At 37.1% G+C, this 72,089-nt stretch overlaps 1 protein-coding gene across 1 annotated transcript; it reads left to right on the top strand.

The window, feature by feature from the left end:
- Positions 1–19,729: 19,729 nt before the first annotated feature.
- Positions 19,730–54,108, top strand: LOC149828607 (polyadenylate-binding protein 2-like). The gene is made up of 7 exons (XM_090016904.1): positions 19,730–19,991; positions 37,071–37,849; positions 37,959–38,036; positions 38,196–38,285; positions 52,098–52,400; positions 52,589–52,813; positions 53,313–54,108. Exons 1-7 carry the CDS (start codon positions 19,742–19,744, stop codon positions 53,541–53,543), a joined length of 1,956 nt encoding a protein of 651 aa, XP_089873030.1. The 5' UTR covers positions 19,730–19,741; the 3' UTR covers positions 53,544–54,108.
- The last annotated feature ends 17,981 nt before the right edge of the window (positions 54,109–72,089 follow it).

Below are 72,089 nucleotides of genomic sequence, written 5' to 3' on the forward strand. Positions count from 1 at the left end.
GGGGTTGCAACCTTGCCGTCGTGAGACTCCAAAGAGGTAAGGAGCATTGCTATTTATATGTAAGTGCTTGATGCCTTGTTGCACATCTATGTTGCAATAACATGGAGTTTACGTGACAAGCACCACCTATATGTAGGTATGTTTAGGGCCTTGAGACCCAGGTGGCATGAGTTGAAACACCTACTCGCCAATAGGTCAATATGTAGTGGTTCAGCCAATGGTTCTCACCCTTGGCCAACGTTGGGGCACTGTGGTGTTCTTTGTAAGGGCATTTTGTTCTTATGTGTGTGCCTAGTAATAGGTAGTACTCATATCAAAACCTACAGTTCGAATATATGTAGGAAGATGCATATATTTTTGGTGTGGGTGTTAGCCATGACGGATTCAAGATCGAAACAAAAAAATAAAGTAGGCAAATGGCGTGGAACCTTACGTATCTTGGATTATTATTCATGAAATTATTGTTTGGTTGTATTTTCTTGTTCAATACACCTTTCCTACTTTGTAGATTGAATGGTTTTAATCAAGTCTGAAGTTATGTATACGTGATTGTTATTTCACATCATGGTAAAATAAAGATATATCATTCCTATTGGGTAATTCGATTGGATTCGATGTTTTTGAGTGTGGAATGCACTCATATTTATAGTTGAAAGATTCCATACATTGAGGATGAAAGGGGTGGCAAAACAGTCCATTTAGAATGATCAAAATGTTTGAAAAATAAAAAGATACGCCCTTTTAAAAAGTTACAGAAAAACGACAAAATTATTCGACTAAGACAATAGTTAGTCGACTGATAATATGTTCAGTCGACTGATAAAAACCTTCAGTCGACTGCTGCAAAAATTTACAGAAAACAGACATTCTGTTCAGTCGACTGATAAAACCTTCAGTCGACTGATGCTAAATTTTTTCCAGAAAATAGACATTCTGATCAGTCGACTGATAAAACCTTCAGTCGACTGATGCTAAATTTTTTCCAGAAAACAGGCATTCTGATCAGTCGACTGATAAAACCTTCAGTCGACTGATGCTAAATTTTTTCCAGAAAATAGACATTCTGATCAGTCGACTGATAAAACCTTCAGTCGACTGATGCAAATTTTTTTACAGAAAACAGATATTCTGATCAGTCGACTGATAAAACCTTCAGTCGACTAATGCTAAAATTTTCAGAAAATTGATATTTTGTTCAGTCGACTGTTGCTAAATTTTTCCAGAAAACGGCCATTCTGTCCGGTCGACTGATAAAACTTTCGGTCGACTAATTTTATGATCAGTCGACTGATAAACCCTTCAGTCGACTGCTGCTAAACTTTTCCAGAAAACAGACATTCTGTCCGGTCGACTGATAAATTCTTCGGTCGACTAATTTTACAAAAAAATAACATTTTTCTTAGAAGATTTGAAGCCAAAAAGGTTGGTCGACCGATGAGCCTATTGGTCGACTAATAAACATGAAAAATTGAGTAAAGAGTTTTTCTAAAATGATTTTCATGAAGGGTTCTTTTAGAAAAGTTTTCTAAAGACTTTTTAGGTGAAATGCAACTGAAATATCTATGAAAAAAATAGTTTCGATGGTAAACTAAATTTGTGATTCACATATGGACTTTAAAATTATGTCCAATACATAGAACACACATGATAAAGTTGGATAATGCCATGTTGCGGCATATCCAATGGGGGTACGGAACGTACACTCGAGCTCATAAACAAAACTGAAAATGCCGAATGTTTAAGTACTCGACACAAAGTTGAACCAGAATTATGAGAAATTGTGGTTGGTGCATTTGAGGCATTCGATGGGTAATGTGCATATACTAAGACCAACCTGAGTATGAATTGGGGTTTTGAAAGTCCCCTGTGGTGCAAATACTTGCATATAAGAATAAATACACATTAAATATGGGATTCTGGGTATACCTGAAAGATGGTATATGTTACTGGTTTTCCCAAGGTTCTGGGTACATCTGAAAGATGATGTATGTTACTAGATCTAAACAAAACAAGAATGAAAATTATGCACATATATAATAATTATGGGATTCTGAGTATACCTGAAAGACGGTATATGTTACTGGTTTCCCGGGATACTGGGTATACCTAAAAACGATATATGTTACTGGTTTCCCAGGGTTCTGGGTACACTTAAAAGAAGGTGTATGTTACCGGACCCCTTGTAGTGCGATAGCTCGCACTTGGTTATAAAGAAAATGTAAAATGAAATATAAAACCTTCGAGACTCTGGGTATACCTGAAAGACGGTATATGTTACTGGATTCTTCGGGCTCTGGGTACACTTGAAAGATGGTGTATGTTACTGGACCCATGGTTTTCCTTGGAGAGGGTAGGTGGTACGAACTTCGTGGACGTTCGTGTTTTCGTGAGAGCTAGGCGTCTCACCGTATGGTCTTGGTCCGCTACGAGGTCTATGCCTGTGCGTACCCACAGGGTAAGAGTAAGATAAGCATTAAATAATTTAAGTTGACTGAAAACTTATCTCTGAAGAATTATATACTATTGATTTGACTTTAGTAAAACTTGTGGAATCTATAGCTTGTACTAATGTAGATAAATATACCTTTAGTTCAGTCATCTTTTGCACTGTATCATGAATTAGAAATCATAATTATCTTCTTAGAATGATATAAACTTCCATGCTAGTTATATCTGCAGTTGTTGCACATATTTGTACATAGGACACTGAGCACCACATATAAATACATTGCTTCTTACGCAGACAGGGGAGTCTGACCCTTCTGCTTTAAATGTTTTTTAGGCAACGCATAAATGGAGCATCGTGGCGTCGCATTTGGAAGTAGTCAAGAGATCTCAGATTTTCAGTGTTTTCTTTTTGAACTCTGATTAGTAGATTTACATTTTTGTAATGGGATGTAATTAATAACATTAATGTTTCAATTAATGAATGGTATGTTTAGTACTTCTCTGTTTTACCCTGTAATGCGCCCGACTTGTGTTTTTCGCACTTCCGCTATTTTAAAAAAAAAAAATTTACTCCAAAATTTTCACTATAAAAAGTTGGGGCGTTACAAGAGGTCTCTTCCTTGCGCTTCTGTTGGGTGGAATTCCTTCGGCCGATCAAAATAGTGAGAACCAGAGGGAAGAGGAGAGAAAGGGGAAGAAGAAAAGGAAGAGGAAAGGGAATGTGTGATTGAGAATGGGTGGAGAGGTTGAAGACGAATTGAATTCATCGACTTCTGATGGTCATTTTTATAAGAGAAATCCATTAAAGGCTTTTCAGAATTGGTCCCTCTTTTTTTGGAATTTTTCAAGAAGGTGGTTCTTTTCACAAGGTTTTCAGAAAAAGGGGGCTTAGTTATGAAGATTTTTCAAAACCCTAGGGATTGCTTTTTCCAAGATTTCTGAAAAACCTAAAACATAAGGAAAACACGAGGGTTTTTAAAAGATGGGATCCAGATGAACAAGATTTTATAAAGATGTCCGATTTTAAATTTGAGGATTTTTGCAAAGAAGGGTTTTTGAAATAAAATTTAATTTTTAAAAAATGAGTTTAAAAAATGGATCTGGATCCGGGGTTTTTAGGAAATATCAAGTTTGGATCTCGAATTGAGGAAAAGAGAATAGTGGATCCAAATGGATATTGGATCTGGATGAAATGTCTGAGCTATTAAAAAAATCAATTTTGTATTTTTAGATTTCGAAAACAGGAGGATCTAGCTCAGAATTGGATTTTGGATATCAAATCTGGGTCCGAGATTGTGTCAGATATGGAAATTGAATTTGGATTTCGGATCTTCAACCAATGAATCCAAGAATTGAATGGACATTGACACAATTGCCCTTTTGAATATCTCAGAAGGTGAATGCTAGGGGCAAAAAGGAGATTTTTGAATTTTTTGAAAAAATTGGGGTGTTCATAGATGCCCCTCTTTGCTGGTAAGCCAGTTGAAAGTCGAGCTTAGTAGCAAAGAAAACACACCAAATTTTTAAAAATGCCCCAGTCATAAAATATGAACTGGGTGTAGAAGGATTGCTTTGTGAAAAAAATGATTCTCATGTTTTAGCACCTTATCTTGAACGACTTTGAGAAAGACAAAATCCTCAAAAATGAAATAATTGGACAAAAAGGAAATAAGGAAATCGTGATGGGACTTTGGGATGAAGATCCAGAGAAAAATGGAGATTTTAAAAAAGTCTCATGGCTGAGACAAAATAAGCTTTTTGAAAAGATTCAGGTTTAGCCCTTGACCTGGATGGGACAAAAATATCAAATTGAATTTTCAGTTTTAACCCTTACCTTAATGGAGAATGAAATACATGAATTCCTTGTCAGAATGAGGAAAACATGATGGGACATTTTTGAAAAATAACTCATGAGACGAGGCTCAGGTACAATCCTTACCTGAATGGATATGGAAAATATGGATTCCTTGCTAGGATGGGAAAACCATGATGGGACTGTGTGAACACCCCAATTTTTTTAAAAAAATACTAAAAATTCCCCTTTTGCGCTTGGCCCCCATTTTCTGAATAATTGAGTCATTTCAATCTAAATTCTAGTTATTTCTCAGATTTTACTGGAATCAATCCCATTTTCTATATCTAACTCAATTTCAGATCCAGATCCAGTATTAGAATTGACATCTGAGCCTTGTTATCCAATTTTTAAATCGAATTTATAAAAATCCAAAAATATTTTCTAAATGGCTCAGACAGTTCATCTGGTATCCATTTGGATCCATTGTTTTGTATTTCTCGATTCGAGGTTCAAAACTCGAATATTTCTCCAAAACCTCGGATCCAAACCCGTTTTCTGAAGAAATTTTCAAAGAATAACCCCGAATTCTCAGAAAACCCTTCTTTTGTAAATATTTTAAAATTTTGCAAAAATGGTTTAAAATCCTTTATTTTCCCATAATTTTTGAGTTTTTATTTCAAAAACAAAAAAAAATATAGAAAATATAAAGAAAAGAACAAAAAAAAAGAAAAATACAAAAGAAAAATATAAAAAAATTTGTTTAGAAGCCCTTTTTATGAAAATTATTTTTAGTAAAACTCTTTTTGAGAAAGCTTTTTGAAGGAGCCACCTTTTCAAAAAGTTTTGAAACATGGTGGACTCAAATCATAAAATTTATAATGGTTTTCCGTTATAAAAAGAGAGTCGCAGGGTTCCCGATTGGCCCATCCGTGATTCACCTCAGCATTCCCATTCTTCTTCTCCATAATCCGATCCCCACTGATCTCTTCCCGGAGCTACTGAAGAAAGCTCTCCTCCCTTCTTTATAAAGAGATTTAAAATCTTTTGCAAAAAGTTTTGAGATAAAATCTTTAAAATCAATATCCAAATATCCAGATTGTTTTTCTTGAGAAAAATTTTTGTAATTCAATATCTTGGGGGTAAAATGGGAAAAATTGGTAATTTTGAATACCCAGGGTTTTAAAAGAAAATCAATTTGAAAAAGTTTAAAGATCAAATCTGGATTGACAATTTTGAAAATCAGGAGTTCTGGATCTCAAAATGACATGCTGTGTAATGAAATGATGCAATGCTATGCAAAGACATGTTCTATGAAATGTCATTCTGAGCTCGAACTTGGAAATTTTAGCTTTTTGTCCAGAAAAAAGGATTTTGAAATTTTGCAATTTGAAGGTGTCTCTAAACCTAAATATAGAAATTTTGAGGCTCAAGAATGAAATTTTGGACTTTCTGCAAGGTTCAATCTTGGAAAATGACCATTTTGCCCTTCATTGCTTCCAGAGAACTGAAATGTACCGATTGAGGGCGATGTCAAGAAGGTGAGTGAAAATTTGGGGTGTTTACAGTCGACCCTCTGCGTTTCCGACAACAGGGGGTCGACCCCCTGCATTTCCGGCAGAGGGTCGACCCTCTGCGTTTCCGACAGCAGGGGGTCGACCCCCCTACGTTTCTGGCAGGGAGTTGACCCCCTGCGTTTCCGACAGCAGGGCGCAGGGGGTCGCCCCCCTGCGTTTCCGGAAGGCATGCGGTCGACCCCCTGCGTTTCCGGCAGGGGGTCGACCCCCTGCGTTTTTGGCAGCAAGGGGTCATTCCCCTGCGTTTCCAGCAGCAGGGCGCAAGGGGTCGCCCCTCTGCGTGTCCGGCAGGTAGGGGGTCGACCCCCCTGCGTTTTCGGCAGGCAGGAAGCCCCCCCTCTGCGTTTCTGGCAGAGGGTCGCCCCCTGCGTTTTGTGAAACTGGATCGTTCTGTGAAACTGTGAACGACTCATTAAATCAATTATAGTTTGTTTGATGGTTCCTGCTACTCAGATAACTCCAGTAAAGCTAGAGCTAATACGTGCACCAAAGCCTGGCTTCTAGAAGGGCCACATTTTTTAGATAAAAGGCCTATGCAAGATTTTTTCATTTGCCTCATTTTTTTTCGGCAGGTGGTGACTTCATTTTAACACAGTGTTTTTTGCAGATTTCTCAAAGAAACTCGCTTGTGTCCCGCCACCTGTGGTAAGTAAGTGACAAAAATAATGCAAATCGAGTAAATACCCGTGGTGAGTAAGTGATGCAAGTGCATCACATGTTATTTAATTTATTGAATGTAACACTTTATTGTTCACACACTCACTTAGTTGTTGATATCTAGAACTGCTTTGTTGGAGTTCAAAGATCATGTTGAGCATGATTTTAATGTATGAGAATAGAAGTGTTCTTATTTTTGGAGTACGGATTTCATGCTAGGCATGGTAGTAGTTAGCGAGATATTGAAGTGTGTTTGTTGCAGGTACATGTTTGACATTTGTTTGATATGAATGATTTTGATGTATTGTAATGTTTGATGTGATTGTATCCATGCTTGCATGTAGTTACTTTCAATTTGATTATGGCTTCCATGTGAAATTGTATAATGAAAGCATGCTTCAAATGAATGTATCATTTCATGAATAGTTTGCACATGAAAATATTAAGTTATCAATGCATGCATCATAATTCTTGTGATTGTATGACATCATATATTGCATGATAAATTTGATATTTTCTTCATCATAGTATTCTGATGGTTCTCTTTTAACTGGTTAGGATACTATTCCTAACATCATACGACAAAATGATTGCAAACCATGAATGAATGTACCGTAGGATAGTGGACAACGAGTTATCGCATAAATATATGGATGGTGTTGAAAGTTTTATTGAATTTGCAATGACAAGTGTCAGTATAGTGGATCCCACAGGTCGGATTAGGTGTCCCTGCAAGATTTGTAAGAATAATCGATTTGTAGAACCTCATGGCGTTAGACATCACCTATACAGGAAGGGTTTTGTGAGTGATTATCAGAATTGAATGTTTCATGGAGAAGAATTTAGAAACAATTTTGATGCACGGGTGAATGTGGTGCACGATAATTCATATATGAATTTGATATTTGATGTCGCAGGAACAGAACTGGGTTCTGCTATGAGTCCTAGTGATGTAAGAACTGTAGTAGATGAAGAATCACCAAACGATGCAGCTAGTAGATTTTACGATTTACTTAGAGATGCTGATGAGCCACTTTGGAACGGTTGCGAGAGTCACACTATCTTGTCTGCAGTTCTTCAACTAATGAATTTGAACTCCGAGTATAATTTGAGTCAATCATGTTTTGACCGTTTGTGCATGATTGTGAAGAGTATGTTGCCCAAAGATGAGAAATTGCGACAAAATTTCTATCGTGTGAAAGTTATGGTCAATGCTCTAGGTATGGGGTATAAAAAGATTGATGCTTGTCCAAATCACTGCATGTTGTATTTCAAGGATCAGGAAAACAACAAATCATGCTTGTCATGTGGGCATCCTCGGTTCAAGCCAAAGACAAGAGGCAATGGTAGCACAAAATCAAAGAAAGTTTCATACAAGTCGCTTTGCTATTTTCCTATCACTCGTAGATTGCAACGATTGTATATGTCTTCAAGGACAGCTAAACACATGAGATGACATGCAAATAAAGTTTGACACGATGAAGACAAGATCATGCATCATGTTGATGCTGAAGCTTGGAAGCACTTTGATCGTACTCATCAGAACTTCGCAATGAAAGTGAGAAATGTTAGACTCGTTCTATGTACAAATGGATTTAATCCATTTGGGGGTACATCAACTCCATACTCATGTTGGCCAGTATTTGTAACTCCATACAACCTTTCACCAAGCTTGTGTATGAAGCGTTCAAATCTTTTCTTGTCTCTGTTGATCCCTGGTCTCACCTCACCTGGCCAAAATCTTGATGTATATTTAAGGTCATTGATTGATAAACTAAAAGTATTGTGGGATGACGATGTTACCACGTATGATGCCCACAAAAGACAAAATTTCAATATGAAGATTGTTGTTCTATGAACAATCAGTGACTTCCCTGCATATGATATGTTATCTGGTTGGAGCACACATGGGAGGTTGGCATGTCCATACTGCATTGAGGATATCAAAGCTTTTAGATTGACGCATGGAAGGAAGTCTTGCTGGTTTGAGTGCCATCGTCGATTTCTACCCAGCGACCATCCGTTCCGGCGACAAAGGAATGCGTTTAGAGCAGACATAACTGAAATGAAGGTTCATCCACAAGATTATCTGGCATAGAGATTCTAAGAACATTGCGATACTTTTCAGATGTATTAACAGATGCCCGCAGTCCTACACCCTTTCGTGAATTTGGGAAGGATCACAATTGGACAAAGAAATCTATTTTTGGGGAACTACCATATTGGCCGACCCTATTGATACAACATAATTTGGATGTGATGCATGTGGAGAATAATGTGTTGAATACAGTAATGAATGTTAAAGGAAAAACGAAGGATAATCCGAAGGCCCGTATGGATTTAAAAGTAATATGTAAAAGACCAGAATTGGAACTCAAAGAGTATAATGGCAAAGTACTGAAACCAAAGGCAAAGTACGTGGTTAGATCTTATCAAATAAAGTATGTATGTCAATGGTTGAGACAATTGAGATTTCCAGATGGATATGTCTCTAACATTGCTCGGGCTGTGAAGATTGACGATGAACAATTATATGGGTTGAAGAGACATGATTGTCATGTCTTTATGCAACGATTGATACCCTTAGCATTCCATGATATGTTAGACAAACCTATATGAAGGGTATGGTCTGAGTTAAGAGAATTTTTTAGAACATTGTATGCATTGAAAGTCGTAGTATCTGATATAAAGAATCTCGAGGACTTTGTCATCACCATTGTTTGTCTGCTAGAAATGATTTTTATGCCAGCATTTTTCAATGTTATGGAACATTTGATGATACATTTGCCATATGAACTAAAGGTTGGTGGCCCTGTGCAATATCGATGGATGTACCCATTTGAAAGGTATGTGTTTTCTTATATTTGTTTTTTCAATGACAGATATTTCAAATCTGAAATGTATATTTTTGACAGATGCATGTTTGACAAAAAAAAAAGGTTCGTAATAAAGCAAGAGTAGAAGGCTCTATTTGTGAGGTGTACACTTTAGAAGCGATTTCAAATTTCTCATCTATGTAATTTGAACCTCAAATTCCAACACGTTACACATGCCCGCCTCGTAACAATGATGGAGAACAAGTAACTATAGCTGACAAGCTGTCGATATTTCAACCACTTGGGCATGCATTTGGTAGTTGTCGATCAAGGCTCTGGACAGATCGAGAGTAAGACGTAACACACATCTATATTCTTTTTAATTGCTCAGCGATCGACCTATACATTGAGTAAGTATATGTAGACGCAACACAATTATAAATCCTTTTATGTTCTATACATGCATATATGGTTCGGTAATATAAGTATTTGTGGTTTACAGACGATTTGATATGGAGTTACGAAGAGAAGTTTCACATCTCACTGATGCAGAAGTACAAAAAGAACGTGAAACTAAGTTTGTGGAGTGGTTGAAACAGTTGGTAAGGACGCTAACATAATTGTGTACTTGTAAACAACACTAAGTTACTTAATTGGTCATGATCACAATCATTGTTTATGTTTGTGCATAGGTCCGCCATGGTGATGTTAAAGATCAAAGAATATGTGATTTAGAAAATGGTCCGACCAAAGTTTTGCAATGTTGCAACGGGTACATCGTAAATGGTTATCAATTCCATACAAAATATTATGGTATAAACAAATCAACGATGAATAGTGGTGTGTGTGTCAAGGGTAGCAGCTACGGTGAAAATGAACATTATTACTACGGTGTTATAGAAGAAATAATGGAGTTGACTTACTTATGCATAAATAATATGGTAACTTTATTCAAGTGTCATTGTTTGATCCAACTGCAACAAGACTCGATAAATCCTCAGGCATTGTGGAGGTGAATCATAAATCAAGATTTGCAGCATATGAACCATTCATATTAGCCTCACAAGCTCAACAAGTTTATTATACTTTATATCTGAGCACAAAGAAGTCAGATAGAAATGAATGGTGGGCAGTTTGCAAGGTGAAGTCCAAACTATACCCTAGTATGATCAGTTACAGAAAGATAAGTTAGCTAAAAACAGTGATTACTATCAATCAGATGATATCTATGACTTCTCTTATGGTCACGATGTTGCGCATGATATGCATGTCATATCTCCATTGGTCGATGAAACATTCATAGAAGAATGTGATCCAAATGATATACCAAGTGGATGGGCAAACAATGAAAAAGATGAAGAAGAAGAAGAAAAAGAAAAAAAAGAAGAAGAAAAAGAATATGAAAGTCAAACAAGTGATGAGGAAGAATTCTCAAGCTAGTGAGCAAAATCTTGTAATACAAACCTCTAGTTGAATGTATTGCAATACTTGTTGTGAATGATTTGAATTATTTGAATGTATGGTAATACTTGATGCGAATCATTTGAATGTATTACAATACTTGATGCGAATGATTTGAATGTATTGTAATACTTGATGCGAATTATTTGAATATATTGCAATACTTGATATGAATGATTTGAATTATTTGAATGTATTGTAATACTTTATGTGAATAATTTGAATGTATTACAATACTTGATGCGAATGATTTGAATGTATTATAATACTTGATGCGAATCATTTGAGTGTATTGCAATACTTGATGCGAATGATTTGAATATATTGTTATACTTGATGCGAAGGATTTGAATGTATTATAATACTTGATGTGAATGATTTGAATTATTTGAATATATTGTAATACTTGATGCGAATTATTTAAATGTATTGTATGCCATTTTTTATTTGTTAGAATATGGTTCGTGGAGCTTACAGTGGTCGTTCATCCAGTATTAGCCAGGCCCAACCTTCATCTTCACGGGCTCCTATGATAGGTATATCATTTAACTAATTGGATGCTTGATTAGTTGAAATGCGCATTCTGAGAATTTCTAATGTATTTTTTTACAGATGATGTTTCGCCTGTACATGACCCATCTACACCAGTTGATCATAACACAAAATACAGAGTCTTCTCAGTCTGGCACAAGAAGACTCATTCAAATAGTGTATATCGATAATCGACCATAAGTATTTCGTTTTCACTTATTGCATATCTGATAAATATTTTATATTGATATTTACTGTATACCAATTCATGTGTTGTACGAGGTTTGAGCTACAAGAAGTAGTACGCGAGATTAAGAATTCATTTCTTCAACATCTACCAAGATTGGTCGCTCAATGGAAAGAGTATCCAAAAGAGGTGATAGACAGATTGTGGTCCTCTTTCACAGTATACAGTTGTTTGTTATAGTTAATGTATTTCATATTTAATTTTTTTTATAGTCATGCCTACTAACTTTTTAAAAATATATATAGGCTTCGAATTGCTTCGTGACTATGGTGGAGGAACATGATACAAGGAAGGTGTGGCAGAAGGTGGCTGTCAATCGATTTGCAGACATGTTGCACAATATGAAAACTGCAACAAAAAAGATGATCCACTACAGTGGAAGGGCCATGACCCTATTACTATTAGGAGAGATTATTAGGAGGGAATGTGCAACAAGTGGGCGGGGGATGCATTTCGAAATCGCTCTGCGAAGGCTGCACAAAATCGAGTGAAAATGCCCAAAGCTCATCTACACACAAGTGGATCTAAGACTTTTGGGAGCCACCTGAAGAAAATGGTAACTCATCAATATATAATATCAATTTTATAAGTATTGTTGCAAACCTGTTAACTAAATCTTTTATCATTTAACTTCGCAGGAAGCAAAAAAAGGAGGCAACGTACCATATAAGGATGTGTTTGTTGAAACACATAAACGGAAGACCATGGGAGACTTCGTATCAAAGAAGGCAAGAACGACAATGGTATGTATTTATTCTATTAATAATCATTGCAATATACAAGTTACCATTTTCTTTGTAATTCTTAATTATTAATGCATACTGTAAACATTATTTTGTAAGAGGCATATGAGCAACAGATGGTAGAGCGATATGGCGATGACTCTACTCAGCATCCATCATTTGATCCTGCAGCATGGGTGACTGCAGCAGGTGAACCCAAAAAGGGTCGTGTGTTTGGGAGTAATATGAACACCTCACCTGTTATTGCTTCCTCCAGTCACAGCTCACAGACTTCTTCCGTCGACATAAGCTCCAAGCAGCATCCTATTTTTTTCGGTGATGATGTATACCAAATCATTAAGGACACAATGCGTGACTACTTTCATGAAACCATCGCCGATGTTCTCCGATCTGAGTTCAATAATTTTTTGCTGAACAGGGAAACTTCGATTGCAGGTGCCTCTCAGCAACCTTCATTAGAGAATCACCACTCTAATGGCATCGTTAGGGAATCACCACCCTAGCGGCATCGTTAGAGAATCACCACTCTAACGGCATTGCTGGAGAATCACTACTCCAACAACCTTCATTAGAGAATCACCACTCTAATGGCATCATTAGGGAATCATCAGCCTAACGGCATCGTTAGAGAATCACCACTCTAACGGCATTGCTGGAGAATCACCACTCCAACAACCCTCATTAGAGAATCACCACTCTAATGACATTATTATAGCATCACCACCCTAATGACAACGTTGGCATTACCAGGAATCACCACCTGAGCCAACTCAACTCACCACAACCCCTTTCAATTGTGGTTGGGAAACACGAATTCCCACAACGCTCTTTCAAAAAACATAACACCCAAAAGTCTGGTGTTATGTAGTCCCCAACTATGACCCTCTTAGGAGTCGATTGCCATCATCGGCAACCCAGAAGCCATTTGCTAAGCATATAACATCATTTACGTTCTCATCACCAAGAACAACTGGGGATCCACAACATCCTCCAATGAGGAACTCAAAGGTTCAACGGGCACAGACAAGGCTTTCGCCTTCTGTCCGAAAGATTATTCGGGAAGGTACCCTTCATCAATGATAGGGTCACTAACATCTCCAACGAAGTTGGAAAAGGAAAAACATTAACTTAGAGCCTCACCCGATGACTCTTATCAAAACAATCATCGTTTCCAATACGATTGGGATAATTTTGAGACTCGTTACGATTCACCACTCATTTTTGAGAAGGTAAAATACACAAGCAGTCTTTGAGTTTCGGTCCATAACTTCAACTCTCGCAGGAGTTGACACGAAACTAGCTTGGGAAGCTACGCCATCAAGCGCATCCATATTTCCCATCAAAAAAAAAAATCTATACCGTACTTTAAGTGGCACTCATCTTGTATGTATCCTCTAATGGGTCACAAGATGTAAATTGTCACCCATCAGCTGCATTGCAGCAGCCTGCTGGCCTACCACTTCGGCCAAGTTATGTAGCATCTTCATAAAATCATTGCAACGGTTTACCCAAGTCATTTGTTTGGGCAATAAAAAGGCCGTTACAACCTTAGTTATAAATTCATGAAAATATAATATGCAATTATATGTTTTTATCTCTACATTAAGAAAACAACATTTCTACATACTTACAAAGCCATCGCGGTCGCTGAAAGAGCCAAGATCTCAGATTTTTCAGTCCTGCTCTGATAGCAAAGCTGTAACACCCCAACTTTTTATAGTAAAAATCTTGGAGTAAATTTTTTTTTTTTGAAATAGCGGAAGTGCGAAAAACACAAGTCGGGTGCATTACAGGGTAAAACAGAGAAGTACCAAAAAAAACATACCATTCATTAATTAAAGCATTAATGTCATTAATTACATCTCTTAACAGAAATGTAAATCTACTAATCAGAGTTCAAATAGGAAACACTGAAAAACTGAGATCTCTTGACTACTTCCAAATACGACTCCACGATGCTCCAATTATGCGTTACCTGAAAAATTTTAATGCAGAAGGGTCAGACTCCCCTGTCTGCGTAAGAAGCATTATATCTATATGTGGTGCTCAGTGTCCTGTGTACAAATATGTGCGACAACTGTAGATATAACTAGCATGAAAATTTATATCATTCTAAGAAAATGATTATGCTTTCAATAAATGATACAGTGCAAAAGAGGATTGAACTAAAGATACATTTATCCACATTAGCACAAGCTGTAGATTCTACAAGTTTTACGAAAGTCATATCAACAGTACATAATTCTTCAGGAATAAGTTTTCAGTCAACTTAAATTATTTAATGTTTATCTTACTCTCACCCTGTGGGTAAGCACAGGCATAGACATTGTAGTGAACTAAGACCATACGGTGAGATACCTAACTCTCACGAAAACACGAACGTCCATGAAGCTCATACCACCTACCCTCTCCAAGGTAGATCATGGGTCCGGTAACATACACCATCTTTCAGGTGTACCCAGAGCTTGGAGAATCCGGTAACATATACCGTCTTTCAGGTATACCCAGAGTCTCAAAGGTTTTATATTTCATTTTACATTTTCTTTATAACCAAGTGCGAGCTATCGCACTACGAGGGGTCTGGTAACATATACCTTCTTTCAGGAATACCCAGAGCCTCAGAAATCTCATATTTGATTTCTCAATTATTTTCCTGTGCGAGTCATCGCACCAAAGATGATTCTCAAAATCCCGAACCTGCCTTGGGGTTCACACACATTGTATGGACTTAATTTTTTTTTTGTCAGGGTGCCATGAGCACCATCAAGATAGCATTTCTCGGAACATGGCTCGACTCGGAGCTCACAGTCATCATTTTTTTTTTGAAGTTATGAGCTAGGGTGTAGGCATTTGTACTCCATGAACTAAGCCAACTTTGTGGCATAATTTATTTGTTTTATATATTCTTTTCTAGAGTATTCTCTGGTTATGGTCATCGCAACTCATCGCGTCATGGCGACTACTCGAATCCTTGGTACCATAGCCTCCTGTTACTTTTATTGAAACAAGCCGTTATAGTAGTGCTCGTCTTGTCACAAATTGTCTGACAAGAAACGGGACCCATTGGTCCCGTCTGTCACACCTACGTATGTAGGATCCAGCTAGCACCCGAGTCAATGGTGCTTTGTCACCAGCGAGTCCCGTAGTTATGGCAGACCCCGAAAAGTCACCCCAATAATGCTCAAAGGCTTGCACCGTTGCGGTCACCAAGGAGAGGTAACCTACGGTTTTGCTCCAACCGAGTGTCACTCCTAGGTAGTACGCAATGCCAGCTCCTCCAGTCCGCAACTGAAGATGGTAACGTCACAAGACCCCTGACCCAACCCGGTTAGACAGGAGTGGCCTAGCCACATGTTGGGACCAAATCAGGTCCCCAACCGAGCCTCTCCCACAACCAACAGAAACCAACCAAATGTTGGGTGCCAACAAAAATTATTATTATTATTGTTTTTTTTTTATAAGAAGCATAATATGTTATAATAACATGTGTGTGTTGCTGTTCAGCCCCTTTCAACCGGTTGTGTGTCACCTTGTTATTCATATGTGTGCTACTACTATTTAATTACAGTGTTGGCAATATGCTGTAGAACACTCATGGCTAACTAACCATCCAATATTAATTTTCCAGAATAAGAAATAAGAAGTAACTTTATATGTTGTTAACCTTAAGTCATGGTTGCATATTTACTTTATTTTAAACCAACAGACGCATTAAGGTATACAGACGTTGAACTATATATTTTATCCATAGCAATGAACCCATCCATTTCTTTTTGCATCCTACAAAGTGTTTTTGTTTAAGCAAAACAAGAACTAGTTCAGTCTTTTGAATTATGTTCAACATCAAATGGATGTGTCCCTTTTTTTTTTCAGACGCGGGAATCATGGTACCAAACATGAGAACACCATCCAATATCATGCAATTCACTGGATTAATATATTTCAGCTTGAATTGACCTATATTCACATGAAGCTACATGCGTGAAAGAGCAGGCCTATGTTATAACATGAGTTAACAACAGGTATCATGCCAACTAGCACACACATTAGCTTTAAATATGAAAATAAATAAATAAATCAATATTGAATCCAAGAAGCAACCGAACCCACCAGATCGGATTAAGATCCGTTGGCAATAATGTCCGCATAGACCTTGCAAACAGGTACTCAGCGATGGGTCGGCTCAGCAGAGCCTCATCATTCTTTTTCTATTAAATGACCGTACAGGTCGTTATGAGTTTCCCTTTTCAAATGCTACTGCTTGTTAATCAAGGTGTGCAACACCACAGTTGACATACACCTAAGTATGCTTTATTTGAGTTCTTCACGTCTGATATAAAATCTAAAGTAAGCAATGATACTGTGTTAAGCATTTGTAACACCTTATAAGCAAATTAGGCATACAATACACGGTTTCCAGTTTTTCTCAGTTTTCGTTTCCCCATTTCAGAATCCACCATGAAATCACAAGTAGCAAATAAATCTCTAGTTACTACATATTTCCTATCTTAGTTCTGGCCATGGCACGGTAGGATAGATTTAGTAGCAACATCTTGACAAGGTCATCAAAGCAAAAACCTCTACTTAAAATCCAACGATCTCATTTTTTTTTTATGAAGTGGAACACACCTCATACTGCCACCATGTACATTGTAGGGGGTGTTCACAGTCCAGCACTGGGCGATGTGTATGCTGGAAGAAACATCATGGTGGCCTTGAGTCCACCATGACGTAGCCAATGGCTGAACGTTTGGTAACACCATAAAAAAAAAATGAAAGGTGGAATCCATACATGAATGGACCCCGAAACCCCAACGCCCGCACATGTAGATGGTGCTATTTACTTGATTTCAATGGTGCTGCAACAGGACCCCGAACCCTACATACAAAGATAACGCTCCTTACCTCTTTGGAGTTTCGCCACGGCAACCACCACACTTCCTTGTCTTCGTTGAAGCCATGCACCCCGTCGCTAATGGAGGTCCACTTGCACATCAATAGAAGTTTTACACGTCCAGCAAGGGAGGTCCAAACTCACGAAAATGGAGAGAGAGAGAGAGAGAGAGAGAGAGAGAGAGAGAGAGAGAGAGAGAGAGAGAGAGAGAGAGAGAGAGAGAGATCTGAAACTCTTTCTCTTCCTCCACCTTTAATTCTTTCTCTCCCCACGTAGGGGAGTTTTGCTTTTCAAAAACAACTTCCAGCCCACCTTTTTAGTGGGTGCTTGGAAGTCCCAACTTTGCCCCTCCCTCACATTAGCAAATGTATCTTCAACTTCCCATCTTTTTTTTCTTTAGTGGTACCCTTCCTCCTCTTATGGTGGGGAGTTTTCCTAAAAATGTGGAAAAACATTGGGAAGAGCATCTTTACCTCCCAATACGTTACCTCTTGCTCTTTGGGTTGGAAAAATGTAGGAGCCTTTAGCCCCACGTTTTTCCCTTTTATTTTTTTTTTCAACATCCTCTTTTTGTGCCAAAAAGGAAAAATCCATGCACAAGAGGTTTTGAACTTGGGTTTTCAACCTAAGGGGTAACAAGCCCCACCATTTGTGCTACATTGCTTTTCCTTGCAAAGTGTGTGGATTAAATTGTATTTAATCCCTTTTAGTTTCATTTCGGATTTCATAAAAAAATAATGTTTTTCACTTCTACGTGGGTGCTTTATGAGTTTTGAACTTGGGTTATGGCTTCACACAACCATGTGTCCTACCACTACACCACAACACCACTTGGTGTTTACTTTTGCAAGAAAATTCTTTTTATCTCATATTTGGACGTTTTTCCTTGTTGATGGATTTCTTTCATTTTCAAGTGAACTTTTCACCCGTTGGTTTTAAACTTGCACTCGCTTACTTTAAATGTGTTTCGGATCTCACGCTATCATTCCGAAACCATCGGGTTTTTCATTGGGCCCCGTGAACCGGGTCAGATTATCGGATCTTGACAAGATCCGGATCCAAATACCCTTTCTAGTATTCGTTACCGGGTTCGCTCCACTGGCCCGCAAGCCTCAAAATCGCATTGAATATTTCATAAACCATATTATTTCACATAAACACACATTTTTATTTCACTGAAAATTCTTTAAAATTCATGGGTTTTATAGATGGTGGCAACGGTGCTCCGACGGCAGTAGACGACAAAAAGGGGTGCTCCAACGACAGCAGACGACGACAAAGGGGTGCTCCGACGACAGCAGATGATGGCAAAGAGTGCTCCCGCGGTAGCAGACGATGTCAAAGGCTGCATCGTCAAAGAGAGCTCCTGTTATAGCAGATGGTGTATTGTCAAAGGGTGATCCAGAACATTTAGGGTGACATATTGCGAGGAGCTCCTATTAAAGCAGAGGAGTTTACTCCTTATAGCGAAAACGATGATGATTTAAACCCTTTCTGGAGGGAGGACATTTTTGTCTTTTACTCGAAATGTTATTTTATGGCGTTAATGGCGGGAAATGGTACTTAATTAGGTCTTTGCAAACACACCAGACTCCGATGCTAAGTGATGCCGATACACACAGGGAAACGAGCCCCATGTGCTTACATATGCGATGCTCATTCAGACCCGAGAACACGCACCTGTGTGTTTCGGGGGGGAACATATAACCCGCTTCGCACAAATAGGGGTGGGCATTGGGCCAGACCGTCCACGACTTATTGGATAACCAGCCAGACTCAGGTCGGGCTTCAACCCCAACTTGCAGCCCAGGCCCGAATAAGTCAGGCTGAGCCCAACTCAATTAGATAATTTAGGCATAATCGAGCTGGGCCCATGTGCAAAATGCATAATCGGGCTGGACCCGTTAACTAGTCGGGCAATATAAACGTCCCAAATAGGGATGGCAATGGACCAGGGGACAACGAGGCTCCACCCCGCCTCGCCCCGTTTAGACCGGGGACGAAGGGCATGAAACGGGGATGGAGGCGGGGATGAAGGTTAAAATCTATCCCCATGCAGGGATGGAGGCGGGGATGGACTTACGCTTTTCCCCGCCCCGTCCCCATCCCAATCCCTGCCCCATCCCCAATCCTTAAAGGGATGACTATAGACTAAGGGGAAACGGCCCCCCGCCCCGCCTTGCCCCCGTTTGGACCGGGGATGGAAGATATGAAACGGGGATGGAGGCGGGGGAGGAGGTTAAAATCCATTCCGGTAAGGGGATGGAGGTTCGGATTTTGAAACAGGGCGATCGGATCTCTGCGGTCTCGAGGCGCCCTACTCCTACCGGCTACGGCAGACTCTCCTCCGGTAAAACGGATAAAAGAGAGGAACCGTTTCCCAGTGCTTTTCTTTATTTCACTTTCCTCCCCTTCGCAGCCTAATTGTTTAACAAAAACCACCTCTCTCTCCTTCCCTCTTTCTCTGCTATATTCCTTCCTCTAAATTTAGCGGCTACCCACCCTCTCTCGCCTTCCCTAATTTCGGAAGTTGCATCACTAGAAGGTTGAGAGAGTGAGACGAGAAGGGAAAGGAATGACTGCCCCAGCGATGCCGGCGTCTCCGCAACCGCCCGCTACTTTGTCACCGCCGGCGATCGGAGCGGCGCAGGGCTTCGGGAACTCGTCGCTCTACGTCGGCGACCTCGACGGCTCCGTCTCCGAGGCGCAGCTCTTCGAGCTCTTCAGCCAGATCGCACCCGTCGTCTCAGTCAGGGTCTGCAGGGACCAGATCAGGAGGGTCTCCCTAGGCTACGGCTACGTCAACTTCAACAACCCCCAGGACGGTGAGTGCCTCCACTCTCCCTCTGATCGCATTCGCCTGATCACGGATTCGCGATTCCAATTTCCGCGCAATCTCTAGGTTTTTTCCTTCGTTTTCTTTTCTCCTGCTTGGTTTTTATATTGACTATTGAGTTCCTTCTCGCGTGAATCCGCAAAATTGAGTTTTTTTGTTTCTATTCTTATTCTCATGATAATCTGATGCATGACACGCTGAAGCTCGCTCTCCTTTTTGTTTGTTGCTGTATTTTTCTGTTCTTTTTTGAATTTCGTTTTACTTGATGAGTTTTGCTTATTTTTAGTGTTGAGATTTCCTTCATTCATTTTATTTTTTTCTTCCTTTGATTATCTATTATTAGTTTGTAACGTCATCTATCGTCGTCGTCATCATCATCATCATCATCATTAACTGTCGTTGTCATCATTATCATCATGACCGTCGTATTCATTAATCGTGTTAGCTTATTATTCATAGGTATCGAATAGATTGGAATTTTATGCCATATTACAGTGCTCGGAAAACGAGAAAGAGTGTGTAAGTTCTAATTCCTGTTTCTAGGCATTTAAATGTGTGTTTTTTGTCATTTTGCGATCCAGGATTCTGTATTGGAAAACGATTGTTTTGATTTTAGATGCTGAGTTGGAAAGACTCACGTCAACATTGGTATGTTTCTTGTGGTGTTGGATCGTTTAGGGCTTGTGACTTGGCTTCTTGGTGATGCATATTGATTCTGTCATTTGAAGAGATGATTTGTGGATGTATATTGCCTTTATTGGGAAGGCTGCTTATAGTCTCATAACAGACAAGCAACCGATGGGTTTTTTCAGGAGACTTTGGAAGTTGTACTACCCATTTGTGCAGTGAAGTAAGAAGGCAATATACCTACCTAGCGCAACTTCTAGTGTATATCAAGGGCTTGAGAAATAGGAGAATTGTGACAGGAAATTAGGTATGAAAACATGACAAATACAGGCCAGATCATTGTATATATGAATCCAAATGTGAATATTGTGCAGAATCCAGTAAATGCAAATTGGAAACTGGTTCTGAACTAGAGCTTATGTAATAGAGTTGATTTGGGATCTGAAATTTAAGTGAGAATACTGGATACGATAAAAAAGGTTAAAAATGAGGGTTTGTAACTGTAAATGTGCAAGCAGATAAGATTTGATTCAAATGAAGTTTACCTGATAAAAACAACCAATCAGATTTCGGATTCAAATTCGAAAAAGTCTGTAATTATGTAAGTGCTAAGCCTATCTAAATATACATTTGGATTGTATTCTAAAATCCATAACCTAGAATGATGTGTTGGAACCAGGATCCATGGTCTGACCGAATCCAACCCATTTGGACCCCTACAAGAAATATAGTAGCAAGGTGAAGCCGGTGATATAATCATCTGAGGTGCAAGTGGCCGTTATGACTTAAACTTATCAGTTGATTTTGTGTGGCTGCTATTTTACAGGTCTTTAATATATTCATAGACTTATACATGTGAAGTTAGGTTATAGCACTTTTCTGTTCTGTTTCTTAAATGTAGCATGAACCAAGATTATGCTTGACTTTCATGTTGATTCTGGTTCATCATTCTGTTCCACAAGAAAATGATTCTTGGAGGTAGAGGGATCTGCAATCCTTAAAATGAAGGCCAACCTTTGCAGTCACAATTTGTTTTAATATTGTTGTAGAATGTGCCTGACTATTTCCCAAAGTGGATTGTTTTGCTCTTGCTTACTTAATATACTATTTTTTTTTACTTGAAAACAAAAAGATGCTGCCTTCAACCTTTGAGTATGCGAAGGCCATGCATCCACTCTTGCAAAATTCTATGCAACTCTTATTTCAATATTTTTAACATTAAACAAAGAGTAATTGCTCTGGTGATCCTCATATCTTGGAGAGGATCTTGCATTTTTCAATATCAGCTTGAGGGAACCGCAGCAGCTAGTTGCTGCCCAGAATATATGTTGATTTCCTATGCATTATTTATGTTTGTAACTGCTTAAAAGTTGCCTTTCTTGAGGAAGGAATTTGCTACAGCTAGATGGTTTGCCAACTAGCTTTTTCAAATTCTTCTATGATATGTGTAAGTTTGTCCGTATTATGTTCCACAAGTTTCATTTGAATAGGGTCTCCATATGAAGTGTAACAATGATTCTTGAATTTGTTCCCAAAGAAGCACTGTAAAGTGGATCAGAGCATGTCTCCATATGAAGTGTAACAATGATTCTTGAATTTGTTCCCAAAGAAGCACTGTAAAGTGGATCAGAGCATCAATCATATTCAGCATCTACAATGAGGCATTGATACCTATTCTCATTGATTAAGAACTCAGTCAGTCAACCCAATGACTTGCCTGAGTTGACTTGGATCAGCCTAGACTGGTTTGACCTAGTAGCTTAACAAGGTGTTTGCCAGTGTTTGTCTAAGACGTGTTTGTATTTTCTGGGTCACTGGGTTTACCTTGCGAACACTCAACCTGCTTGACTCATAAATTGATCTGGCTAATCCCTGGTTCGACCCACTTATGTATGCACATATGTACCTAAAGAGGGCAACAATACATACACATGCATAATGTATCTATATTTCTTTTCTTACATAAAACATATATACATATGATTATTTTCTTTTATTCTTTCAAGAATACATGTTTATACATGTTTTGTGCAAAATAATTCTGTCTCTCTTTCTCTCTCTCTACATATGTATGTGTCTATGTCACAGGGACTCTTCAACTAGGTGCTGCATCCGCGTCGCACCCGCACCCGCACCCGCACCCGATGCGGTCAACCTGAGGGTCATTTATGTTCAAATTTTGGACTTTATATATATATATATATATATATATATATATATATATACATACATACATACATACATCCGCACCCGCACCCGCACCCGCACCCATGTGACATAGGTATGCATGTATGGAGTAGTGAGTAGGTGCTTGATGAACATGCTTGATGTGTTTTTTTGGCTTCTCCGGTGCTTTTTACGCGGTTCCGGCCCTATAAATGTGTTGGGCATGGTCGATTTACTAAGAATCCACACCTGGATCATGTGTTTTCGATGAAAAAAATGATGTTTGGAGCCTCAAAAATTTATAAAGATTTTGGACCATTGATTTTTTGAACCTTATAAAAATCCACCCATGTGTCGGAATCAAACACTTCAAGAGCTGATCCCTATAAAATCAAGTACGTAGATCACATATGTACGGCCAGAATTTAAAAATAAAATGAAAAAAGCCTGGAAAACCCATCAAGCACTTCATCAAGCACCTAACGTTCAAGCACCTACTCACTACTCTGTATGTATGTATATGTTAGTCTTTCTTACGGACAAGTTAACACAATCCAATAAAGTCGTTGAGCTGACCCCAGTCAAGTCATGAGTCAAGCAGAATAGAGTTGTGAATAACTTAGTTTTCAAGCCTTTCCTAAGCTTATTTTCCATAATCCTGTGATCTCACTCTGGGTAAAACATGAGGCAATTCACTTGATAATGTGAATGAAACCAGAACAGCATAGCTACTGGATTCGTGTGACAAGCAAATAAGGGATTCCCCTTATTCATTTTATGGGAAGAAATATATGTGTATCCTCAAGAATTTGAATGAATTGCAACTTAAGGTTTTTGTTCAGCGGACGAGCTTAGTCCAGGGAATCCTGACAATGGATATATTTTATCTAAGGGAAGATATTTCTGCCATACTCTTTAATCGGACTGTTTTAATTGGTTGTTCTGGATGTGATGGAGCTACTGGAGATATGTCTTTACTCTTCCCCTTTGTTTGAATATCGACTTTGATCTGATTGCTTTATGATAATTATGGTGCTTGCGACTCAGTCTTCAGACCTTATGGGATAATTCCTAGTTGATATACTACTTGAAATGGTCACTTTTTTAGAGGAGTTGGGTTTGCCTGCTCTCTATGTCACATAAGGTAGGCGCTCAATTATGTTCTCATCAGTGTTGTCTGTATCGTATCGATGCGAGGGCACAATACGATACGGCCCGTATCGTACAATACAGTACCGACGGATTTTAAAAAGGGCAAAACCAGGGTTTTAAGTTTTTGGGTTTTAAAAGGCTTTGAGGGCTAAAACCTTCATTCGTATAGAACATACTAGAGAGCTTCCCATGCACCCTAGGAGCTGTGAGACCATTTTGGGGGCTGATCTTTGCGTCGTGGAGAGGACTTTCATGATTTTGTCAAGTAAGAGTGCATGTTATCTTTTTAGGCAAATGAAAAAGCTGTCATCAAGGAGGCACAAAGAAGAGCTTGATCCCATCAATTTAGAGAACTTCGATGTATTTGATGAATGGGTTAAAAAAGAAGCAGACCTCTTGAATGAAGAGGACATTCAATGGATAAACGTGGAGGGAGCTCACGACGTAGATGACGAAGACCCCACATATATTGGAGATGATTTGAATGTCGAAGAAGGAGGAGAAGGAGGAGAAGGAGGAGAAGAAGATGAACTAGAAAATAATGATGATGATGGTTAATGGTATACTTCTTAAAAATTTGGTTATGTATTGTAATTTGTAACTGTTAAGTATTCATAAAATTGTTTTTTTTGCTTTTTTATGAATCTTGTGGCATGTTCTTAATTGAAGATTGGTGTAAGTTTTATAAAATCGATTTTAAAGATGTATTTTTGCGAAAATGGTTTGTAAAAGCCGAACACCAAATAATAAAAACCGGCTCACACAAGGGTGAGATTCGGGTCGAACTCAGGGAACGGTTTTGAGAAACTTTGTATTCCACACAATAGAACTTTATTGCCTTAAAAGAAAATTAAACGTAACTAAAAAAATGTAAAAAAGGAAATGCTGAAAGACTTATTACAACCCAAGTGCTGAAAAGAAATTAATTACAAACTTTGAATGTGGCTTTGAGGCCCTACTTAACTAGAAATTAAAAAAAAAGAAAAAGAAAATAGAAAATGGGGCTTTCGCGTTTGTTCCTTCACGGGATATCCAAATCCACTTTAACACACTGCACCCCGTATATGCAATTACCTGCAAAAAGCGAACACACAAACACAAAATGCAAAATACTACGCTAAAAGGGGTTAGCAAACTAAACTACAAATCTGTCCGGTGCAATTTCAGAAAACCTGTCAGAACCAATTTCGGGAAAATCGCAGAACAGTATAGCAAATGAATTCAGTTCCTGCTGAAAATTTGCACGAAGAATCCTAACACGTGTAGGAACTGTATCCAATTTACGAAATTGAAAAATTCCGTGCGAAACTCTCGGAACAATTAAATGAATAGGAAATTACAAAAACAGGAAATTGCTCATAAATTTTTTGACAACTTCTCGTATCTGACTGTGTCAGTATATCAAACTGAATCGGAACTGAATGAAAATTTTTAGATTGAAACTAGATTTATCTAGGAATCCAATCCACTTTACGAATTCGAATTCAGAATCTGAAAGCTTTAGATATCCTAAAAACAAAATGCAACAAAAATAAAAAAAGAAACATAACAAAATTACTAGAGTTTTCTGGATAAGTCGCCGAAAAATTCCGTGACAGTCCGTGAAACATAATCAAATCTTGATGAATTTCTCCAGAATGAAAATAGATTCATTCAAGAATTTGATCCAATTTACGAATTTCAATTTGGAATCTGAAAACTCAACTTATACTAAAAATAAAATAAGACAAAAAATTAAAATGAAACAGAAATTTAGAATTATCGATTTTCACATTTTGATTCAATTAATCGAATCAAAGAATGAATAAATCGAAATTCCAGCAAGTGAAACTAATTTCTAATTTAACTAATTACAAAATACAATCAAAGAAACAAGAAATGAAATGCAGAAATTAAATCTATGCTTGTGGAATATAACGATCAACGACTATAATTGGATTTGCGCCAATTGAGCATGGATCATCATTCTCTTTTTATGATTTTGCTAAAACTGAAATGAAAAAATCAGATCAAACACGAATCAATTGATTTGATTTGATCTAATCTGATTTAATAAAGAAAAGAACAAAAGAATGCTGAAATTGTAGAAATTAACTAGATCTAAGTGATAAGATCGATCAGTGGCTTGGAGTTGGACTTGCACCAATTTCAAAAACGCCAATCGATTCTTCTTCTTTTTGGATTTTTCAAATTGGAAATAAAATGCAAGAACTACAAAGTATGAATTGAAAATTACATAATTAAACACAGCAAAGTAAAGAAAAGAAAATCAAAAATCAAAAGAAGAACACGCAATTGCGTGATTTGGGGATGAAGAAGAGAGCAAACTCACCGGATTTGCCATCCGACAACTCCATTGGCCTTGGTTGAGAGAAAGAGCGGTCTACACTTCTTGGAATATACAGCACAACCTCCATAATCGATCTCCACACAGATCCTTGGTGAAAGAAAGAGAATAGAAGAAGAAGAAGAAAAGATTTTAGAGGGTGGTGTGGGATAGAGAGGAGAGGGTATTAGAGAGAGAGGGTTGTGCGTGAAATGGGGGTTGAAGACCCCTTTCACGCCATCCTAGATGGGGTATTTATAACTATTTAATAAAATTTACAAATTAACTTCAAGAATTTTTAAAAATTCAAAATACTACCTAATTGAAATAAAAATTGGAAAAACAAGGTGGCGCCAATTCCAAAAGGGGTTTCTTGAAATTTTTTGAATTGGATTTGGGTTTTGAGTTTGCTGATCACATTTCAATTAGATCCATGATCAAATTAACGTGATTTGGACTGGATTGAGATCCGATTCGCCTTGAAATTCATTCAAACACCGTAAAACAATGATAATTTTCTTGTTTTAACTCCAAATTTCACGAGATTTGAATCGTAGCTCCTTGATTCCTGAAACGTCATAAACATAAGATGTAAAATAATAAAAGACTCATAAATGCATGATTTTTGTATTAATCATGAATGCATTATCATGCATTATCAAATTCCCTCATGCTTACTGTTTGCTAGTCTTCAAGTAAACGCGACTCCAAGACTAAAAATAAAACTATATTCTAAATAATGCAGAATTAATGTAAAATGCCTAACTCACTTTCGTAAGAATCACGGTTGCATTTAGCATATGCAACAAGCCCTTTAAACCTCTGGGTTACCCCAGTAGACGAGTAAGGTCTCGTGAGGGTTTCTAGTAATGATACCCACAAACATCTTCGTCATGCATAATTTTACAATTTTCAAAAAAACATTAGGCAATTAAAAACTATTTTGAACAAATATATTTCAGGTACTCACATTCTTTTTCATTTATTAAATCATCCATGCCTCCACAGTAGAAAAAATTTCTTTCTATCTCTTTAGACATCCCAGATTATCTATGTTTCATTTTTAGAAAAACTTGTTTACTCATGTCATTATCTACTTATCATTATATAAATGCTGTTGCACTGTTTTGTAAAACTTTTTCAAGTAATGTTTTTCTTTTCTTTAAGCTTTTTTATTTTTCTTTTTCATTGAGCACTATGTAAATTTTCAGATTTCATGACCCATGTAACGAGTATTGGGCCAGTGACTCCCAAACCAGACTACCTTAGGGCACTAGACACAGAGTGTCCCTCAGACTTAATCACTCGGGTCACTACATGTTGAATTTTCATAGTTACATGTAGTTTTTCTCTTTGCTCTTAGCAATACTGACCGTACTTTTTAATGGATCCTTGTAGCGAGCTTTGAGCCGGTGGCTCCCAAACCAGATGGTTTTAGGGCATCAGGTGTAGAATACCCTTGGGCCTTAATTACTCGAATCCAAAAGGCCTCATGTGATAAGTGCATAGAGAGTTTTGATATTCCTGTCTGCTCTATTCGCTTGAGTACAAACACTTCAACTCATATCTGGACTCAACGATTAAGAATTCAATCACATAAGTGCAAGCACTTCAACTTGTGCCTGAACCTTGCTTTTAAATGTGCTACAGGTAGAAGTGTCAAAATACTATTTGTATGCTCTTAGTTTTCTTTCTTTGCTAATGTTGCTCATTTTCGAAAAATTCAATGCATTTGTATTCATGTAAATCATAATAGACTTTAACAGTTATAATAAATATTTTTTTCAAATGCCACATAAGTAACCTTTTCATACAAATCGATTTTGAAAAAAAATTCTATATCGGGCTTAAAATTCATCTAAAAAATGTCAAAGATATGAAAAAATCATCATATATTGTTAACTTTTTGCTTTAAAAATGCCCAATTTTTACGAGTTTTTCAAATTTTTTATACATGGACAGAAATTTTTAGGTATATCATACCTTCCCCCATGCTTGAATGTCAATGTCCCCAGTGGCACTCCCTCATGTTTAAATAAAACTACATGAATGCATACAAAGAACAATGCAAAAGAGGAGAAAAAGGAGAGATATGATCTGATTATGTATACTTGGGCTCGCTTGATAAGATGCCTTGTTAAGAAGCTCCAAACTGTCCTATCACCTGTAACTCATAAGCTCTACCAACGATGTATACATGATTTGTCATCTATGCTCGCAGAATGAAAAGAAAGAAAGAAAAACTACTAAAATTACAACACTAGTCTGGGTTGCTTTCCAAAAAGCGCTAAGTTTTACGTCTTCAGCCAGACGGATCTCTGGTTACTCTTCATCATCCATGAGATCAATGGACTCAAGGCCACGCTCAATCGGGAGGTCTGAGATATATCGTTTTATCCTCTGCCCTGTCCACTACATTTCCTCCAACTCTACCCCTTTAGACCCTGCAACGACTCTTTTTCCTGCTAGGAACGAGCTTAGTCTCCATGTTTGATTGAAAATCGTGGTGAATCTCGTTGGGATGATTCTCATATGATGGTGAGCCATAAACCGAATATCTATCCATGCAAGTATCAATCATTCGATTAGATTGCTTCCATTTAACGTCCTTCGCATGGAATCATTCGTCATTTCCTGTCGCTCTTATGACAATATCAAATATGTTTATCCGCAATCGCTTATTGCAAAAAAAAAACATCCATCTCCCCGATACGGCAGTTAATACAAGCATTGGCAATGACCAAGAATGGTCTGCCGAGAATGATGGGGGTCCGGTGAGCGACATCAGTGCCTTGCATATCCATAACGAGAAAATCATTAGGGAAATAAAAGTCCTCGATCTTGACTAACACATCTTTCAAGATTCCCGGGAGAAGCTTGGTAGACCTGTCTGCCAACTGCAAGATGGTCGTGGTGGGTTTTAAATCCCCAATCCCAAAAATGTCATAAAGAGAACTCAGCAATATGTTCATACTGGCCCCAAGGTTGAGCAGTGCACGATCAATAGTCATGTTCTCGATGACACAAGAGATGATGGTGCCCCCTGATTCTTAAGTTTAGGTGGAGCTTGGTACCGAAACACGGAGCTCACTTGCTCAGTCAGGAAGATCTTCTTGGGCAGAGATCTTGATTTTCTCTTCTGTGTGCAAAGTTCTTTAAGACACTTTGCATAAATGGGCACTTGTTGGATGACATCGAGCAGAGGGAGGTTTATGTGAACATGCTTGAATATCTCAAGCATTTCTTGCCCCCTGTTTGCCAAAATCATTCGGTTTTTTCAAGGCATGAGGAAATGAGGCTCTAAGAATATATGAAGGAGAAGGCGCAGGCCGCGGGCTCTGGCCACTTTCCTTAGGCCTGGTAAGATAAGTCGACTGGTCTTTAGGCTTTTCTTTGAGTTCTTCAGTCTTCTCTTGCACGGAATGGAATTCCTTCCCACTCCGAAGGGTCATAACAACGTTGGCCTGCTCTTGATGAGACTCTGTTATGTGCAGACCACGATGCATGGGTTCCTTACCCCTTGGGTTGAGAATAGGCTGACTAGGCAAGCTTTCCATGTTGCGTCTGCTCAATGCTTCAACCAACTGTCCCATCTGAGTCTCTAGCTTCGCTGGGTATGGGAGTTGAGGTTGGCCTTTATATCAGAGAATGCTTTAAGGAGCTTCTCTTGACCTGTGGCTAGGAAAGCATGTGGGGTGGGTCTTGTGGATTTCTCCACGCAAAGTTGGGGTGGTTTCACCAGCCCAGATTATAGGGTGCATATGGATCATGCACTGGTTTGACAAAACTTTGGGCATCATTCACCTGCACCTAAACAAACGCAGGATAGAGCGATGCTGTCAGATAGTCAAAAATATAGTGCGCAGGGCTAGCGCATAGCTCGCACACTTTACTCGATTTATTGAAGTTGGGTTGGCTAGCAGTTGATCCACTTTCTAGCCAACTGGTCTACTTTGATTTATAGTTCTTGATTGAACCTAACTTCAAAAATCCCTCCATTTTTAGGACCACTAGGAGCAGAGGTGGTCCTATCAATTTTCGAAGACACAACATGGTGTATAGAGTTTTCACTCAATGTTTCGAATATGACCCATGCCTCGTCCTCGCTTTTGAGCATGAACGTGCCCCCATATGAAGAATCAACCATCTAACTATCTTTCTTAGTCAGGCCATCGTAAAAGTACTGCACCAACCACCATTTAGGCACTTGGTGGTGGGGACACTTTTTGAGTAGGTCTTTTAACCTATCCTAGGTCTCGTGAAGTTGTTCTCCCTCTATTTGAAGAAAACTGGTTATGGCCTTTCGATATTAATTCATTTTGCCAATGCAAAAATATTTTTTAAGAAATTCCTTTTGCATTTGCTTCCAGTTAGCAATACGAACTCTATCTAAGGATTTAAGCTAGTGTTTCGCTTTATCCTTTAGGGAGAAAGAAAATAGAGTTCACCTCAAAGCGTCATCTTTAAAGTTATGAATCCGCACAATGGAGCAGATCTCAAGGAATTCGTCGAGGTGACGATATGGGTCCTCGTTACTAAGACCATAAAAAGATGTTTGCATCTGTATGACACTGACTTTAATCTCAAATTGATTTGCTCTCATATTAGGTCTCGTGATGCAGGAAGAAGGGGTGTAAACATTTGGAATGAAGTATTCTCTTAGGGGACGGGTAAGTTGCTGATCTTCGGCCATGTGGCCTGATCTGTGGGCTTCCCGAATTAGGGACTCAGGGTCTTCTATAGGTAAAACAAGTTCGGGATCTTGCGAACGTCGCCCTTGCATACACCTTGGTAGAGATCCAACCGTCCTAAAGTGGACTTCTACTTAATTCTAGTGTGCAAGCGTGATCAAAACAACAAAACCATGAAGCAGTCAATTACGGAAAAACAAAAAGCAGTAAACACTCAACCACACGCTTTCACCCAAGCAGTTAATTTGCAGAAATAAATCTACATGAACGGTTACCTATGAAATGGGTAACCTACTAGGTAGGCCAGGCAAGAAAAGTAAACTGGCTCTATGGATAGCAAGCAACATGGTCCTAAGAATCCTAAGTAATTAACAAAAACAAACTAATAATCCTAATAATAGTGCAAGAAAAGTAAACTAGCAATCCTAATTAAATTGTAAAAAGGAAAACTAACAATCCTAGATAATACGTAAACAAACAAGAGGCAATAAAGTGAATACTCATTTTTCAAGCGTCGTTCTCCAACAATGATGCAAAAAATTTGGTGTAAGTTTTATGAAATCAATTTTAAAGATATATTTTTTGCGAAAATGGTTTGTGAAAGCCGAACACCAAATAATAAAAACCGTCTCACACTAAGGTGAGATTCGGGTCGAACTCAGGGAAGGGTTTTGCGAAACTTTGTATTCCACACAATAGAATTTTATTGTCTTAAAAGAAAATTAAACGTAACTTAAAAAATGTAAAAAGGAAATGCTCAAAGACTTATTACAACCCAAGTGCTGAAAGAAAATTAATTACAAACTTTGAATGTGGCTATGAGGCCCTACTTAACTAGAAATTTAAAAAAAATAAGAAAATATAAAATATAAAATATAAAATAGAAAATAGAAAATAGAAAATAGAAAATAGAAAATAGAAAATAGAAAATAGAAAATAGAAAATAGGGCTTTCGCTTTTGCTTATTCACGGGAGATCTAAATCCACTTCAACACACTGCACCCCGTATGTGGCAACTACCTGCAAAAAGTGAGCACACAAGCACGAAATGCAAAATACTATGATAAAAGGGGTTAACAAACTAAAGTTATGAACTACAAATCTGTCCTGTGCAATTTCAGAAAACCTGTCAGAACAGTTTTGGGAAAATCGCAGAACAATATAGCAAATGAATTCGGTTCCTGTTGAAAATTTGCAGGAAGAATCCTAACATGCGTAGGAATCGTATCCAATTTACGGAATTGAAAAATTCTGTGCGAAAATGGTTTGTGAAAGCCGAACACCAAATAATAAAAACCGTCTCACACTAAGGTGAGATTCGGGTCGAACTCAGGGAAGGGTTTTGCGAAACTTTGTATTCCACACAATAGAATTTTATTGTCTTAAAAGAAAATTAAACGTAACTTAAAAAATGTAAAAAGGAAATGCTCAAAGACTTATTACAACCCAAGTGCTGAAAGAAAATTAATTACAAACTTTGAATGTGGCTATGAGGCCCTACTTAACTAGAAATTTAAAAAAAATAAGAAAATATAAAATATAAAATATAAAATAGAAAATAGAAAATAGAAAATAGAAAATAGAAAATAGGGCTTTCGCTTTTGCTCATTCACGGGAGATCTAAATCCACTTCAACACACTGCACCCCGTATGTGGCAACTACCTGCAAAAAGTGAGCACACAAGCACGAAATGCAAAATACTATGATAAAAGGGGTTAACAAACTAAAGTTATGAACTACAAATCTGTCCTGTGCAATTTCAGAAAACCTGTCAGAACAGTTTTGGGAAAATCGCAGAACAATATAGCAAATGAATTCGGTTCCTGTTGAAAATTTGCAGGAAGAATCCTAACATGCGTAGGAATCGTATCCAATTTACGGAATTGAAAAATTCTGTGCGAAACTCCCGGAACAGTTAAATGAACAGGAAATTACAGAAACAGGAAATTGCTACTGTGGCAGTATATCAAACTGAATCGGAATTGAACGAAATTTTTCAGATTGAAACTAGATTGATTCAGGAATCCAATCCACTTTACGGATTCGAATTCGGAATCCGGAAGCTTCGGATATCCTAAAAACAAAATGCAACAAAAATACAGAAAGAAACATAACAAAATTACTAGAGTTTTCTAGATAAGTCACCAAAAAATTTCGTGATAGTCCGTGAAACAAAATCCGATTTTGATGAATTTCTCTAGAATGAATATAGATTCATTCAAGAATCTGATCCAATTTATGGATTTCAATTTGGAATCCGAAAACTCAACTTATACTAAAAATAAAATCAGATAGAAAATTGAAATGAAGCAGAAATTTAGAATTATCGATTTTCACACTTTGATATCAAATCAAAGAATGAATGAATTGAAATTCCAGCAAGTGAAACCAATTTCTAATCTAACTAATTACAGAATACAATCAAAGAAACAATATCTACGCTTGTGAAATGAAACGATCAACGACTACAATGGAATTTGCGCCAATTGAGCATGGATCATCATTCTCTTTTTATGATTTTGCTAAAACTGAAATGAAAAAATCAGATCAAACACAGATCAATTGATTGGATTCGACCTAATCTGATCTAATGAAGAAAAAAACAAAAGAATGCTGGAATTGCAGAAATTAACTAGATGTAAGTGAGAAGATCGATCGGTGGCTTGGAGTTGGACTTGCACCAATTCCAAAAACGCCAATCGATTCTTCTTCTTTTTGGATTTTTCAAATTGGAAATAAAATGCAAGAAGAATAACTACAAAGTATGAACTGAAAATTACAGAATTAAATGCAACAAAGTAAAGAAAAGAAAATCAAAAATCAAAAGAACACGCAATTGCGTGATTTGGAAATGAAGAAGAGAGCGAACTCACCAGATTTGCGATCCGGCAACTCCATTGGCCTTGGTTGAGAGAAAGAGCAGTCTGCACCTCTTGAAATACGCAGCACAAGCTCCGGAATGGATCTCCACGCAGATCTTTGGTGAAATAAAGAGAATAGAAGAAGAAGAAGAAGAAGAAGAAGAAGAAGAAGAAGGAGAAGAAGGAGAAGAAGAAAAAATTTTAGAGGGTGGCATGGGATAGAGAGGAGAGGGGATTAGAGGGAGAGGGTTGTGCTTGAAATGGGGTTGAAGATCCCTTTTACACCACGCTAGATGGGGTATTTATAACCATTTAATGAAATTTACAAATTAACTTCAAGAATTCTTTAGAATTTCAAAATACTACCTAATTGAAATAAAAATTGGAAAAACAAGGTAGCGCCAATTCCAAAAGGGGTTTCTTGAAAAATTTTGAATTGGATTTGGGTTTTGAGTTTGCTGATCACATTTGAATTGGATCCATGATCCAATTAACGTGATTTGGACTTGATTAAGATCCAATTCGCCTTGAAATTCGTTCCAACCATGGTTTTAAAACTCGCCGAGTCAACTCGGTGACTCGGCTCGGCTCTCCAGCGAGTCAACCCAGCAGGGTAAACTCGGCTTGCCTTGACTCGGCCTGACTCGGTGTGACTCGGTCTGACTCAGCCGAGTTCTGGGATATTTGAAATTAGATTTTTTGGGTATTTCAAAATAACAGTTTAATAATAAATAATAAATTACAAGACAAACCAGTTCAAAGATACAATAATCTATCAATCTTAATGTGTTGATTAAACATATTGGCAAAAAAATGATTCAAAGATCTAACAAAAAAGTGAAGCATACACGTATCGGTGCTTGTACTTCATGTTCTGGTGTTGGGTGCCTTTGAGTGTTGTTTTATGAACACATATCATATCCTTCATTGTATATAAAAATACATTTTTGTACGAAGTCTGTATCACACTTGTGCATAACAATCTGTACCCTGTCATCCTTATTTTTTGACAGAAACACCCATATCATGCCAGATGTGCTGATCTTGTACAGTATGCTTGTACATGTATCCATGTGACAACATTTCCCTTGGTCATAATTGGAATTTCTTCTGATGATTCATTCTCTTATTGTTGTTTTACCTTGTTGCAACTAATTCAATCTGGATTTTTATGCAAGATGATGTGTTGCTGTTCTCAATGAGGTGAGATCACTAGAAAGGAAAGCTAACAAAAGCTAGGGTTTCTTCTGGAGAAGTTTAGCTTAAATTCCTAAACCATTCTATTTAGAAACTTGAGTTTAAGTATGTTTCTAGACTCAGTTACATGGGGCCTTCATTGAATACCAAAGACATGCTTGTTATGAAGAAGTTTCTTCATGTAACTTGACCTTTCCATGTGACCTTGTTATGAAGAAGTTTGTACTTTTTCTACTCTGAACTTGCAATTTTTTATTGTCAACTCTTTAGACTATATGTTTACTGAAAAACATGGTTTGAGACAAATTATATATTGTTTTTCTTTTAAAATCAAAAGTTAACAAAACCCGGTCCGAGTCACCGAGTTGACCCGCCGAGTCACGAGTTAATAAAGAACGAGTCGAGTTCCGAGTCACGGGCTTTAAAACCTTGGTTCCAACACCGTAAAACGACGATAATTTCCTCGTTTTAACTCCAAATTTCACAAGATTTGAATTGTAGCTCCTTGATTTCTGAAACATTATAAACATGGGATGTAAAACAATAAAAGACACATAAATGCATGATTTTTGTATTAATCATGAATGCATTATCAAAAATATTACTATTTTGCATTGTTCTTGTGGGATTTGATGATTGATGATGTGTTATGTAGCTCATAAAGATATAAATGCTTCACATGCGATTTTATCGTTGCATTTTGTGCATTTCATCATTGTTTTGTGTGATGATTTATTAGAAATTTTTCTATTTTTTTTTATTTTTACGATTTATTTTAGAATTTTTAATGTTTTTTTTTCAAAATTTACAATACGTATCTTATTTTGGGACTGACTGATACGGGTTACAATACGATATATACAATCTTGGTTCTCATACTATATACCTTTACCCGGTACACATTGTTGATATCTATGTCACATAGGCGCAGGTGCGGGTCCGACGATGCGGCACTTTGAAAAAACTTGGGTGCAAGAGGGTGTATATATATATATATGTATATAATTTTTAACAGTTAACAGTAACACTAATGAAATAAAATGCCGACCCTGGGTGCGGCACTTTTGTATTTTTTTTATTTTCGGTCCAAAATGGACAATTATGACCCTAGGTGCGGCACTTTCGTATTTTTTTTATTTTGGGTCCAAAATGGACAGTTATTACCCTTGGTGCATTGACCGCACCCAGGGACGGCTTGACCGCACCCGCACCCGCACCCGAGTCGAGTCACGTTGATGCGGGTATGACACCCTGTTGGCCGAATCCCTGTGACATAGGTTGATATGGAGCAGTTAATGATATTGGCTATATCACCATCCCTATAGAAGTTTCTGTGAGCGAAATCACTTATTGAGGATTTTGGTTTTCTATAAAGTTTTCCTTTCAGGATCTGTAGTTTGCTTCTGTTCATCTTCTTGTTTAAAAGCTAATAGCACCTTTGTGCAACCACACAACTACTTGGTGGCAGACGTCAGTCATTTCCTGCTGTTGAGATGGATGCATATTATTTATTTGTTTTTTTATACTTTCTCTGGTGAGCTTAATAGTGACACAAGTATTTCCATATGGATGCAAAGGAATTTGTTTGTGGTGGGAATTGTTTGAGAGGTGTTGCATTTTGTATGCATGGACTTGACTGAACCAAATATTTGGATACTTATGTGCTTGGAATGTGTATGTTTTATTTACAGTTTATACATGATTTTATTGAGTTTTATGCTACTGGCTTGTAGACTCTTTAACATCCTTGTTAATTCTAATTATGAGCTGTTTCATGTGTATATATGTTGGTGCAATCATATAACGATTGGCATTAATTTACTCCCATACACTTTTTATATAGATAAGTAAAACTTTCTTTTTGGCGCTTGTATTATGGGGCATATCATATGATTATATCCTAATGTGTTAACCTGATATTCTGTCTACCTAGGTTTTCTACTGTTGGAGGCAATGATTTCTTCTTATCGTTTATTTATTTAATGTGCATTTGATTTTTAATTGCCCCCTTTAGATTCACATGAATGCCTTTATTTCACAATTGCAGCAAGCCGTGCACTGGATATGTTTAATTTCACTCCAATCAATGGGAAGCCGATCAGGATTATGTTTTCACATAGGGATCCTAGTATGCGGAAAAGTGGATATGCAAATGTATTCATAAAAAATCTTGACACGTCAATTGATAACAAGGCATTGTATGATACTTTTGCATCTTTTGGTGCCATCCTATCTTGCAAGGTAGCTACAGATGCGAATGGTCAGTCAAAAGGCTATGGATTTGTCCAGTTTGAACATGAAGAAGCTGCACAGAATGCCATATCAAGACTCAATGGGATGTTAATAAATGACAGGCAAGTTTATGTTGGCCTCTTTGTTCGTCGACAGGAAAGGGATCGTATGAATGGGTCACCAAAATTTACTAATGTATATGTAAAAAATTTGTCTGAAATGATTACAGATGAGGACCTTAAAGGTATTTTTGGAAATTATGGTCCAATCACCAGCGCTGTTATTATGCGGGACATAAATGGAAATTCTAGAGGGTTTGGGTTTGTTAATTTTCAGAATCCATATGATGCTGCCACTGCAGTCGAAAAACTGAATGGTTACACATTAAATGATGATAAGGTCTGGTATGTTGGGAGGGCTCAGCGGAAATCTGAAAGAGAGGCTGAGCTGAAGGCCAAGTTTGAGCAGGAAAGGAATGGACGTCTGGAGAAACTACAGGGAACAAATTTATATTTGAAAAACTTAGATGATTCAGTTGATGATGAAAAACTTATGGAGCTGTTCTCAGAATTTGGATCAACCACCTCTTGCAAAGTATGTGTGCAGCTTTATTTGTTCAACATCTTTTGAAATTGTTCCATGGAAAAGAAGAAAAGCTGAATTAAATATTGTGGTTCATTATCTCATTTTTTTTCTTTTTTAGGTTATGCGTGATTTACAAGGGCAGAGTAAAGGCTCTGGTTTTGTTGCATTTACTACACCGGAAGAAGCTTCACGTGCAGTAAGTATTTATGTAATGTGATCTGTGATCTTTTGGCATTTCACAGGAATACACACACATGCACACTCAACATCGGCACATCAGTATGCATTTATGGCTTCTAACTGATTATTTCAAACATTTTTGGCTTACATGCTTTCCCTATCTATGGTTGTTTAGATTGCTGAGATGAATGGGAAAATGATTGGCAACAAGCCTTTATATGTTGCACTTGCACAACGCAAGGAAGAAAGAAGGGCGAGATTGCAGGTTAGCAGTTTAAGTGTCATATTTTTTCTGATTTTCCTTTTTTAAATTTGAATGTTATTTATCTGTTGGTGCACTGTTTAACTTCCGGTCCAATTATTGCTTTCATAAGCATTATCTGTTTCCCTATGTCACACGGGCACTTCGCTTAGCATGTGTATCCTATGTCAACGCAGCACAACACTCACACTGTAAAGAAGCACTCAAATATTGGTGACAATCTACCAAGGACTTGATAAGAATAATCACTCACAAAGTGCACTAAGGCACACATAAAAAATATCAGCTTTTTATTAAGAAGAATCCTCACAAAAAACATGAAATACAATGGGGCAGTACCCCAACATTTATGCACAAGAACAAGAGGAGGCTGGTTAGCTGTTGGGCCAGCCTCCCAACGGTTCTACTCTATTTAGAGCCGTTGGGAGCTGCCCAATGGCTAGTCAACAGGTCAAAAAGAAAAAAATTAAAATGAAAAGAAAGAAGGAAAACTAAAAAATAAAAATTACAATAAAGAAACCATCTATATACAAAATATACTTGAATATATATATACAGTCAAGCATATACGTTTATACAAGACATGAATTTCTAATACTCCCCCTCAAACTTATGGTGCAATCACCGAAAGTTTGTCAAGAAGAAAGTTGAACCTTGGCGAACACAGAGTCTTGGTGAAGAAATCAACAAGTTGATATTCTGATGTCACATAGGGAAGATCAATAATCTTCTTTAAGTACTCTTCACGAACAAAGTGACAGTTTATTTCTATATGCTTAGTCCATTCATGAAACGTTCGATTCCGAGCTATGTATATGGAACTCTTGTTATCACAACATAAGATGAATTCCCATATCTGAAATCAGTTGTTTGAGCCACACGATCTCCATGGTAGTGGTGGCCATTGCTCTATACTCAACTTCTGTGGATGACATCGACACTTTTTGTTGCTTTTTGCACTTCCACAAAATCAAGGATTCCCTTAGAAATACACAAAAACTAGTTGTTGAACGCCTGTTGTTCAGATTCCCTCCCCAATCAGCATCTGAATAAATAATGAGATCTAACGTGGAAGAAGATGATAGAAAAGCTTCCTTATTGATGGTGCATTTAATGTATTTAATAATTCTCATGACTACACTCATATGGGCTGATGTGGGAGCATCTTGAAACTGACTGGCCACGTGGACGGCATGAGCTATATCAGGTATTATAATACTTAGATACATAAGAGATCCAACCAGTTGTTTGAATGGAGTTGGATTGTCCAAAGGAACCCCATCGCCAGCTCGCATCTGCGTTCTAACAATCTTTGAAGTATCAACAACTTTGTCATCTGACAATCCTGACCTGTCAATGATATCTAAAGCAAACTTTGTTTGTGACAATATATATTCTCTGGTAGAATATGACACTTCTATTTCAAGAAAGTATGTTAGAAAACTAAGATCAATCATTTTAAAAGTGTTTTTCAAAAACTATTTTACTTTTTTAATTCCTTCTTTATCACTTTCTGTAATTAGCATATCATCAACATATAGAAGAAGAATTACAATCCTGCAGAAGAATTCTTGACAAACAAAACTGTATCAGTATAACATGGTTTGAAACCATATTTAGTAATAACATTGTTAAATGTGTCAAACCAGGCTTTGGGTGCTTGTTTGAACCCATACAAGGCTTTTCTTAATCTAAGCACCATGCCTTTAGAAACCATCAACCTGGATGAAACATCCATATATACTTCCTCATTAAGGTTGCCATTTGAAAAAGCATTCTTAATATCCATTTGAAATATATTCTAATTTTTAATAGCTGAAATAACAATAAGGATTCTAACCGTTGTCATCCTAGCAATAGGAACAAAGGTCTCTTCATAATCTACTCTATACTCTTGAGAATATCCTTTGGCAACTAACCTGGTTTTATGTCTTTTCAAGGACTCATCACTTTTTGTCTTGACTTTGAAGATCCATCTACAACCTTTGGTTTTCTTCCCAGGCGGTAAGTTTAAGATTTCCCAAGTGTTGGCACCTTCAAGTGCATCTAGTTCCATACACAAGGATTTTTCCCATTCAAGAAGATTTTTTGCTTTATTGTTACATGAGGGTTTAAAGTATGAATAAATGGCTAAAAGACAGGCTCTATGTTTAGGAGAGGAGTCATAAGAAACAAATCTATTGGAAATGGTGTTCGCTCAGATCTACGAATGATAATTTGTTTAGAGGGAGCTTCCAATGATTCGTGACCATCTTGATTTAGATTTTCAGTGGATATGTTCCTATTTCTTCTAGTGTATACTGTTGGTTCAACTGTTGTTCTACCCTCAATAGAAGATTCCATAGGAGTTTCTTGATTATCATTATGATCATCAGACCCATAATTAGAAAGTAATTTAAATAAGGAGTAATCAACATTTACATCTTGTGACATGCATCCTTCAAATCTACTTTCATTTTCTACAAAGTTAACATTTCTTGAGACAAGGAGTTTATCATTTTTGACATCATAACATTTAAACCCTTTTTGTGATTCTGTATAACCAATGAAAGCACAAGGAATAGCCTTGGAAGATAGTTTGTCTCTTTTATCATTCGAAATATTACACTTACAACAAAAATTTTTAAGTCTTTAATAATCAAGTTGATATTTAAACATTTTTTCAAAGGGAATTTCATTTGATAGAGATTTTGAAGGCATCCTATTTATAAGATATACTGAGGTTAGGGTAGTTTCAGCCCAAAAGTTTTGGGAACATTCCTAGAAATAAGTAGTGTCCTTGTAGTCTCTATAATATATCTATGTTTCCTTTCTTAAATTCCGTTTTGTTGTGGTGTTCTTGGACATGATCTTTGGTGCAAAATCCCTTCATTTTCTAAGAATTGTTTGAAATCATTTAATAAATACTCTTTCCAGAGTCCATTCTTAGGATTTTAATCTTGCTTTCAAATTGAGTTTTGATCATGTTATGATAGTTTTTGAAGGATTAAATTTAAGAAAATAAATCCAACAATATCTAGTATAATCATCAATGAACACAAAATAGTAGGTGAATCCTCCTTTGGAAAGTATAGGATTTGGACCCCACACATCTGAATGGATCAACTCAAAAGGCATAAAGGAGTAAAAAGTCTTTTGTCCAAAAGGCAAAGATATCATTTTTTCAAGTATGCATTCCTTGCATTCAAAATTGTCTTTGCAAAGGTCCCTAGTAATAGACACAATTTAATTTCCTTACATTTGGATGACCAAGTCTATGATGCCAAACTTTGATATCTTTTGTTTGAGCAATATTACAAAAAGATTCTTTTGAAATACAAAGAGAGTTCATGTACTAAAGATCTCCTTGCCTAGAACCTTTCCCAATCAATTTCTCGGACTGACGATCCTGCACCCAACATTTGTTTGATGAGAATACGATATCACATTCGTGATCCGAGATTTGATAGACGAAAAGTAAGTTAAGATGTAATTTTGGTATAAATCTAACTTTTGGAACGTAAAACTTGTTGTATTTTGTCAAATCGTTTTTAAAATTTTCAACACCCTTTATTTCCATAGAAGTTCCATCGGCGGTACAAACAAAAGACGCATTTGATTTAGGTTAACATTCGGATAAAATAGACTTATGTGGGGTCATATGAAATGAAGCTCCAGAATCAAGAAGCCAAGAGCATGTACCAGGAGTTGAAGACGATGCAATGGCCACCCTGAATGTAGATCCTTTAAGCAATGGTTGTAATACCCCGTCAATTGAGACAATGATTTGGAGAGATCTTTGAGGCTTATGATGTCTTTTTCTTTATTTGACGGAGTCGCAGCAACCTGTTTCTCATGAGGCCTATAGTCCTTTTTAAATCTAGTACATTGAGGTTTAATGCGACCGGGCTCATGACAATTGTGACAAATTACTTTGTATTCTCCTCTATTTTGATTTTTATTAAAGTGAGGAGGCCTATAAGGCTTGATATAATTTTCCGATTTGGAAGCGACAAGAGCATAATCATCTTTTTTATTGTTACTAGCTATGTCACATGGGTGCGGGTGCGACACGGGTGCGGAGCAATTTCAAATTTTTTGGACACGAGGACTCGGCTATATCTCTCTCTCTCTCTCTATATATATATATATATATATATATATATAACAATAATTCAAGTCTGCAGTAAATTAAGTAGCCAAAACTATGACCTTAATTTTTTCGAAAGTTTCAATTTGGCACTCCCATTTCTTTATGGTAGTTCTTAAGCTAGCTTTTCTAATACTTGTGAAACTAGTATTTTTTTAATCTGGAAAAACATTTATTTAGCTACCTCAAATGGTTGGGTTACCTTTTATCGTGTTTTATACATATTTTTACATAAGTTGTGAAACAGTCACACAGACTGTGCACACAGTCTGTGATTGTGCAGTGCACAGTCACACAGACTGTGCACAGTCACACAGACTGTGCACAGTCACAGACTGTGTGCAATGACTGTACAGTTACAATTGCACAGTCTATGACTGTGCAATTGCATTGCACAGTCTGGTTATATATTAAAAAACAACAACAACAACGACAACTACGCCTTCATCCCAAAACAATTGGGGTCAGCGATATGAACCAAAAAAGAAATTCATTTTGGGTCTTCCACATGAATCCTTTTCCTCCAATCATTTCTATCCAATGCCATGTCCTCGGTGAGGTTCAAAGCATTCATATCCTTTCCTATCATCTCCATCCAAGTCTTCCTAGGCCTACCCCGACCTCGTTTAACTAATATATTTTCCCATTTCTCCAACCTTCTAACGGGAGCATCATTAGGCCTTCGCCGAATATGTCCAAACCACCGTAAACGATTCTCTCGCATCTTATTTTCAATGGGTGCAACACCTACCTTCTTACGTATGTCCTCGTTCCGAATCTTATCTTTTATTGTATTTTCACACATCCATCTAAGCATCCGCATCTCAGCTACACTCATTTTTTGAATATGATGTCTCTTGGCAGCCCAACATTCCGTACCATATAGTAAAGCGGGTCTAATAGTCGTCCTATAGAACTTTCCCTTCAACCGCAATGGCATTCTACGATCGCACAGCACTCCAGTTGCACTTTTCCATTTCATCCACCCAACCTTTATCCTATGATTTACATCTCCATCAATTTCTCCATACTTTTGAATGATGGATCCCAAATATTTGAAATAATCATTCACCGGTATTTCTTGCTCACCAAGCTTCACTACACTCCCATCACTACTTCGTTGCTTACTAAACCGACATTCCATATATTCAGTCTTACTCTTACTCAACTTAAAACCTCTTGCTTCCAATGTCTGTCTCCATAATTCTAACTTAGCATTAACCCCAGCTCTAGACTCATCAATCAAAACAATATCATCAGCAAACAACATACACCACGGTACATTTTCTTGAATTGATCTCGTAAGCTCATCCATCACTATCGCAAATAGGAAAGGGCTTAAAGCAGATCCTTGATGTAACCCAACCGTTATCGGAAAATTGGTTGTCACCCCTCCACAAGTGCGGACATTGGTTACTACTCCTTCATACATATCTTTAATTATACTAATGTACTTGAGAGAAACACCTTTCTTCATCATTGTCCACCAGAGAATGTCCCTAGGTACTCTATCGTATGCCTTCTCTAAATCAATAAAAACCATATGCAAATCTTTGTTCCTCTCTCTATATCTTTCAATAAGTTGTCTAAGAAGATGTATAGCTTCCATAGTTGATCTTCCAGGTATAAAACCAAATTGATTCTCCGATATCATGACAACCTTCCTCAACTTAGACTCAATCACCCTCTCCCAAAGTTTCATAGTATGACTCATGAGTTTTATACCACGATAGTTTGTGCAATCTTGTATATCACCCTTATTCTTATATAGAGGCACCAAAGTACTCTTCCTCCACTCATTAGGCATCTTATTTGTTCGCCAAATCTTGTTAAAAAGATTTGTCAACCATTCTAAACCTTTCTCTCCCAAGCATTTCCAAGCCTCAATAGGTATACCATCTGGGCCAACTGCCCTTCTTGATTTCATTTTCTTCAAAGCCTCTGCAATTTCTTTCTTTTGAATCTTGCGCATGAAGTCACGATTTATCTCATTAAAAGAAATGGAGAAGTCTCAAAGATCTTGAGCATGACTATCATTAAATAGCTTATCAAAATAATCTTTCCATCTCTCCTTGATCTCCTCATCTTTGACTAAAACCCTTTGCGTTTCATCTTTGATACATCTAACCATACCCAAATCCCTCGATTTCCTATCTCTCATCTTTGCAAGTCTATAAATATCCTTCTCGCCTTCTTAGGTTTCCAACTTGTCATAAACCTCCTTATATGTCTTAGCCCTCGCGTTTCGAACTATTTTTTTAGCTTCCTTCTTTGCTATCATATACTTCTCCAAATTCGCATTATCACGACTCTTACTTAGATTTCTATAACACTCTCTTTTAACCTTAATAGCTAATTTGACATCCTCGTTCCACCATGATGTATCCTTACCTAGTGGTGCACCGCCTTTAGACTCACCCAATACCTCCTTAGCCACTTTTCTCATGCCACCCGCTATCTTATTCCACATTGATTCTGAATCCTCCTCGAGACACCAATCAGCTTCCTTAACTACCTGCTCTACAAACATTCCTTGTTTAGCTCCTTTCAGTGCCCACCACTTAATTCTAGGATCTATCCTATGTCTATCCCTTTTGCGGCATTGTCTAATTCTAAGATCTAAAATTAAGACTCTATGTTGTGTAGCTACACTTTCTCCCGGTATAACCTTATAATCGATGCAACAACCCTTATCTCTCTTTCTAAGTAGGAAAAAAATCTATCTGACTCGTATTAACCCCACTTTTAAATGTTACTAGGTGAGACTCCCTCTTCCTAAACCAAGTGTTTGCTAAGATCATATCATAGGACAAACAAAAATCTAAAATCCTTTCTCCACTTTCATTTCTTTCTCCTATACCATAGCCTCCATGGATACCCTCAAATCCATCCCTACTAATGCCTACATGTCCATTAAGGTCACCGCCGATGAAAAGCTTTTCTCCATACGATATCCCTTGTACTACTCCATCTAAATCTTCCCAAAATTGATGCTTAATGGACTCATCTAAACCTACTTGAGGTGCATAAACACTAACAATATTAATAATATCCGTACCTAATACTAATTTAATAAGTAAAATTCTATCACCTTTCCTACGGACCTCAACTACATTATCTATAAACTGACGACTCATAACAATCCCTACTCCATTCCTATTCCTATTTATTCCTGTATACCAAATCTTATATCCCAAAGGTTCTATCACTTTTGCTTTCTCACCTACCCATTTGGTCTCTTGAAGACATAAAATATCAATCTTTCTCCTACACATAACATCTACTAACTCTACCAACTTACCAGTTAAAGACCCTTATATATTAAAAAAAAAGATATATAAAAAATGTTTTTTTTGTTTTTTGTCTTAAAAATGAACATTTTTAGACTCGGTCAAAGTTGACCGAATCCAAAATGTGGACGGACTCGGCCTTGACTCGTTGACCGATTCCGACTCGGCGTTGACCGACCCCGGGCCGAGTCCGAAGCCGCACCCATGTCCGCACCCGTGTCGGGGCGTGTCGACTCGGGTGCGGCACCTCCCTAGCCGAGTCCGTGTGACATAGGTTACTAGGTGTAGCAAGAACACTTACTTTTGCTCATATTCAATTTAGTTTCTTCTCCACTAAGCTTAGTGAGAATTTCATGAATAGGAGGAGGTGATGAGGAAGATAGCAAAGAGGCCCTAGTTTGTTCAAATTCGGGTATCAAACCATAAAGAAAGACAAAAAAATCTTTCTTCAACTTGAGCCCTCATCATCTCAATAAACTTTCCTTCCCATTTTGGTTCAAATTGATTGAGTTGAGTCCAAACGGAAGACAATTTCATAAAGTAGTCTCTAACATTCTTATATCCTTGTTTGATGTTTCTAGCCTTTTCTTGAAGGTAATACTTATGAGCCATATCTTTGTCGGTCATATCTTTAAGATATTCCCATGCCTCATTTGCCTTTTTGTAGCATAAAAGATTTGAGGGAATCTTGGTTCCAACCCCACTTATCCAAGATATGATTTTAGCATTTTTCATATCCCATTCATTTAACTTTTTATAATACTCCTCCATTGCTTTTTCTCTTTCTTTTCCTTTGAGATTTGTCTCGACACCATTTTTGCATATAGTAATTTTAGGAGTAGGTTCGAAGATAGTACCTCTAACGTACCCCAATAATCCTTGACCTTTTATTAAATGTCTTCAAGTGTCCCGCCCAAATGATGTAGTTGCTACCGTTAAGCTTAAATGGTGGAACAAAGTTGAAGTTGCTTGAGTTGTGTGACAAGAATTCAGCCATGTTGAAGAAGAAGAAACCACGAGCCAAAAAAAAAAAGATCACCAATGCGCTTTACAAGGCAGCCTCCACGAGTGAATATAAGCAAAACAGCCCACTTGCTTTGATACCATGTAACAATCAAGTCTACTAAGGACTTGATAAGAATAATCACTCAGAAAGTGCACTAAGGCACACAAATATCACAAAATGCACTAAGGCACACATAAAAAATATCAGCTTTTTATTAAGAGGAATCCTCACAAAAAACATGAAATACAATGGAGAATTACCCCAACATTTATACACAGAGAAGGCTGGTTAGCCACCAGGTCAAAAAGAAAAAAATAAAGATGAAAAGAAAGAAAGAAAACTAAAAAATAAAAATTACAATAAAGAAACCATCTATATACAAAATATACTTGAATATATATATATATATATATATACAGTCAAGCATATACTTATGGACAAGACATGAATTTCTAACAGACACTACATGGCACTTCATAGAGAGTTAGTTTTAAACACAGTCAACATTGTGCACTAACTTTATCTGTTTCCTTTTATTATCATATTTACTTATTTTGTATTCACCTGAGTTCTTTTTCTTTTAAGATTTGTCAACCATTACATCACATTTCAGTTTCAACCTAGTTTTATTGTTTGACGTTCCTGACTATAGTGATTTAAGATTGTATTTTTATACACATTCATACATCTATGTGTGTGTGTACGGCCATGTCCCATGTCCTAATTTTTGAAAATCGCTGTATCATACCAAGCGTATCCGCATTGTATCCCGTTCCAGCATCTGTATCCATATAACATAGCTGTTTCCTGTTCCAGCATCTGTATCCATGTGACAGCTGTTTCCTGAAGAAATCCACATTGTGGTATCTGGGAATCTCAGAGCTTTAGATGCTTTACTTTCTGCCTATTTCTTACACTTTTGAAGTAAACTAGCCACAGCCTCTGTGATGCATTAGTAGTATTGCAGCAGGTAGTGCAAAGTCTTCAAAAACCTTGATCGTTTTCTAAACTGAACTGATTATTTGGCTCCTTGTGGTCATTTAATCCTTTATATCAAATTAATGTAAGTCCAACCTTAAGTTTAGAGCTTGAGCCTTTGTAAGCATGCACAAGATTAGGCTAAACATATTGCCTAAAGCCTATGCTTAAGGCCAAAAAGCAAAAAGAGTAAGACTCTATGGTCATGATACCTGTGTCAGTCCTACTGAAAAAATTAAGTTGAACTTCAACTAATTGAATGAGTTACTCATCACACCCAAATTTGTGTGAGCCATGAGTTAATCAACAGAAAGAAATATTAAACAAATAAACAAAAAAATATGATGTAATCTATGTCACACGGACTCGGCTAGGGAGGCGCCGCACCCGAGTCGACACGCCCCGACACGGGTGCGGCCTCGGACACGGCCCGGACTCGGTCAACGTCGAGTTGGACTCGGTCAATGAGTCGAGACCGAGTTCGTCCTTGTTTTGGACTCGGTCAACGTTGACTGAGTCCAAAAATGTCTGTTTTTATGGCAAAAACAAAAAAAATGATCTTTTTATATATATTTTTAAAAAATATATATATATATATATATATATATATATATATATAGCATGAGTCTCCAACATAAGCCCCAGAAAAAAAAATTTATTCTTAAATATTATCATTTAATTCTCTCTCTCAATCTTAAAAGCTAATAAATTCTTATCCACGAGTACCAACACTTTTCATCCACCCAGTTCTCTCTCTTATAAAAGCTAATAAATTCTCATCCACGAGTAGCAACACTTTCTCATCCACCGAGATCTCTCTCTCTCTTTTTCAAATCTAGCTTTGAAAAATTAAAAGCTTTTAATGCTTTTAGTTAATGTTATGAATTTTAGCAAAACTGCGAAAGATGTTTAATGCATTTACCAGAACATGCTTTTAGTTAATGCTTTTAATTAATACCTTGATGATGTTTTATTCCCATGGTAGCTAAGACTCAGCCGAGTTTGGTTCTAACCCAGTTATACTACTATTTTAACTCGGTTAGTTCAGGATCTGAGACAACTCGGAAGAGTCACGAGCCGAGTCCTCGTGTCCAAAATTTATATAGATATATGCACACACTGGATATATATATATATATATATATATATATATATATATATATATATATATATATATATATATATATATATATACATATATATATCTAAAATTGCGCCGCACCCGCACCCGCACCCATGTGACATAGGATGTAATCTAAAAGCATGAAATTAAGTTGATCATTAAGTAATATAATTTTGGTTCATGCATGAACTTCTTGGGAACTTAATGCAAATCAACATACTTAGTTACACAAATTCTAGTAGCTAGAAACTGTTGCAAGGCATATAAAATTTTCAATTTTCATTGTTGACACAAATCTGAGGTACCGCATGCTGAGAGGGTCTTGTCAATCAGTGCCTCAGAAGTAGATAGTCTGTGGGACTGATACCAAAAAATAGTAAAATCCTGCAAGAAAGTGGGACAATTAGTAAAAGGCACCTATGGAAATAATAGAATACACTTGAGCTTGTCAGATTGTTAAAGCCCCTTAACTTTATCCCATTAACCTTTATACTCTCTTTGCACCTTCCCATGGACACAAGAAAAATGCCTTGTTTGGTAAACATAAATGAAAAAGAGAGGGAGAGGCTACTGATAAAAAGGTAGATGAGAATATATATATATATATATATATATATATATATATATATATATATATATATATATATATATATATATATATATATATATATATATATATATATATATATATATGCAAACATGCTAAATGGGGTTTTCAGTTTTTCTGGTGTCCTTTCCAAGATTCCGACCTTGTAGATGTGTTCGGCATGGTTGGTTTACTAGGAACCATCACTTGGATCATGTGTTTTAGATGAAAAAGCATGATATTTGGATCCTTGAAAATTTACAGCGGTTTTGGCCCATTGATCTTTCGAACATTATAGAAAAACCACCCATGTGTCGGAATGGAACTCTCCAAGAGCTGATCCCTATAAAATGAAGTATGTAGATCACATTTGTACAGTCAGAATTTAAAAATAAAATGAAAAATCCCGAAAATCCCATTTAGCATGTTTGCATCTCTCTCCTCTCTCTCTCTCTCTCTATATATATATTAGGTGGTATCTGCTTATCACTTTTCTGGCCTACTGCCAGCCTACCGGGATTTTGAAGGAGTTTTCCATGTTTTTCTTAAATCTGATCATATTATTCTACATTTTTTATTTTATAGGAATAAACTCCTTGGCTCCTCTCATTCCACCAAGCAGGTAGGTTTTTATAAGGTTTAAAAACTGATGATCTAAAATTTTCAGAAGTATTCAAGGCTTAAAAATCATGTTTTTATCGAAGGAACAGATCCGAGTGTCATTCCTAGCAAATTGACCATGCCAATCTAATTTGCAAGGTCAGATTTGTGAAAATCAATATGAAAACACCCGTTGACTCGCGGTGGGCTGGCATAGGTCAGAAAAGTGGTAGGCAGCTACCACTTTTCCTATATATATATATATATATATATATAAAGGTTTTTATTTGCTATTAATGACGGTACATAACTATTGAACTAAAAATCATATTTTCAAACTGTATCAACTCAATCTAACCACATAGATGTATTCATCATAGTTTGTTTGCTAAGGATCAAACTTTGGATCCTGTTATTTTGATCTAAAAACATGGTTTTTTGAGTCATGAAATTTTAGTGCATTGTGGGCCATTCATTTTTGAAGCCCTTAAGAAACATGCTCACATGTCACAATCACATAATTCAAAACTCATTTTCTGCTAAGACACTGTAGATCACATCCATAAGGACTGATCTACAAAATAAATCTAAAAATTATGAAAATAAGGTTATTGATACTGAATAGTTCTGTGCCTTCAATAGCACCAAATATTTAACACACACACACACACACACACACACATATATATATATATATATATATAGGTCTCTGTCATTTGGAGAGCATTTCACATGTCTATGAAATGTTAAAATATGAGAGAGAGAGAGAGAGAGAGAGAGAGAGAGAGAGAGAGAGAGAGAGAGAGAGAGAGAGAGAGAGAGAGAGAGAGAGTCATCAATCTCTGTATTGGCAAAATTTTCTGGGATAATTTAGACTATTTCTTTTTCCTTGGAAAATCTTGGAGGGATCTGAGCAATTTCCGAAAGAGAATTTTAAGGATAAAAATAGCGTATGAAATGCTGTAAAATAGAAATTGTGAAAAATGAATGGATTTTAAGAAAAGTAATTTTGCTGAGCTTTGAAATATTTAAATATATATTTTCTTGATGATCTTGTAATATGTTAAAGATACTGCTTCTTCTAGAAAATATTGTTATTACCTAAATTTCAGTGAAATTTGTGCATTTTACAAAGGAATCTGTATATATATATATATATATATATATATATATATATATATCATAGTCACAAGTATAGGCGATATTTTGGAAATATAGTGATAATATAACTGTAAATTTGTAAAATGATATTAAAGGCAAAATATCACGATATTTTGAAAATCTCAGAAATTTATATATATTGCAATAATAATACGATATTATCATGATATTATGAGTTACTTTTTATTTCTTTCTTTCATATTTTTACTTAAAATTTTTATTGTATGTGCATTTTATTATCTAAACATGTTATATTCTTATTTCTACTATTTTTATATTTTTAGAATTTTTTTAAGCACTGAGGCTTTCTCGAGATTTATCAACCAAACCTATATTATCACATGAAATTACCTTACCGAGATATAGCCGAGACCAATATTTGTCACTCTGATATATATATATATATATATATATATATATATATATATATATATATATATATAGAGAGAGAGAGAGAGAGAGAGAGAGAGAGAGAGAGAGAGAGAGAGAGAGAGAGAGAGAGAGAGAGAGCTGCTCACACATTAGGTGCGAAATGATAAGTGTTAAATGGGTTTTTCTGCCCTTCCGGTGTTTTTTTCGCAGTTCCGACCCCATAAATCTGCCGGGCATGGTCGATTTATGAGGAATCCACATCTGGATCATGTGTTTTCGATGAAAAAGTTGATATTTGGAGCCTCAAAAATTTACAAAGATTTTGGAGTGTTGATTTTTTGAACCTTATAAAAACCCACCCATGTGTCGGAATTGAATGCTTCAAGAGCTGATCCCTATAAAATCAAGTACATAGATCACATCTGTACGATCATAATTTAAAAATAAAATAAAAAAGGCTGAAAAACCCATTTAACATGTTCATTTTGCACCTAACGTGTGAGCAGCTACCAATTACTATATATATATATATATTTAAGAGAGAGAGTGACAGGTGGTTTGCTTATCCAGGCACAGTTTGCACAATTGCGAGCTTCTGCTGGAGTAGCACCTGCAATGCCATCTGGTTTACCCACATTCCATCCTGGTACACCTAGGATTGCCCCTCCGCAGTTGTTCTATGGCCAGGGAACTCATGGTCTGCTTCTTCCCCAACCAGCAGGATACGGTTTCCAACAGCAACTGCTGCCAGGTATTCGTCCTGGTGTTGGACAAATGGCCAACTTCATAATGCCCTACCATCTTCAGCGCCAGGGACAGCCTGGACAACGTGTGGGTGCTAGACGAGGTGGAACACAACAGTTGCAACAACAAGTATGCTCCCTCTTCTGTTTTTCTTCTCCTTCAGAACGTTTGCCAAAAAGTTACGATTAGAAATTCAAAATTAGATATGTCAACTTTGAGACAGGCAGGGGTCAATATTTCAGACATTCTTTGGGCGTCTTTTTTTCATATATGTAACTATGTATTGTCTTCTTCCTAATTTGTGCTGCAAAATTTAGTTGATTCAGCGCAACTCAAATCAAGGCTTTAGATACATGCAAAATACACACAATGGTGTTGAGCCACAGATGGTGCCGCAGGGACTGATGGGTCCCATGATACCAATGCCACTTGATGTTTCGGGGATGACGGTGCCTTTAATGGATGCCCCAAGGCTGCAGCCTATCCCGATCACGGCACTTGCCTCTGCTTTGGCTTCTGCAAGCCCTGAACAACAAAGAATGGTATGTTAGTATGTTTTATTTTGTATATACTCATCTTGGGTGTGGTGTTTGCGAGTTTTTTTGTGGGAAGATCCTTTATATGCTTCCTGCTTATGATGCCACCCAACTGTTGCCCCCCCCCCCTCTCTCTCTCCTGTTTCTGCAAAAAGCATTTTGCTATTTTTACTGATATCCTGGGAGAATATTGGTTGACTATTTGGAAATTATGGTACCCTTTGTACAGATCAAAAGTGTTTATGGGGCTATGCACCATTTTTGTAATTTCATAAGATGATTGTAGGAATCCACATGTTTATATTTGGAACAACTTGAAAAAGCATTAGCTTTAGATGGTAGATGAAACTGAAGTTCAACTCTGTTCCAATACTTTGATAGAGTGCATCTGGTTGTTATGCTGCAGACATTTGGGGATGTGCTCTTTTGGTAATTTACTGCTATTTTTTTATGATCCCGACTTCTTCTTCTGTCTAAAATTGTATTCATTGCTGGGTGGACTCAGATGTTGGGTGAGCAACTATTTCCGCTAGTGGAACACATTGAGCATGATCATGCCGGGAAAGTGACTGGCATGTTGTTAGAAATGGATCAGACAGAAGTTCTTCACCTTGTTGAATCACCGGAAGCTTTGAAGAAGAAGGTTGCGGAAGCAATGGAAGTTCTTCGAATGGCACAAGCTGCTACGGTCTCAGACTCATCAGATCAGCTTGGCTCATTGTCCCTCAATGATTGATCTAGAGCTAGCCAGTGGTAAATTTTGCTTTTTGCAGCCATAGATGCCCAAATTTTTGTCATGGGCTTGAGTTACGTCATTCTCCAGGTTTCATTTTTAATAGCTCTTATGTTTGGGGTTCACGTTTCTGGCTTAGGAGTTCCCGGTCTTTTTGGTTTTTTGATGGTTGTGTGCACATCTGCACGTGGTGCCTGCAATCTGGAGTTTGGACGTTTAGAAATTAGGTTTGTTCAGATTTGATTGATTTGTTAATTTTGGGCACTGTTTGGTTTTCTGGTTAAATACATGGGTTGGGATTGCAAATATGATTCATTTGTTACTTTGTTAGATTTGAAGCTTGGTTCATCTGAAATTTGAAGAGTCTAATAGACTGAAGTGTGTCAATCGATTAGATTCATTTGGTTTTTACTCCTGTGTTGTGTTCACTATGACAGACTTTGGATCTTGAATTCATATGAGATGAGCCTTTTAGGGTCCAGCAAAATTCTTGAATGGTGTCTTGAGGATATATGAATCTTTCCACTAGCTGCGGGTGAGTTGTTTTTGGAAGCATCTCTTCTGTCATGATGGATCCAGGTTATGGTGCACCCCGGGATAACTTTTGGAAGAGTCCTTGCTGGTTTGGTGGCAGAAAACTGGTTTCTGCATTGGCTGTGACTCGTTCTCGGGGAATTTGAGTCTCCTCTAGCTCAAGCTTCTGGGGGGCATTCCTAGTGTCGTATGGCTGGTATGGCAGGGTTTCCAGCAAACACTGATCATATCCTTAATAGCCGACATCCCTATGGTTGCTGGCTGTGTCTCATGCTCTCTGCTATCCCTCTTTCCTTCTCTTGTTTGATAGGGTTTGGCACGAGAGAGAGCATTTATTTTTCAGTTCAATTTAGATGTGAACCTGTGACCCTTGATTAAGATAGTGTCTCTAAACAGCAGCTATTTTATTCAGTGTGTTCTTGATCGGATTCGGATTCACTTCTAAGATCAAAATTTATATATTGAATTAAAAACTGACGACTATTATTATTTTGAAACAGTAAACCGCTGTTACTAGTACCTTTTATATATTTCTTAATCGACTCGATCCTAACACAATGAACTTTGGCCTTTCTAGTCTATGGCTTGTATAAGGGTCTAATATGGGATCTTAAATTACTCTTGGAAGACATAGGTACTGGACACGGCATTTCCTGTGTCACAAGGCTTGTCTTTATATTAAATCCTCTTTGAGAGAACTTACGAAAGAATTTGCATCTGTAACCTGACTTGATCGGTTCAGGTACAAGTAGGGTGTCAATGGGTCGGGTTTGACCCGGACCTGACCCGTAACATACCAATGAAACATGTAAATCCATTGTCAAAAAAATGTGCATGTCCGATAAATGGTTGTAGGGTCGGGGTTTGGTTATAAACAAGAAGGTCTGATTATAATCTGGATCAGACCTGAAGGGTCCAATTAATATATGGATCTGGGTTCATACCAGGGCATCTGCAATTTTTCAATGTAAATAAGATTAAAAAAGTTATTATTTTACCGGGTATGCTCTGGGTCTGGTTCATTAAATCCGTATAGGATTCGGGTATGGTTTCTCTTATGGTGAGTTCGATTAGACCTGCAGCCGGACCTGATTCCATCATCTCAAATCAGGTCTGAGTTTGGTTTCACTTGGGACCGAACCAAACCTGACCCATTGACACTTACAGGTACAAGCTAACTAGGTGGGTCCAGACCAGTGCCTGACTTCAAGGGACTTGCCACACCCAGACATAGGTCCTATTGGGTGCTTTCATGCAGACCCAGCTCCAAGCCTGGTTCTGGCAGCATATAAATGAAACTCTAGTTCATTAAAATCTTCATGTTCTAGAGTTTGGGAAATGGCTGAAACAATTTTGTCCATTTCTTTTCCTTTTTCAATGCAAAAAGTTCCTAGGGGTCATATTTGATACAAATCCAAAAGAAATTGTGATCTAGATTCAGAATGTGAACAGGTTATTTGATTGGAAAATGATCGTACTATATGGAAAAAATGAGGTGTTTTCCTAAAAACCATACAATTTGTCAAAATTTGCCTGATGACCAAAAACGTAAATAGCCAGAGCTAGCAGGTCTGATCTGGACAGACTCCCGCTTAGCCCTTGGGATGTTCTCCCATTTGTCGTGCTTTTTGGCCTTGCTAGCGAGCCTCATGGCTGGAGCTTTTGTGGCTGCGTGTAGGCATAGATTTCGGTTCCAATTGATCGATAAATCCTTAGTTTTGACTCGTCATGTCATGGATGAAGAGTGTGCGATTTTCCAAAGCAAATAATTATATATATGTTTTTGTACGCATAAAGAACAGTAAACCCATAGATGTGCGTAGTGTGGTTTCATGCATTTGTACATATGTTCGCCCTTGCAAATAGAGTGCAAAGTGCTCGCGAATGGTACTGTATCAAATGCACAATAATGTCTGCCACATTACCTTTTTGCAAATGATTCTCCTTGACGCCACTATGGTAGCAAAAATATAGTTATATATATATATATTTCCATATGTATGATGGCATTTTCAATTATGTCACTTATGTGCATAATAGTTAACCCTATACGCAAATGTGTGGTTTTGTGAAATATGCGAGGCAAATTACTATCATATGCAATGTTATGATTTAGTGAAAAACAAGGAAACCACGTGCTTAATTGCTCTTGCACCTTATCGGAATTATGTTGAATACATTGGTTCGATAAATCGAACACTATGTTTCCCATTAAGTGTTCATGACACTTGTCACTTGCACATTTCTCGACACACATGACTCTTGTTGCGTAGCCATGGTAATTCTTGATATGCGAGATAACTTGGGGATAACGACATGTGTGGACTTCTTAGTCTTATGAGACTTATGTGATAGTTGGAACTCTTTGGCGAGTTTTTGGTGTGGGTGATGGCCCCACCTCGTGAGACGAGCTCACTTATGTTAGAGATACATAGTTTTATATGTTTTTACACATCTCGTGTTTCGTTTCTAGAGACACCTTACTGTGGCTAAATGTTTCTAACTGTCTCATCATGATGCACCTTGCTTCGTAATGTTACATTGCTTGTTCTCGTACTTGTCACAGAATGCACATGTATGTTCACACACACACCTGTGCTTTACTTGTATAATTCGTTTAATTGCATTAAATTACAAAGCATGCGATCACGTGATTGTTATCAATTATTGTTTCGTACGCACTCTTTATTGCCTCTTACTTGCTTATAGTTATGCCTGTTCAATTATTGCAAATGAAGGATAATGCTATGATTTGCGCAAATGGATTGTCGTGGTTGATTTCTCACCACCTCGCAAGAGGTCTGACCCCGTTTTATGGGGGTACAGGTGTTTGCTTATAGGTGTGCGATGTGGCTCGATGTGTGGCAGAGGACTGAACCCACACTTCTAGCACGTCAAGGATCTTGACAGTTGATTTTTGATTAAAAAGGGAATGATGGTATCATTTTGTAAAATGTATTAATAAAAGATGTTTCATAATTGTTGTTGCTTCTCTCTGTGATCCGCCCAGAGTTTTCCACTTCTTTTCCCTTTCTAGTTTTCCGCTTTGCGCATTATTTCAAGCAAAAAAAAAAGTTTATCTTAAAATCGAAAGGATTTTTTTTCCAAGTCGGGAATTCTGGGGTGCCACAACTTTAGTATCAGAGCGGTGTTATAGAAGTGTGGTTCAAGTCTCTTCACGCGTCGACCATCAGACTGTAAGAATGCTTAATTTAGTAGAATTGTATTTTTGTTGCCTAATTGCTCCTCCTGCATGTTTAGATAAATTGGTGTGCTTTGCAAGTGTAGTCCGATGCGGGACACAATTTCGTGTTTAAGCCTTGTATTTTTGGCTTAAGGTATCGAATGTCGGAACCAAGGGGTTCGTTTACGCTTGTAGATTTAGTTTTCCAAGCTAATTTGAGTCGACTCCTGCAAGAGTTGAAATTCATGACTGAGACCTAGGGAACTACTTGCGTAGTTCGCCCTTCTCGTTCCACATTGTGTTGATAGAGACGATTAAAGAATCGTAGCGATAATCGAAACCTTTATCCTAATCGTGTCGAAGGTGATGTAGTTTGATAAAAAATCATTGTGTGAGGCTCCTAAGTGAGTGTTTTCCCTCTTTTCCAACTTGTTGGAATTGTTCCTGACCCTGTCTTTGATGAAGGGTATCTGTTCGGATAGGACCTTTTTAGATAGAAGGCTAAGGCCTTGTCTGTGCCAGTTGAGCCTTTGTGTATCCCGTTGGAGGGTACTGTTGATCCCTGTTGTTATTGGTAATGAGAACGTGAACGATGTTTTGCCCTTAGCATGTTGCTTTTGTGTTGCCGATGATGGCATTTAACTCCTGAGAGGGTCGTTGTTGGGGATAGCATTACACTGGATTTTTGGTTAATGCCGCTTTTGAGAGAGAGTTGTGGGAACTCTTGCTTCCCAACCCCTGTTGAAAGGATTATGGTGTTGTGTTGGCTCAGGTGGTGATTCATGGTAGTGTCAACTATGCCGTTAGGGTGGTGATTCCCTAACGATTCCGTTAGAGTGGTGATTCTCTAATGATGTCGTCAGGGTGGTGATTCTCTGATGACGCCATTAGGGTGGTGATGCTCTAATGATGCTACTGGGATGATAATTCTCCAATAATGCCGTCAGGGTGGTAATTCCCTAATGATGCCATTAGGGTGGTGATTCCCTAACGATGCCATTAGGGTGGTGATTCCCTAATGATGTTACTGGAGTGATGATTCTCCAGTAATGCCGCTAGGGTGGTGATTCTCTAGCGATGCCATTAGAGTGGTGATTCTCTAATGAAGGTCGTTAGAGTGGTGATTCTCCGGTATCGGTTTAGGTTGTGTGCTTATGCAGCATGGACGAGTGATTGCCTATGCCTCCAGACAGCTGAAGACTCATGAGCGGAATTATCCGACGCACGATCTAGAATTGGCAGCAGTTGTGTTTGCTTTGAAATCATGACGACATTACCTGTACGGGGAATCGTTTGAGGTCTTTTCAGACCACAAGAGCCTCAAGTATTTGTTCTCTCAGAAGGAGCTGAATATGAGGCAACAACGATGGCTTGAGTTTATCAAGGACTATGATTTCACGTTGTCTTACCACCCTGGGAAGGCAAACGTTGTGGCAGATGCGTTTAGTCGCAAATCGAGTGGTGTTTTAGCTAGTCTAGTGTGGAGCTAGAAGCTCATTGAAGATTTCATAGCCTGGAAACCTTTTTATGTTGGTGATGGTTCGATCAGATTGTCTGGTATGACCATTCGATCTGAGTTTCTGCCAAGGATAGTAGAAGCTCAAAAGCTTGACGGTCAGTACGCCAAGTTTCTAGCCTTGTCAGAGCAAGCAGACTCTTCTTTTAGAGTGTCTGAAGATGGCAGCGTTCGTATGAAAGATCGTCTTTGGGTACCTAGCGACCCTGAGCTGAAGAGAGATATTCTTGACGAAGCTCATATGTCGAAGTACACGATTCATCCGGGAGGAACAAAGATGTTCAAGGACTTACAGTGGAAGTATTGGTGGCAGGGTATGAAACGAGAGACAACAGCTTACGTTGCAAAGTGTTTGACTTGTCAGCAAGTCAAAGCAGAACATCAGCGTCCCGGTGGTACCTTGCAGAAGATTGAGATTCCTCAGTGGAAATGGGAGGATGTTACGATGGATTTTGTGGTTGGTTTACCACTGTCTAGGCGTAAACACGATGCGATTTGGGTAGTTGTGGACAGACTCACCAAGTCTGCCCACTTCTTGCCGATCAGGATCAGCCAGTCGCTTGAGAGCCTGACCGATTTGTACATTAGAGAGATCGTTCGATTGCATGGTGTGCCGAGATCTATCGATCCGTGTAAAAGGTGCAAAATCAAAGGGGACAAATGGTTCCTACAATTTTTCCCTGTTTCTGTAAATTCCGCATCCATATGCTTTATACTTATGTTACCATTTTACGATTATGTTCTACAACTTTTTTTTTCTTTTTTCATATCTTTACATTCCTCTTTCTTTCTTTTTGCAACTTACACAAGTCTTATAAACCTAAATGGCTGTTTATCTTGCTTCTTTTGCTTCCATTATTACCATTTGAGCAAACAGTAGGTCTGTAGATTCGCTAATTTCGGATCCGTGCATGTTTTTGTATCCTTCTAGTTATTGAAATCGTCTTCATGATTTTATTAGTTGATTTGGCCCTGGTCGGGGTATCATCCAGGAAATTATGTTTCGAACTCCCTCTGGATTAATCTCTGATGCTTGCATTCATAGTCTCATATCCCATTTTATCACTGTCTCAATTTGCATCGTTTCAGCATCCCTTTTGGGTTGAGCCATATTTGTCATGTAATTTCTGTTGTGTTTGTCTGCGGCTCCCTGTTTGAGCTCACTCCCATTTCCCTCTTCCTGTATCTTAGTCCAGATCCCATGTGTATCGAGATTTGTATCTATATTTTGTTTAGTATGATATCCGGCGTAAGGCCCCCTGTGTATTCACTTGTTAAATGCGTGCTCCATCGCAAATGCCGTCGAGAAGTTGGATTGGATTTCAAAGGCTCATGGTGAACCATCGAATCATATCTAAATTCAAATGAAGAATAACATACATTTTGGTGTTTTCATAGAGTTTAAAATGAAATTAATTCTCAATATATCCTGACTATGGCCATTGATATATGTATTGAATCAATTTTAAGCTAAACTATGATAAAAGAGAAAAATATTTGAAGAAAATATGGTGAATTTTGAAAAGGATCCAGTGTTATTCCATAAAAGATGAAAACCCTAAGTTTTGTTCACATCCTGACTATGGCCATTGATGCAAATCATCAACTTAGGATTAATCACCTCCTATTAGAATGGTGCACGTGCCATTCATGTTTCACCATTTGTGAGTTTTCAGAAATAAAGGGAAATAATGGAACAAATGTTATTTACATGCTCATTCATTCTAATCTAAGACTGGAAATATAGAATTTTCATTAATATCTAGCTTATTACAATGTTGGAGTTGAAAAACATCGAAACTTTTCTAATTTCGAGCTTCTCTCATGTTTCTGCAAGATAGAATTTGCATAAAAGGATATTTAAAAGTGTGAGTACAAATGACTATAAATTTTTTTACACAAGATGCTTTACTCATATTTGAAATGAGGAAGGCATTTGTCCTACTCTGCACTTGTTAGCAATATATATGTATATATATATATATATATATATATATATATATATATATATATATATATATATATATATATATATATATATATATATATATATATATATATATATACATAGGCAATGCCATGGTTAAATGAACATCTATATGCAATGGGTGAAGGCAAGGGCCAGGATGGTCCAAGGTGAACCATCATGAAATGTGGTGGTTCCTGATGAACCACCATAGAAAGGAAGAGACATGATGGTTTATTGCGAACCACCGTGGAACATGGCAGCTATGATAGTCCTTGATGAACTACCATAGAGAAAAAAGGAACACAGTGGTTCATTGTGAACCACCGTGAAATATGGTGACTCTGGTAGTTCTTAATGAACTACCATAGAGAAGAGGGCAACAAAGTGGTTCATTGCGAACCACTGTGACATATACGGCAACTGTTGGGTTACTGTATTGGGCAGTTATAAAGAGGGCCACTGCATGTGGTAAGAAGAATGGATGCAAGTGGAAACAATGCTATAGTAGAGATGCTCCATATGGCTGACACATTTCTTTCTGAATTTTAGCCCTACACACCTGGGAATTAGGCAACTAATACCAGTGTAACAGGCTTCTCTTTATACACTGCTGATAGAGTTTTCAACCTTTAATAATTTCTGTTTAGTAAAGAAGCAAGATTTGATAAAGAGATAAAATTCCTAACAGATGACAAAGATAAAGAAGGAGAAGTGGATTTCATCATGCTTCAAGATATCATTTTTAAAAAATAAGAAATTTTAATAACCCTGATTAAACAAGATGGTGATAATTCATCGGCAGGGCTCTGCTGATTCTGGAGATGCATCTGGACCCTTCTCCAAGGCATGGCTTTTGGCTGACACCGAAATTTTATCAGGAAAACGACTAAACAGAGCAACTTGACACACTTAAACAAAGAACAGAGTTTTTGCTAACGGTATTCACTCTGGCTATTCTTCTTCTTTCTTTCTTTTTTTTTGTTTTTTATGACATATGCAGCAGGGATGATTGACTGAAATATTAGTCAGGGAGACTTAACTGAGTGTGGAGGTAGCAGGCATAGCACTAATTATGCAGTTAATGTATGTCCTATCCTAATGCTTAGATGTTAATTGCTAACATCTACACTAACTGACAATTCCTGATTGTTAACAAAGACCCTAACATTGATGCAAGTTGTTGAAAATAACAAATGCTAACTGATATTAGATTAACCATCAACATGTACCAACATGACTATCGAGCCCAGACTATTTTAGTGAGGACTGACACCCCTACTGCTAACGCCTTCTGTAATTTCAAATTCAACGTTAACCTGCTAATACAAACTATGCTGACTCACCAAGCAATATATAATTTAACACTTAACAAGTCTATTAACTGCAATTATTTAGGGATTCATAGGATAACTTCCATTCCAAACCTAATATCTATCATTCAAGCTGAGTTCAACGATTTAAGTATCAAAACAGATTTGATAAGGTGACTATCAGTAAGAATGACATTTGCCCAAAATAAATGGCAATCAACTAGAATCTGAATAACATTCAAACACTTTGACATTCATGTTCAGATGTTCATTCATTGTGCAAGATCAACTGCATTCTGACAGGTCCGAACCATCACAAATTTCAACAGATAAAACTCAATGAATTACTTCAAACCTCAGTAGACAATGCTTTTAGTCAATATACAACTGACATGAATTCCATATAGCAGCCACTGAAACAAACCATTTCAATATCAGTCAATGAACTATTGAATGAGAACACTATCAAGGTTATATGGATGGTATTTACCGCGAGACATTGACATATATGAAATGGGAAATGTAATGATTCATGAACCACTGTGCAGGGTGGTAGTGGTTGAGGTGATGTGGGAGGATGAAATCATAGGGAAATAACTGATAGAGAAAAAGAAAACCTACTTGAAATGCATGAGATGAACAAGAAAATATGACAGCTACTGTATTTATCAGTGTGAGACTTCAACTATAGTATACCACTTGTGAGTCACTGATATGTAAAAACATCATACAAGGAAAAAACATATATGATTGAATCAGCAAAAGGGGATAAATAGGTGAAATTAACTAGCACATGAGTATAGTTGTAGAATACCCCCCCCCCCCCCAAAAAAAAAAAAAACTAGCATATGCGAATTTGTAAATCAAGATGCATCAGCACAAACCAACATATAAGCCTAAAATTTCTGCAGGTATACTAATGTATTTGATCTACATGCCTGTTTTAGCAACAGCTAGTTAAAGCTGCAGGGGATAGAAGCCCCCACAGGTTGCAAATATTGGAATTGCTGGGAATGAACTGATGGCAAAATCAGTTGCATTAACTGAGACAAGCCGATTAATGAGATGATCTTGTGAATACAAGGATTACAATATCGTCACTCATTAAAAAAAAAGAAGAAAATTTATCATCAGCACTGAGGGTAAGTTATTTCCTTGAAATACACAAATGACTACAGTTAATACTTACCTTTGGAGACCGCAACAAAAAAAAGAGAAATAAATAAATAAAATAACCTGTAAGCATGTTTCACCAACAGAAATGGATGTAGCACACTTGATTTCCTGTGAAATGAAAATGTTATAGGAAATTCCTCCTTTTTCCTCCGATCCTCTAGACTGGCATTTCCAGTGTGTGCCACGACAACAATGGCTTTTTATTCCAAGACAAAATGAACAGAACAGATGGAAACTATTTATAATTACAGATTTGCAGGTATTACTGAAAAAAAAAAGTGTTATCATCCATGTATTTCCTGTATATTGTTATCTGGGTTCCCTAGTTCAAAGAACTCTTTACCCTCATCATCACGGGCATCTCATCTTGCTGCGATAGATAAGCATGATCGCTATCCATGAATTTGCCTGGAACATGTGATGAAACATCAATAGTCCATCACACATGTTCAGTTGAACTACCATGAAAAACCGTGAAAAAAAAATGATATAATGGTCTATTAAACAATGCAGTGATCTTTTTTTTTTGTTATCTTCAATGTCCTCTTAAATTGAATTACTTAATGCTGATTACAATGCAATCTAACACTAATGCAAACCTAACACTAATGCAAACCTAAATGATACCGAATGCCAGTTTATATGCAGATGATAAATGCAATTATGCGAAATGAAATGAAATTGAATAAAATATGCAAATTATGACTAAAGCTAGGTTAATCTAATGCATAAAATGAAACTATCTTAACTAATGATGCAAAACTAACTATATGAACTAAATGATGAATTACTTAATGCTGATTACAATGAACTAAATGCAATAGAACAGTCAAACGTCATATACTAATTATAAGTTAAATACACACCTAGTTCTAAACTACGATTATACCAAACAAAAGGACCAACTAAATTAACTTAATCTATAGTTACTATTAATCAAAACTAAGGTTAAATAAATAACTAAAGACCATTGGCGCAGTTTATAATATGACTTGGACTAGGTTCACGCCACACCTAGCTAGGTCAACTAAGTTGACTATGTTAAACACCAACTAAATTAAGAAATGACCAATGTAAATCTAATTAATCAATATCTAAAATCAAAATGACAATGTATTAAAGACCTTATCTAATCTATGTACCCCTAAAGAAAATAATCAATGTAAATATAACCTACCTAACTAAGGTGGACTATTGCTAAAATCGACATCTAAATAATTGACCTAATTAATGCACCTAAGCTAAATTAATAAAGAAGAAGGTAATAAATAGGAGTTAACAAATTGTTGGAAACAAATTGATTTGGCAAAAACGTCCAACCCAGAGAGATAAACTTACCTTAATTGATTGATAAATCAAATGGGAATGAAGAATTGAAAACGTCCAACTCACAGGGGGCCCACACGTTTTTGGTTGTCTTTAGAAAGGAAGGATAATTTTAAATCTCAATCCCAAAAATCATGTATCAACCTTTTAGTAAGTCTTTGAAATCCAAATGGTGTTTCCAAAAATATTAAAAGGAGGAACTTTCTCTCTTGGCTGGAGTAAATGTACAAAACATTTCCAAAATGGAATTCACGAATTTGGAAGCCATCATTTTTTTCTTCTAAACAAAATGTTTTCCCCTCCAATTGCCTTTTTGCTCTCCTTCTAAAAACGATAACACCTAACTAATGCAATGATACTATTCTAACCTAATTAATGAATATCCAACTACAGCAATGAAAATATTAATGCTACTAAATAAACATTCTAAAACACATTAATTAACATAATCTTAAAATCCAACTTACCTAATCACTTAAAAACATTTCCTAAGCTATACCAATGAACCTGGACACTCTAAGGAACTTTCCTATTCAATTGGACCCTACCAAAAATGGCCTAGAGCTCTAATGGCTGACGCCCCTCCTTGGGGAAGATGACTACACTAACATGAAACACGAAATCTATAATTTAAACTAATGAAAAACGATAATTGCAAATCTAAATTCAAATAACACACGATTATTACTAACTAATTACACTAAAAACCCACAATTAAATTAACTAATCATGCTGGAAATTAAATCAAAACAGAAAATATTAAATCAATAACCTAAGGTAATTGGCTAACCTAAATTCAAAACAGATATTCAAACATAACAAAATCTACTATATGATTAAGACTAACTATAAATAACAACTAAGACACATTAATCTAATTTATCTAAATACAATTAACCTAAACACTATAGCCGGCTGGACGTCCTACCTAAAAATTAGAGAAACATTACTCGACTAGGCAATTTCACAAAATCTAAAAACGCACAAAATAACAAATGATCTAGATACTTTTCCTAAGGTGCTAAGCTCGATTAAGACAAGATATACGAAACTGGACACAATATAAAATGCAGGCATATAGAAATATCAGATTCAAAATACACCTAACAAACTGAAATCACACGCATTCACCTAACTTCAAGCTTTCATTCACGAATCTTTCAAAACCATTCACACAACATGGAGAGAATCAATCCTCATCTCAAACGGAAATGGAGCACACTGGACACAGCTACCACAAATCAGATCACGCAGTAGAACCACAGAAAAAAAATTTGCAGAACCTAAACTTACTAAAACCCAAAGACCGGCTAGAATTAATCTAGCCGATTTTCTTTTTTTCTTTTTAATCGAAACAACAATCAATTAACCCAATGACCAAACTAAATCAAAATGAACTTTTTAAACACATTTTTCTGTAAAAACAACATAATAAAATACATTGGACAAAAAGAGAAAATTGGCTAAAAGAGGATCTAGCCGATTTTCACGTTTTGAGTGAAAACAATGAGAAATCAAGACTTGAACACAAAAACAATGAAACAAAACCTAGATCTACCGTGCTGGTCTGTGCACGAATGCTATTCTAAGGTGAAAACAATAAAAACACAGCAGACACACAAAAAATAAAACACGAAAAACAAGCACACACGATTTAGGTTTTAACTAGAAGAAAAGAGAGAAGAAGACCTACCTCCAGGCGATCCAACGATTGTGGGGGGGAAGAGAGCGGACAATGGCCTTAGCTTGACATCCTGGACTGTTCGAGAATGCTGGAATATCACCACGAGCAGGGTTTCTATAGCTGCAACACGTTGGAGATCCACCGAAGATGGAACGGGTGCCGATTCGCGATCGGAGGGCTTAGAAAACCGGATGGAGGTAGGGCCGGCTCATCTTCCACACAAGATAAATGGTCTCCACCTCTGCTACACCTGCAAAAACACAACAACCAATGATTAAACACAGCAAGGAAAAAAAAGAAATGAATAGAAATGAAAAGGGAGATAGAATAATGCTTGATTTCCAAGCAAAAACCGATCTTCAATGGAAAATGAGGTAGAATGAGGGGTTGGAAGGGGTCTGGAGTTAGAGTCACAGTAGGAGGCATCAATCCCAATGCCAAAGACGCCTAGGGTTTGCTGAAAACTCTAATTTATACTTTTGGTGTTTTTCAAAAACAATGTTATAATAAATTTTTTTACCCTGCGCCACTTTCTAGGGGGTTTTCTGCAAAATGTTTTCTAAATGGGTATGGATATGCATTTGGGTTGGATTTGGGCTTTCTAAAGGTTGATCCAAGGTCCAAAACATCCTAGTTGGGTCGGATATGGATTCGATCCACCTCAAAATCCGTGCCCAAACACTAAAATAGCCATAACTCTCTCATTTTAACTCTGATTTTTCTGAAATTCGAACCACAACCCCTTACTATCAAAATGCATCTAAACATGGGGTTTAAACCTTAATCTCACCATAAAATGCATGAATAACTAACTAACATGATGTGTATTTCATGCATCATCACCTGTCATTCCTTCGAGATTGGTAGACTTGATCAACCTTCCTTCATTCCAGTTGAGCAAGTAAACCAAGTCACTCAGAAAGAGAAGCCTTGGTACCGAGACATCAAAAACTTTATTGAAACTGGTGAATTTCCATCAGAAATGTCAAGAAAGGAGCAACGTGTGATCCGACGCATGTCGGCCCATTATTTCATCCTTGCCAATACTCTTTATTGCCGTGGGTTCAGTTCTGAGTATGCCAAATGCTTAGACAAGGATGAAGCCATGGAAGTTGTCAGAGAGGCACACGAGGGAATTTGTGGTGGTCACATCGGCTACCAAACACTCATCAAGCAGATTATCCGAGTAGGGTATTACTGGAAAATCATGCAGCAGGATTGCCATCATTTTGTGAGGAAGTGCGTCAAATGTCAGATGCACGCACCTTTCATTCATGCGCCAGCCACATACTTGCAATCCGTGGTTTCTCCCTGGCCTTTTTCAATGTGGGCCTTCGACGTGGTAGGTCCGATCACTCCTTCAGCTTCTAATGGCCACATGTATTTCCTCGCAGCTACAAAATACTTCACCAAATGGGTCGAGGTCATGACTCTGCAAACAGTAGAAGGCCGACATGTGGTTTCGTTTATTCATAAGAATCTTCTTTGCCGCTTCGGCGTCCCACATGATATTGTGTCAGACAATGACAGTCACTTCAAGAATAAGAGGATGAAAACCTTTTGTTCAAAGTTCAGGATTCAGCACCATTTCTCAGCTCCTTACTATCCTCAAGAAAATGGCTAGGCAGAGGCCACCAACAAGATTTTGATCCGCATTCTAGAAAGAACTGTGGAGACGGGCCGCGATTGGCACGAGAAGATGCATGATGCGCTCTGGGCATACCGAACCACCATTCAGACCCCAACCAACGCTACGCCTTTGGAGTTTGTTTATGGGATAAAAGTAGTATTACCTCATCACGTTCAAAAGCCCGCACTCAAGTTTGTGTCGCTCATTGAACTACCACTTGATCAGTATCAGCAGTAGAGGTTGGTACAACTAGATCTGTTAGATGAAAAAAGGCTCAAGGCAGCAGAGCATGATCAAGCTTATCGTCAGAATATAGCTAGTCACTATGCCAAATCAGTTATTGAGAGAAGATTTCGAGTCAATGATCTTGTGCTCAGATCGACGGCTCATCTCAAGCATCGACCAAAGGGCAAGTGGTCACCCAATTGGGAAGGCCCTTATGTGGTTAAGGAAGCGATGCCTCGCAATTCCAATCGTCTGATAAATGCAGATGGGGTGGAACTGCCCTATCAATGGTTTACATTTGAAGAAATTTTACACTTAAATTGTTCATCCTAGCCTTTTGTACTCTTCAAAAGTCTTTTTCAATAAAACAATAATCTTTCATTGAATTCTCACATTCTTCTCCATGATACTGGGGCATTTTTATTTTGATCTATACTTCCTCCATCATAAGCAGGCAAGATCAGACGAATCTCTTTCTAAAAATCTTATCAACTTTTCGGTTAATCTTATTATCTTTATTAATTTGCATTCATTTTATTTTCCAATCTAATCAAATTTTCATCAATTTATTGTCAATTTTATCAATTTTGTCAAGTTTTATCAATTTTATTAAATTTTATTCCTTTATTTTTAACCCTTTCAGGTTAAGAGACAAACTTGATGCCTCGTTTCAATGGGGTATTTCCCTTTCAGGTTAAGGGACAAAACCTGAACCTTGTCCCACGAGGCCCTTTATTTCCTTTCAAGAACAGGGGATAATCCTAAATTCTTCTATCATGAATTTTTCCTCAAATTTCCGTCAATTTCTACTTAATCATTATTGTCAATTTCATTAATTTATTCCTTTTATTAATCCTTTTATCCTTTATCAATTTCTATCATCGTAATATTCTCTCTCTTCCTTCTCTTTTCCTTTCTATCCACTATTTTCCTCCTTTTTGAAGGGAGAAAAATGACAGAAAGAAAGAGAAAAGAGAAAAGCAAAGAAGAGAAGAGAAGAGAAGAGAAGAGAAGAGAAGAGAAGAGAAGAGGAACTCTTTTGCGGGGTCTCACTTGACCTTAATTTGAAAACATTTGAGAAAATAACTCTCCTCCGTTTTGAAATGTTTGCGGGAAAAGTGGGAGATGGGATTCGCTCGTCGGTACGAGGTTCGACCGTTCCTGGCGCCTTTACCAGGGGTAATCGAACCAATGGTCGAATTTATGCCTTTTGCTTTGCTAAGAAATTATCTAAGAATTTATCCTAAGTCTAAATGCACAAAGAATCATGCTTGTGCGAATGCAAAGATGTATGCTCTTTTTGAAAAATGATTTGAAATTTTCCAAGTGTTTCTGAGATGAATATGATGATAGAGTAAAGAAAATAGTTTCTAACTTAGAACTTTAAGATTTAAAGTTCTAAGTTTTTGGAATAATCAGATTTTGAGAATAAATCTTGACTTTTGAAAGGAATGATTCTGAAGTTGAGATAAAAGGAGAAGAAATGAAATTTCAAAGTCATAATTGGACTTTGAATCAGAATAGAGATGAAATGGAATTGGAATTGAGAATAGAAGTTGATTTGAAATATGGAATTCAAGATGGAATTTTGAATCCAAAGTCTGAATTCTAAATAGAGTTGAAATCCAAGATGAAATTGAACTCTGAAATTAGAATCCTAAATGGGAATTTTAATCTGAAATTTGAGATCCAACGATAATGTTGAATTCTGAATTTTAAATGGAATTGGATCCAAGATGGAATTTGGATCTGAAGTCTGAGATCCTAGGTGGAATTGGATCTGAAATTTGAAATGGAATTTGGATCTGAAATTTGAGATCCAAAATGGAATTGGATTCTGGATCCTAAAATGAGTTTTGGATCTGAATATGAAATCCAAGATGAAATTGGGTTCTGGATCCTAAAATGAGTTTTGGATATGAAGTCTGAGATTCAAGATGAAGTTGGGTTCTGGATCCTAAAATGAGTTTTGGATCTGAAGTCTGAGATCCAAGATGAAGTTAGTTTCTAGATCCTAGAATGGATTTTGGATATGAAGTCTGAGATCTAAGATGAAGTTGGATTCTGGATCCTAAATGGACTTTGGATCTAAAGTCTGAGATCCAAAAGTGGATATTATACTTGGAAATCTGGATCCAAGTTGGGATTAGGATCTAACTTTGGATTTGGATTCTGAAAAGTCAAAATAGGACCTTTAAAGATGAATCTGGGTTTTGAAAACCCAGATTGAATTTTAAAATTTAAGAAGAGTCAAGTTTTGAGATTTCAAATCAATATCAAACTTTGATTTTGAATTTGAAGATGAGGAAAATAAACTTGATTTTGAAACAGAAGATGGTTTCAAAGTTAAATTGAACTTTGAAGTTTGGATTTTGAATTGGAATTTGACTACAAAATGATTTTGAAATTTCAAAGTCAAATTGGACTTTTGAAATGGAATTTTTGAATTTTGAAATGAGATAGAATTGAGTTTGAATCTATAAATGGGATTTGATCTGAGAAATGAAAGAACCACTTGGAATTTTGAGAAAAGAATTTTGAAAATATGAAGCAATTCTATCCTAAATGATGAATGAATTTAAAAGATTTAGATTTTGAAAAGCTATTCCATTCTTAAAATGAATTAAGAATGAGGTTGAATATACAATATGTCCCTGACTATGGTCATTGAATATATCATATAATAATCACATTTAAATTCAAGTGAAGAATAAAATACATTTTTGGTGCTTTTATAGAATTTAAAATGAAATTAACTCTCAATATACCTTGACTATGACCATTGGTATATATATTGAATTAACTTTAAATTAAATTCTGATAAAAGAGGAAAATATTGAAAGAAAACATGATGAATTTTGAAAAGGATCCAGTGTGGATCCAGTGTTATTTCATAAAAGATAAGAATCCTAAGTTTTGTCTACATCCTGACTATGGCCATTGATGTAAGTCATCAACTTAGAATTAATTACCTCTTACGAAATAGTGCACGTGCCATTCGTGTTTTACCATTGTGAGAATTTGAGAAATAAAGGCAAAAAGCATGAAAATAAGTAATTTATGATATTTACAATGCTCATTCATTCTATGTAAAACAAGAAATGTAAATTCTCATTAAGACCTAACTTATTACAAGGCTTAACTTCGAAAATATAAATCTCAAGTGATGATATTCTCCTCATATTTCCTGCAAAACAACTGGATTAATGTGAAAATAGAAAAAAAATGACACATATCATATGGATATCTAAAAAAAAAATGTTTGTATACCAAGATATGAATGATGGAAAGATAGAAGAACTGATATATATGCTTATAAACGTATATATACATGCATATGTTATATATATATATATATATGGCATTAGAGAGGATATGAGCTAATGGGCTGTAGGTAGTGGATGCTGGATGACATGTGTGAAATGGAATGAGCTTGCAACAATATAACGACTGATAGGTAGAAAAAATAACAAGATATCTAAGGGTATGCTACTGATTCATTTTGCTACAATGTGAATGAGGATATATTACTGAAGCGTGTGCTTTTGTGGTTTTGGAAATGACACAGTGGTGAGAGGGCTGCTGTTAGCAGGTTGCAAGGAGTCAATGGCAGCAGAACTGAATGTCTATATGGTAACAGATGGTGATGCTGCAGTGCTGTGATAATTGTAAGCCACATGCTTTGGTTGTGCATAGTGTATGGCTATGACAGTGTTGAAGCTGAAGCTGCTGGAATGGTGTGCTGAAAGTGACAATTTAAGGGGCTGAATGGAGTTGCAAGGATATTGGATGGAAGATGGTGTACAATATGCTAAAGGGTGTAGGAGCTGCAGGTGTTACCTGCGATGAAGACCATAAGGATGGTCAATGGTAGGTTAAGATGATATATGTTCAAAGGGGGAACCTGCAACTGATAATTCCAGCAATATATGGCTGATGACAGGTGGTTGGTGGTCACGGCATGGTGAGGGGATCAACACTTCTGTCGGTGCCTT

This window comes from Nuphar pumila, chromosome 9 (assembly GCF_984573655.1).
Source record: "Nuphar pumila chromosome 9, dmNupPumi1.hap1.1, whole genome shotgun sequence".
Lineage (NCBI taxonomy): Eukaryota > Viridiplantae > Streptophyta > Magnoliopsida > Nymphaeales > Nymphaeaceae > Nuphar > Nuphar pumila.

Excerpts from the sequence above, each read along its gene's own strand:
- LOC149828607 (XM_090016904.1), top strand. The coding sequence starts at position 19,742 with ATGACTGCCCCAGCGATGCCGGCGTCTCCGCAACCGCCCGCTACTTTG. Across the intron at positions 19,992-37,070 it reads CTTCAACAACCCCCAGGACG|CAAGCCGTGCACTGGATATG; the intron begins GTGAGTGCCTCC and ends TCACAATTGCAG. Across the intron at positions 52,814-53,312 it reads GCCCTGAACAACAAAGAATG|ATGTTGGGTGAGCAACTATT; the intron begins GTATGTTAGTAT and ends GGGTGGACTCAG.